Source organism: Ranitomeya variabilis, chromosome 5 (assembly GCF_051348905.1).
Source record: "Ranitomeya variabilis isolate aRanVar5 chromosome 5, aRanVar5.hap1, whole genome shotgun sequence".
Lineage (NCBI taxonomy): Eukaryota > Metazoa > Chordata > Amphibia > Anura > Dendrobatidae > Ranitomeya > Ranitomeya variabilis.
Window position 1 is genome coordinate 649,025,315 of NC_135236.1, and position 72,089 is coordinate 649,097,403.

General features: G+C 46.0%; 2 protein-coding genes across 3 annotated transcripts; both read left to right on the forward strand.

The window, feature by feature from the left end:
* The first annotated feature begins 2,142 nt into the window (after positions 1–2,142).
* Positions 2,143–13,147, forward strand: LOC143776696 (ganglioside GM2 activator-like). 2 transcript variants are annotated; one of them, XM_077266363.1, is made up of 4 exons: positions 2,143–2,262; positions 7,919–8,074; positions 10,692–10,874; positions 12,087–13,147. In XM_077266363.1, the coding sequence occupies exons 1-4, from the start codon at positions 2,197–2,199 to the stop codon at positions 12,255–12,257; spliced, it is 576 nt and encodes a 191-aa protein (XP_077122478.1). In that variant the 5' UTR covers positions 2,143–2,196; the 3' UTR covers positions 12,258–13,147. The 2 variants fall into 2 exon arrangements, with proteins under 2 accessions (XP_077122478.1, XP_077122479.1); XM_077266364.1 differs by lacking the exon at positions 2,143–2,262 and adding an exon at positions 7,293–7,605 and having other exon boundaries at positions 12,087–12,860.
* A 9,029-nt stretch (positions 13,148–22,176) lies between these two features.
* On the forward strand, positions 22,177–56,795 carry LOC143776697 (ganglioside GM2 activator-like). The gene is made up of 4 exons (XM_077266366.1): positions 22,177–22,449; positions 24,238–24,390; positions 53,847–54,029; positions 56,189–56,795. The coding sequence occupies exons 1-4, from the start codon at positions 22,345–22,347 to the stop codon at positions 56,348–56,350; spliced, it is 603 nt and encodes a 200-aa protein (XP_077122481.1). The 5' UTR covers positions 22,177–22,344; the 3' UTR covers positions 56,351–56,795.
* The last annotated feature ends 15,294 nt before the right edge of the window (positions 56,796–72,089 follow it).

Consider the following 72,089-nt stretch of genomic DNA (forward strand, 5'->3'; position numbering starts at 1 on the left):
AGGAGAGGGGAGTGGCTGATGCTGCACAGCTGAGATCATCCAAGCAGGAAGGCTTCAGAGACTCCAAGCTGAGCAGTTTAACCCCTGCACGGTTGAAAGAAACCTGCACTGTTTAATGAGGGAGAAGTGCTTCTATTCAGTGCAGGAGTACAAGAACTGAGACACTGCGGTCTTCTGGCTGCTCTCTATTATGCCAAACCCATGACAAAAGTTTTCTGTACAAAATATTAAGTTCTGCTTTTCTATTTTATCACATACTTATTTCATGCAATAAAATGCAAATGAATTATGTAAAAATCATACAGTGCGATTTTCAGAATTTTTTTAGATTCTGTCTCTCACAGTATCAAATACTTTTTTTCCCCTTATTTTCTTGCCCCAGGTGTCAGAAAACCTAGATACACCTCTGTCTCTGAGCACCTTGTACTTTTGGACCTCCAGGGAGCTTGCAGTTCTGGAATATGACAGCATTGGAGGATAATGGCTTCCTTGTTGCTTCATGTTTGATTCTTCTCAAGTCTTAGGCAGTTAATGTGCGTCTTTTTTTCTCAACACATTTTTTGTGACCCTGTTGACTATTTGCAACAAAACTTTTGATGGTTCTGTGATCACACCCCAATATTTTAGCAATTTCTAGAGGTGTAAGATTTGTAACAATTGTTGAGTTTTTAGAGCTAAATCTCTTTTTTGTTCCATTTTGCCAGGGGAAAACAAGCTGCCTAATAATTTTACACTCCTTGATAAAGGCTGTTGTTGTATCCTAAGGCTGCACCCTTCTCATTAAACAAATACACATCACCTGATCTACTGCATCCAATAAGCATTCACTTTTATACAGTTTGGAGTTGGAAAATCTGCATAAAAATTATGATATGGTCAAAATACTCACTTGCCTAATTCTTAAAGGGGTTTTCCAGTTTCAGATAGCGCCTATCCCTCAGATGTACCTTACTCACCCTTCCTGTGTCTTTACCCGGGTGTCTATTATTGTCTGCACCACTGAAGTCATTTTGATATTACTATAGCCAATCAGTGAGCTTAGTGGATCTGAGCAACTTGTCACGCAGTACCTTGGGACTGTGGGTGCTAACCATGTCCCTAGAACTAGGGATGCCCTAGTCTATCCCTGTCCCCTGAATTACTCTTGAACGAAGAGATGATGGGTTCATGTACCTTGCTATACTCCTATATCCACCCTTATCTGTCCATTCCCCCACCGAGAAAGTGGGAAGTCGTAGTGTATAGGATAACACTAACCAGACAAACAAGGGAAGACAGACAGGGATGAACGAAAATTGCAATCATACAAAATATACTCACCAAACAACAGAGTGGAACACAGAGGAGGTATAGGAAGGTGAAATCAAATAGGAGAGGATGAGGATGTGCACACAGACAAAACTCCTAGAAACTATCTCCTGAACAATCTCCAAACACCAACTCCAAACACGAACTACACCTCCAACTCCAAACCAGGCAGTAAGAACTAACACTGGTAATTCCTAAGTGCCAAAGGTGAGCATATATAGCAGAGGGAAGTGGCCAACACTGAACAGCTGAAACAATCAAGGCAGGAAAGTTCCAGGAGTTTCGACTGAACAGATTAACCTCTGCAGTTCCAGCAAGGAAAAAACCTGCAATGTTTAATAAGATGGTGAAGTACTTCTAACCAGAGCAGGAGTTCGTGAAACTGTACACAGCGATGTTCTGGCCCCTCTCTTTTGCGGTATCCCTGTGACACTCGTGCTGTCAGCTCGGGTAGAACCGCTGATTGGCTGCAGGGATGTTGATGTATCATCAGCGCTGCATATAACACCAGACACCAGAAGCAGTTGCGGAGATTCTGCGCTGGACCCGGGGAGGGTGAATGTAGAACAGCCTGCTCTGCTGCTTTGTACTTCTTCTTAATATATTGCAGCACTGGCACTTTTATTTTTAGTATAACATCCGTGACTATTGGCAGGGGGCCGAGGCTCTGAAAATAATTTTGTTTACAATGTGATCGTCATCTCTTAATCTTATTGATTTAATATCTACTTTTAATGGACTTGCATAATGATAAGTAGCTGCTCTGTTTGCTGTTATTGGGTATTTGCCTAAGAACCTGTATATAAAGAAAAGCAGATGTTGGATGAAATGATCAAAGTTACGTTCTCACTGTTGATTGTAACTACTCATCCCCTCGGAGTAGCAGCCATGGCAAACCTAGCACTCTGTGTCCTGGTCGCTTTTGCAGCGGTCGGACAACTTACTGAAGCTATGGTAAGACCTGGGACTATATAATGTGTTTGCTCAAGGGAAGGGGGCTTATCTTTTTTTTTAATATTAGTTTAATATTATTTAAAGGATATCTTAAAAGGATGTTTCACTACCATGACATTGATGACCTGTCCATAGGATAGGCCATCAATATCAAATTGGTGGGGTCTGACACCCGTCTTACCCACTGATCTGCTGTTTTCAGCTCCAAAGGAGGGTCCAGATGTAAGGCTAGGTTCACATTGCGTTAGGGCAATCCGTTTAGCTGGCGCTAGCGGATTGCCCTAACGCAATGTTTTTTTCGGGGCCGCGTTTAGGGGTCGCGTTAACGTCCCCGCTCTCGCAGATCCCCGATCTGCGAGAGCGGGGAACGGACCTCGGGCGCGCCGCGGACGCTGCAAGCAGCGTCCGCGGCGCGTCACAAAAGAACGGCACATCGCTAGCGCGAGCCGAAAAAGGCACGCGCTAGCGATGCGCTACAGGCGAAATTTACATTGCTGTCAATGGGTGCGTTATCGGACCCGTTGCACGGCGTTAATTGCGACATTTTCGCCGTGCAACGCTGTCCGATAGCGTGAACACATTAACGCAATGTGAACCTAGCCTAATAATTGTGGCACTCCATCAACTGTTTAGTCAAAATTCTATGCAAATGTGCCCAGGGTGGTAGCCGTAGCTGAGTATCATGTGTCTGACACCCCGGCACGCAGGGCCGGTTTTAGACAAAGTGGGACCCTGGGCAAACATTTAAAGAGGGGCCCCAAATGCTAACATATTGCATCATCACACAGAAACATTTTTATTGTATTTACATGCACTGAGTTCTGGCCGGTATACGAGCGCAATCAACAATATTGAAGTTGTTCGACGCTTGTTTCCCAGCCTCTTTACACTGGCTGAGGAAGAATGATGGGTACAGATCGTCCTCGATAAAGTATAATGCAGGTCCCATATAGTACATATAGTGTAATGCAGCACCCCTCATAGAGTATAATGCAGCCCCCTCACAGAGTATAATGCAGCCCCCCAGAGTATGCTAAAGTCCCCCTCACAGAGTATAATGCAGCCCCCCTCAGAGTATAATGCAGCCCCCCTCAGAGTATAATGTAGCCCCCTCATAGAGTATAATGTAGTCCCCTCATAGAAAATAATGCAGTCCCCTCATAGAGTATACTGCATACTAAAGTCCCCCTCACAGAGTATAATGCAGCCCCCCTCAGAGTATAATGAAGTCCCCCTGACAGAGTATAATGCAGCACCCTTCATAGAGTATACTGCAGCCCCCAGAGTATACGGCAGCCCCCTCAGAGTATACTGCAGACCACCTCAGAGTATAATGTAGTCCCCTCAGAGCATAAAGCAGCCCCCCTCAGAGTATAATGTAGCACCCTCATAGAGTATAATGTATTCTCCTCATAGAATATAATGCAGTCACCTCAGAGTATAATGCAGCCCCCACACACAGTATAATGCAGCCCCTTCACAGTATAATGTAGACCCCTCAGAGTATAACGCAGCCCTGCACACACAGTATAATGTAGCACCCAGAGTATAATGCAGCCCCCTCAGAGTATAATGCACACCACACACACACACACACACACAGTATATTGTAGCCCCCACGCACACAATATAATGCAGCCCCCTCAGAGTATAAAGTAGCTCCCACAGAGTATAATGCAGTCCCTCAGAGAATAATACAGCCCCACACACAGTATAATGCAGCCCCCTACACACAGAATAATTCAGCCCCCCCACAAACACACACACACAGTATAATGCAGCCCCCACACTCAGTACAATTCAGCCCCTCCATAAACACACAGTAGAACCCAGCCCCCCACAAACACACACAGTATAATTCAGCCCCCCCACAAACACACACAGTATAATGCAGCCCCCCACACAGTACAATTCAGCCCCTCCATAAACACACAGTATAATTCAGCCCCCCCACAAGCACACACAGTATAATTCGGCCCCCCCACAAACACACAGTATAGTGCAGCAGCTCCACACACAGTATAATGCAGCCTCCCACACACAGTATAATGCAGCCCCCCACACACAGTATAATGCAGCCCCTTCAGAGTATAAAGCAGCCCCCCACACACAGTAGAATTCAGCCCCCTCACAAACACACAGTATAGTGCAGCCTCCACACACAGTATAATGCAGCCCACACACAGTATAGTACAGTCCCCCCACACACACAGTATAGTGCAGCCCCCCACATGCACAGTACAGTACAGTGCAGTCCCCCACACAAAGTATAATGCATCCCCCCACACACAGTATAGTGCAGTCCCCCACACACAGTATAGTGCAGCACCCCACCACACACAGTATAATGCAGCCCACACACACACAGTGTAATGCAGCCCCTACAAACACACACAGTATAATGCAGCCCCGGAGTATAAAGTAGCCCCCTGAGTAAATGCAGCCCCACACAGATTATATTGCAGCCCCCCACAACCAACATGCACAGTATAATGCAGCCCCCACACACAGTATAATTCAGCCCCCACACACACATTATAGTGCAGCTCCCCAAACATACAGTATAGTGCAGCCCCCCACATACACCGTATAATGCAGCCCTCCCACATATACAGTATAGTGCAGTCCCCCCACACAAAGTATACTGCAGCAGACACACACACCTTACCTCTCCTCCACGTTCCCCCCCCTTCTTTAGCTTCTGCAGAACGTCTCAGCTCCCCTACTGGCACATGCTGAGTCAGAGGCAGAGATGGAGTGATGGGAGAGAAAATGTCATTTGACACTCTCTCCTCCATTACTGCTTTCAACTATATCTGCATGTATGATGTCAATAAGTTGAATGCAGGGAAGGGGGCAGTGCTGGGCCCCTCTTACTCATGGGCCCCATAGCGGCGCCTGGTGTGACGCTATTAGCGGCACGCCACTGGCTGGGGGCCCCTGGAGGAGCGGGGGACCTAGGCAGCTGCCTGGTCTGCCTGCCCCTAACACCGGCCCTGCCGGCACGTTAAAGAAAATTGTGGGTCCTGGTAGGGTGCTACTGTTGAGAGCCTTGTGCCTGTGCAGGCCACCAGTAGCCAACGGTATTGTCTGGCCAGGACCATGAGTTCCACAGGTTAATAAAGGAGAATTCCGTTCAAATATGTGGATTTTATTGAACTTTATGAGGGTTATGTACAAAGGGTAGCGGGTACAAAGTTTTATGGACGATTCTTTCACAGTATAGCGCATCTTCACACACATAGTATCCTTCCACTGTAATCTACTCCAGGGCTGCTATAGGACACTGTTGCACCCTACTTCATCACAGACTAGCTTGTCACAGTCCTGATCAGCAAGTCTCTGTACCTGCTCAGCGGTTCCGCATCCTATCACTACGAACGCCCTGGATTTACCGTTCGGGACCATCAAATAGTCCCCACTAACTCAATCCTGTTGAGGTCCATTACATTCGGCATTTAGCTAGCTCAGGGTTTCTTGTGACACGTCATCCTATCCAAGGACACCTTAAAGGTGGAAGGCCACTCTGTGCAGTCAGTTCCTGGTCACGCTACTTCCTTGTCTCCTAATTTGCTGTAGCTCACCCAAATGGCAGCACTGCTCAAAAACACTTCCTACTGCTGCTTGAATTTGTACCTATCTGACTAAATTCAGGAAGCAGTCACTTTGCCCTAGCACTAAGCCCTCCCCCTGTGGGCTAGTCCCAACACTTAACTACTCTGTCCCTGCAGTCTGTTGCTGGGCAGACTTACCCTTTCATCTGCATTCTATGCAAACTCTATCTTACGGTGTAAATCAGAGACACAGGACACTGTTCATACTACACAATATTGACCCGATTGACTATCGTATTCCTTTCCCTGAAGACACCATTCTCCAAACCTCTTACAGCCAAATGAGTATGAGCAGCCTCTAAAGAGTCGACAGCTGCAAAATTGCTTACACCTGGCCACCTCTGGAACTGAACAGTGGAGGTCTTTGGTATTGGACCCCCACTTATCTGATATTGATGACCTATCCTGGCTGGCATTTCAGAGAACACATACTTTGCTGGTCCCCAGCCACGGGTGGACCATAGCTGAAGACAAGACTAGTCTGACGCCTCCCCCGGCCTGCGGTTTGGGTAGCATGAATCAGATGACAGGTTCCCTTTAAATGCCGTTGTCATTCAGTGACAGCAAGAATTAAATAGCTTCTCTCTGATGAGCATGTGCTCCTTTTCCGATACTGTAGTGGGTTTGGTAGCAAGTCGAAATTTCTTAAGTGGACAATAACTAAAATTAAAATTAGAATAAAAAATAGTTTTTAAAAAATATAAAAAAAAAATATATAGAAAAAAGTTTTCGATCTATCAAATATAAAATTATTTAAACCATATATTAAACATACCATTTTCGGAGTGAATTGGAAAACTGCTGCGTTTTTGCAGACTGCAGCATGTCACTTTTTTTCAGCATTTTTTCACCCATAGGAAGTAATGAGTAAGTGCAAAACGCAGCAAAAAACGGCACAAAAATTAGGATTTTACTGCATTTTTGGTGCTGAAAACAGGCACTAAATGGTATGAGCATGAAAAAAGCAGCAAAGAAACACTGCAAAAATGCAGCAAAAAAAGCCGCAAAATCTCCTTTTTTTAAGCAGCTTCTTTACTGCCAAGAGAGCAGGTTTTGTCTGCAGAAAAAAATATGCAACGTGTGAACATAGCCTAAGTCCGGTATTCCTAAACTTGTACTGATCTGGAGAGTCATATTTTCAGCTCCACATAATGTCGTAAAAAAACAAAACCCAAAGAATAATGGGGGAATTCCTTCTTTTACAACAATTTTTTAATGTTTTTAGTACATTATATGGTAAAATGAATGGTGTTATTCAAAATAGGAACTTATCTGGCACAAAAATAGGCCTATGTCGACGGTAAAATAAAAAAGTTGTGGCTCCTGAAAAAGAGAAGGGGAAAAAAATGAAAAAGCAAAAATTAAAAAAAAATTGGCATGTTTACCACCAGGGGGCAGCATGCTCCTGCAGATTTCAGTGAGCGCCAATATAAAGCGCTGGGAAAGGTGACACATCTGTCCAGTCTGCAATGGGAGGGGGAGGTGCAGAAACCAATCGATTGTGCAATATGATTGTCATTTGTCATCTCATATCGGCCATTAATGGTTGTGTCTGAAGATGAGGAGTCAGCGGATGTAGGATCACACCGCGGAGCTGCGGGGGCTGCGCTGCATTCTCATTGTGACTGATAATATGGCCATGGTAGCCTTCTGGGGTCTGGTTGTCTTTGCAGCCTTAGGACATCTATCTGACAGTATGATAATAATTCCCTGGTGGAGGCTCGCTACGGTAAGATCTGACATACTATTTTTTTTTTTTGCATGTCCCACCATTGGTCACTTATTCCCAGATGTAGCAGAGCTGGTTTCGCCTTTGCTCCTTTCATTATGCTGCACCTATATAATTGCACATATCACGAGTTAGGAAAATTAATTGGGCTTTTCTGCAGTCCTACGTAAGCCGTACTCCTCTGTCCTCAGTGTTACGTCCCCCGGCTGTATGTTAATCCCCCAAGCAGACCGGTGGGGGACACATGTGCTGGATTGTTACACAATCACTACTATTAATAAGTCCTAATTGTACATTTTTGTTTTTCCCTCAGCAAGTGAAGAGTATAACATGGGCAAACTGTGATTCCGGAAAGCTCCCTGGTACGATCAAGAGCCTCTCTATTAGCCCCGACCCCGTCTCTATCCCCGGGGAAGCGACCGTCTCTCTGGTCCTGAACACGGATGTGCCCCTAAGTTCTCCCCTTCAGGTGAGGTAACATCCTGAACCCTTCACGTCAAGTTATGAAGCTTTCTACCACCATGGACCTATTGTTGTAGCCACCTTCTTACCATGTAACCCATTGTTGTGATCTTCTTCTCGCCATGTAGTCCATTGTTGTAGCCACCTTCCTACCATGTAGCCCATTGTTGTGGTCTTCTTCTCACCATGTAGTCGATTATTGTAGCCACCTTCCTACCATGTAGCCCATTGTTGTGGTCTTCTTCTCACCATGTAGCCCATTGTTGTGGTCTTCTTCTCGCCATGTAGTCCATTGTTGTAGCCACCTTCTTACCATGTAGCCCATTGTTGTGGTCTTCTTCTCGCCATGTAGTCCATTGTTGTAGCCACCTTCCTACCATGTAGCCCATTGTTGTGGTCTTCTTCTCGCCATGTAGTCCATTGTTGTAGCCACCTTCCTACCATGTAGCCCATTGTTGTGGTCTTCTTCTCGCCATGTAGTCCATTGTTGTAGCCACCTTCCTACCATGTAACCCATTGTTGTGGTCTTCTTCTCGCCATGTAGTCCATTGTTGTAGCCACCTTCCTACCATGTAACCCATTGTTGTGGTCTTCTCCTCGCCATGTAGTCCATTGTTGTTGCCACCTTCTCACCATGTACTCTCCAACAGTGACTTAAGACCAAAAAGTCTTGGTTTAACTGATGTTTTTATCCTCAGCGTTATACAGGTCCTTCTCAAAAAATTAGCATATAGTGTTAAATTTCATTATTTACCATAATGTAATGATTACAATTAAACTTTCATATATTATAGATTCATTATCCACCAACTGAAATTTGTCAGGTCTTTTATTGTTTTAATACTGATGATTTTGGCATACAACTCCTGATAACCCAAAAAACCTGTCTCAATAAATTAGCATATCAAGAAAAGGTTCTCTAAACGACCTATTACCGTAATCTTCTGAATCAACTAATTAACTCTAAACACATGCAAAAGATACCTGAGGCTTTTAAAAACTCCCTGCCTGGTTCATTACTCAAAACCCCCATCATGGGTAAGACTAGCGACCTGACAGATGTCAAGAAGGCCATCACTGACACCCTCAAGCAAGAGGGTAAGACCCAGAAAGAAATTTCTCAACAAATAGGCTGTTCCCAGAGTGCTGTATCAAGGCACCTCAATGGTAAGTCTGTTGGAAGGAAACAATGTGGCAGAAAACGCTGTACAACGAGAAGAGGTGACCGGACCCTGAGGAAGATTGTGGAGAAGGACCGATTCCAGACCTTGGGGAACCTGAGGAAGCAGTGGACTGAGTCTGGTGTGGAAACATCCAGAGCCACCGTGCACAGGCGTGTGCAGGAAATGGGCTACAGGTGCCGCATTCCCCAGGTAAACAGCGGCAGAAGCGCCTGACCTGGGCTACAGAGAAGCAGCACTGGACTGTTGCTAAGTGGTCCCAAGTACTTTTTTCTGATGAAAGCAAATTTTGCATGTCATTCGGAAATCAAGGTGCCAGAGTCTGGAGGAAGACTGGGGAGAAGGAAATGCCAAAATGCCTGAAGTCCAGTGTCAAGTACCCACAGTCAGTGATGGTGTGGGGTGCCATGTCAGCTGCTGGTGTTGGTCCACTGTGTTTCATCAAGGGCAGGGTCAATGCAGCTAGCTATCAGGAGATTTTGCAGCACTTCATGCTTCCATCGGCTGAAATGCTTTATGGAGATGAAGATTTCATTTTTCAGCACGACCTGGCACCTGCTCACAGTGCCAAAACCACTGGTAAATGGTTTACTGACCATGGTATTACTGTGCTCAATTGGCCTGCCAACTCTCCTGACCTGAACCCCATAGAGAATCTGTGGGATATTGTGAAGAGAAAGTTGAGAGACGCAAGACCCAACACTCTGGATGAGCTTAAGGCCGCTATTGAAGCATCCTGGGCCTCCATAACATCTCAGCAGTGTCACAGGCTGATTGCCTCCATGCCACGCCGCATTGAAGCAGTCATTTCTGCCAAAGGATTCCCGACCAAGTATTGAGTGCATAACTGAACATTATTATTTGATGGTTTTTTTTGTTTGTTATTAAAAAACACTTTTATTTGATTGGACGGGTGAAATATGCTAATTTATTGAGACAGGTTTTTTGGGTTATCAGGAGTTGTATGCCAAAATCATCAGTATTAAAACAATAAAAGACCTGACAAATTTCAGTTGGTGGATAATGAATCTATAATATATGAAAGTTTAATTGTAATCATTACATTATGGTAAATAATGAAATTTAACACTATATGCTAATTTTTTGAGAAGGACCTGTATCTGGGCAAATTGATCTTGATCTGCCATCGTATGTGGGATTGAAACTGTTCGTAAATTTTAGTTTTTGGGCCGACAGCTGTTCCTCTCATTTCCCCCATACAAATACTTGGTGTGGCACATGGGTTTTTAATAGGGAGATGAGAATATCCCCTGCAAATCCCTCCGGCAGCTGCTTGACTCCCATGGAAACAAGGGATCGGACATATTGAAGTCCAACATGTTTGATCCTTTTGTCCTCCAGGGAGAGTCATCCTGTCTGTAGAACAGGTCTATAAGTCCAGCCCTGAAATATGTCATCACCTGTGTGCTCTCTATGTCCCAGATCAAAATCTCCGCTGAGAAGGAGCTGCTGGACGAGTGGTTGACCGTTCCCTGCATTGATAAATTTGGCAGCTGTACCTATAATGACATTTGTGATTTGCTGGACTCTTTCTTCAAGCCAGGACAGCAATGCCCAGGGCCATTGGCAACCTACGGCCTTCCCTGCCACTGCCCCTTCAAAGCTGTAAGTATCTATTGCTGACAACACAGAAACCAGGAGATTGGTGCCTCTAGGGGACTTGAGTATCCAAAGTCAAAAGTCAAATTAAAAGCTAAAAAAATTGTATAAAAAAAACACAAAAATCACATTATTATGTACAAAAATAAGCATAAGCCAAAAATTCGGTTTTGTATTTATCTCTTTCACCATGTGAAATAATAGATAGTTCCCCTTAAAAGAGTTATACCCATCTCCAAGATCCTATCCCAACATGTAGTAGGTGGAATAATAATATTAGCAAACACATTCAATTAGAAATGTGGTATAGTTCTCCTGATAAGCTACTGAAATGACATAGCTTAGGTATCCATGGGTATGACCACTAACAACTAACTGTCACTATATGAGTGGTCATAACCATGGATACCTAAGCTACTCTAATGCTCTGCACATGGGGTAAGTGACATAGCTTATCAGGAAAACTATACTGCATTTCTAATTGGAAGTATTTGCTAATATTATTATTATTACACCCACTATATTTTTGGATAGGATCTTGGAGGTGAGAATACCCCATTAAAGAAACTTGGAACTTATTCAGAAGGTGCTTGGGTCGCCTGACTCTCTACATTAACAAAAACATAATAATGTAATGGCTCTTTGAATGAGAGAAGTGAAACAAATTGACAGGTTCTTAAAGGAAATCGGTCTCCAGGATTATTTGAGAGGAGCATAATGTAAATACAGAGTCCCTGATTGCAGTGATTTGTCACTTGTTGGGCTGCTTGGTGTAGTTGTGATCGAATCAGTGTTTTATCAGCAGGAGATTATCACTGGAGGACTAGTAATCCTGCTGCCATGTAGTACTCCATATGTATGAGCTCTGTATGACCACGCCCCCACCACTGATTGGCAGCTTTCACAGTGTACACAGAAAGCTACCAATCAGTGGTGTGGGCGGGGTTATACAGAGCTCAGCATTCAGAGCACTGCTAGATTTACAGCAATTAAAACAGTGATTTTATCTAAACTGCAACAAGCAACCCAGTAAGTGATACATCGCTGGAATCAGGGTCTCTGCCCCTACGTCATGCTGTGGTAGCAAAACCTGCTGACAGATTCCTACTAAGAGGGTTCTCGGTTACCACAAACAGGATGGTTGGGGGGCATGTTGCAATTTAACCTATGAAATGTACTATGGAGGGACATAATGATTCTACTGTTCTCCATTTTTAGGGTTCCTACGCTCTCCCTACTACCAGCTTTAAGATCCCCAACGTGTCTCTCCCGTCCTGGATGGCTGACGGTAACTACCGAGTTACTGGAATTCTGACCCACAACAATAAGGAGATTGGATGCGCTAAACTTACGTTCACTCTGTCAACTGCCTCCTCTTGGTGGTGGTAAGGAGAGGAACCTGCAACTGCCTGAGACATAGGAGGATCCTAGTTCCAAAATGATTTCCCTAGATCCCATTGATGCCACCAGCATCCCCATTCCTAGCGGATAAATGCATATAGTTAATGGCACGTGTGTGTGTACCGATGTAGCAGAGCTGAGTTTGTCATTTACTTGGCAAATTCAGCTCTGCTACATCTGTGAGGACATGGTATTTATAACATTACCTGCATAATTTAAGCCTTGGATATAGACAACCTGTGACACTTGAACGTTGTCCTCCACGGTTCCGATAAGAAGTGTCGCCGTCCTGCACGCTCCGTTCCCTATCCTGCTAATTAATACGCCTGCTACGCGGTATTTCGGGGCTTATGAAGATGTTGTAATTAAGGACCTCAAAGTAAGGCTAATTGTGAAAACGAGTTGGAAAACATTTCTGACTTTGGAACGTTGAAAATATTCAAACTTTACTCACTTTCCCATTGTAGTTCCTTATGTCAGACGGCGGGGTACGCTCTGGTGACTATTCAGACTGTATGCTCCGCTCTATATAAATCCACCTGCTTCTGATTAATGTTCAATCACGGCCAATAAACCTGTTACTACTTACATAAGTTTGTCTGCATCATTTTTGTGCATAACAACTAATATACAGTGCCTTGCAAAAGTATTCAAACCCTGTGAACTTTTTCTCATTTATTTTACTTGACACCCACACCCTTAAATGTATTTTATTGAGATTCTATGTGATACCCCAACATGACCTACAATTATATGTGAAGTGTAAAGGAAATGATACATGAGTTTCTAATTATTTTAGAAATATAAATCTGAAAATTGTGACCTGCATTTGACTTCAGTCTGATATCCCCTAAATAAAATCCACCTTCAGGACATCACATAGTTAGTAAACTGAGTCCACCCATGTGTAATTTATTTTCAGTATAACTACTGCTGTTCTGTGAAGGCCTCAGAGGTTTGTTTGAGAACGTTAGGGATCAAACAGCATCATGAAAACCAAGGAGCACACCGGAGAGGTCAGGGATAAAGTTGTGGAGAAGAGTAAAGCAGTGTTAGGTTATAAAAAAAAATAGCCCACGCTCTGAATATCTCCGGAGCACTGTTCAATCCATCATCCAAAAATGGAAGGAGTATGATATAACTGGAAATCTACCAAGACATGGCCGTCCACCTAAACTGACATCCCAAGCAAGGAGAGGACTAATTAAAGAAGCAGCCAAGAGGTCGATGGTCACTCTGGAGGAGCTGAAGAGATCCACAGCTCAGGTGGGAGAAGCTATCCACAGGACAACTATTAGTGGCAAACTCCACAAATCTGTTATCAGGACCTGCCAGAAGCCTGAGCGGTCCAAGCTGCGGGACGTCAGAGTCACAGATGCCCCGGGATGGACGGCGGCTTCCACGCTGTCCAGGAACAGAGGGGAGCTACCGCGGTGCAGGCAGAGCAGCCGGGAAAGTGAATAGAATGCAGGAACAGGACCTGTGATCACATGACCGCAGGTCACGAGGGAAGGGGGCAGGGCCTAGCTCAATGCTGCCGGAGGACACAGTGGAGTGCACAGCAAATACCCGAAGTTTGGAGGGGAACGGTAACCACGGGAAAACAGAGAGGGAAGGGCACAAGGGAAAGATAGTCAAAGCAAGCTGGGGTCAGGAAAGCCGGGTCAGACGAGGAAGTAGCGAATCAGAAGACAAGTAGAAAAGCCCCAGGACACAGCCAAAGTCAGAAACCAGAGAAACAGATGAGGTACAGAATCAGTAGGCAAAATCACAACGGGGAACAAACTAGGTCAAAACCAAACATACAGAAGAGGACTCAGGCACAAAGACACAGGCACACGAGGGTCGACGTACTCAGCCAAGGGCAAATAACCGACAAAGCCTAGATTCACAAAGAGGCTATAAAAAGCCTCGCTGAAACCAAAGGGAGGTTCCCAAGATTAACCCCAGCAGCTCCAGACCTAAGCATCCCAGGCAAACCATGACATCTGGTCTTTGAGAAGAATGGCAAGAAGAAAGACATTTTTTTAAAATAAGCCATAAGAATTCCTGTTTGCAATTAGCAAAAAGCCATGTAAGGGACACACCGAGTATGTTGCAGAAGGTTATCTGGTCAGATGAGATCAAAGTAGAACTTTTTGGCTTAAATGCAAAACGCTATGTGTGGTAGAAAACCAATCGTGCACAACACCATGGAAACACCATCCCCACTGTCAAGCATGTTGGTGGCAGCAACATGCTGTGGAGATGCTTTTCTTCAGCAAGGACAGGGAAGACGGTCAGATTTGATGGCAGAATGCATGGAACTAAATACAGGGCAATCCTGTTAGAGGCTGCAGAAGACTTGAGACTGGGGAGTTGGGTCACCTTCCAGCAGGACAATGATCCTAAATGTACTTACAATGGATGGTTTAGGTCAAAGCATATTCATGTGCGTGAAAGGCCCAGTCACAGTCCAGACCTAAATCGCATTGGGGCAAGACTTGAAAATTGCTGCTCACATATGCTTCTATCCGATCTCACTGACCGAGAGCGAGTGTGCAAAGAAGAATGGATAAAAACGTCAGCCTCTAAATGTGCAAAACTGTCAGACCCCAAAGGACTTCCAGCAGTAATTACAATGAAACGTGTTTTTACAAAGTACTGACTCGTGGGGGTTGAATACAAATGCGTGCCACAATTTTCAGATTTATATTTTTAAAATGATTAGAAAACCACATAAAGTCCAAATAAAATACATTTATGCCTGTGGATATAGCGTTAAAAACGTGGAAACGTTCACAGTGTATGAATATTTTTTGAAGGCACTTTAAGTTTCAGCTCAATGACAATGATCCGGAGAAGATTTACAATGAAATGTAACTCCTCTACTATAAAACTGAAGTCAGATAACATAAGATCATACCATTAAAATAGATGATGAGGGCAGAGCCTCCTCCTGGTCTCTGCTCAGGGACCTCTGCTCATGGCACAGAGCATGCTCACAACACTCTCCTTATTTAACAAGTCGTTTTCAGACGAACTCACCTTCTAACTACGTAGCTAGGATTGGATTCCTCGTGGCTTATGGTGCAATAGAATTCCTATCTTCTACGAAAGAGTCAGAATATATTGTGCTAGAGATTAATACGTAGGTCACATGGAATTATATATTTTTTCCATGTAGATTTTCAGCTAGGTTAAATCCCACCAGGTTTGGTTTTCACGAACCATTATGTCCTCCAATCTTTGAAAAAGAGGTGTGAGCTTTAGATTTGTCTGAGGAGCAATCTTACAGAAACTTAAAGGATGTTGTCAACAGCAATATTACTTTATCATGGCAATTTAATGAGTCCATATTTGCATCATCCACAACAACGGTAGGTATGATTCAGTGCATATAGGGCTGGCAACAAAAATATGTCAGCTCTACCACACACCAACTCAAGCCTCGCTGTGACGCCCATAGGTGGTGCATGTGGTTTCTGTATTTACTGTGCCACAGGGCCTGGCTTACCTAGGAGGGACGTAGCTAAGTGGCTACCTGGTGTACACTGGAGATACTGATGATGGAGACAGACTTGAGCTGCAGGGAGCAGCCATGCACCACTCATAGGCAGTCCACAGTACTGAAGCTGCTGACACCAAGAGTCAGGTTTACTGACATGGGCATGGACTACTCCTTGGGCAGGACAGATATACTGACACAGAGTCACAGATAGGACTGGATTCGGAGACTGGTTTTAGCAGTCCAGATGTATGGAGTACACGTTCAGGCACTGGCCACACAAGGAGCAGGGGACAAGGTACAGGCACTGGTCACACATGGACCAAGGGTGCAGGTTCAGGCACTGGCTGCACACAGACCAGGGGATGAGGTTTAGGCACTGGCCACACATGGACTAGAGGACGAGGTTCAGGCACCGGCTGCAGAAGTATCAGGGGAACAGCTTCAGGCACTGTCCGCACATGGACTGGGGGAGTATATTCGGCCTGGCCACACAAGGACCAGGCAAGCATGTTCAGCCACTGGCCACACAAGGACCAGGCAAGCATGTTTAGACACTGGCCACAAGGACTAGGGGAGCAGTTTCAGACACTGGTCACTCCAGGACCAGAGGTTTGGGTTCAGGACCTAACCACACAAGGACAAGAGGTTCAGGTTCAGGGCCTAGCCACACAAGGACCAGGGGACCTAACAACTCACTAGTTTCACTCAAACTAACTAATAAATCCTTTTTGCTTAGACACTTCCCTATAGAGAGGGTGCCTTCTAAGAACTAGGCACAAGAAGCAGGGGGAAAGCAGGGAAACACGCCACAAGGCCAGGGTGGTGCGTATGGAAGGGGAAAGGAGACCATGCAGGGGCGCCGGCATAGGTGTTACAGTATACTCCTCCTTACATCCCCTCTTCTTAAAGCCCATGAGGACTCTTTGCAGAGAAATTGTGACCCGATTCACGGGCTTCCCCGACATCTCTTCAGAGCCACAATCTTTCATCATCTTCATGACTAAAATGCTTCTTTCCATCAAGCCATACTCAGAGTATGATGAAGCGGGTGTAGTACCAAGAACTTTGCATTGTGAAGTTTCTCTTTCCACGATGAGACCAGCTACCACTCTGGAGGATTCAAGGACCAACTGGAGATTCTCTGCCTGGTTGGTGGATTGCAGAGACTTGGAAGAAGGCACTGCCTTGACGTTCTCTTCATCTGACCACCTAGGAACTGAAGATACTTTCCCTGGGTTGATATTCAGCCTGGTCTACAAGATGACAACCTTGAGGTGGGGAGGTTCCTGGGAATAGATCATTTGAACAATCATAGGGACTGTATGGTGACATCGCCTCCGCTGCCCTTCCTTTAACCCCTTAATGACAGCCAATACGTCTTTTAACTGACCTGAGATATTAGAGAATAGCCTCCCCATACAGGTGACAATCCAGCAGCTGTCAGTTGCGCACTATAGCTGACAACTTGCTGCATCAGCCACGATTAGTGTTTGCACCATCCAAATCTGTGTAACCCCTTAGATGCTGCTGTCAATAGTGACTACATCAGTATAAATGGATAACAGAGTGTGAGGGCTTCCTCTTTATCCAAACTGGTGCCCTCAGATCATGATTGTGTGGTCCTGATGTTTGTCATGGCAATTCATGAGCAAATAGCGGCCCTACAGTCTGTCAGCTCTAGTAATCTGTTCAGAAGTTAGAGGCATTTAGGTGGTAAAAATACACATTTTCATTTCTGTCATGGCACTTTGCATTAATTCCTGTAAAGCACCTGAAGGGTTAATAAACTACCTGACAGCAGTTTTCAATATGTCAGGGGGTGCTGTTTTTAAAATGGTAGCACGTTTGGGGGTTTCCCAATATATGGGATCCCTAAAGTCACTTCAAACATGGATAAGTCCCTAAAAAACAAAATGTTGTAAATTTCCCTGAAAAAAATGAAAAATTGCTGCTACATTTTTAAACCTCCTAAAATGCTAGCAAAATAAAACAACATTTTACAAATGGTGCTGATGTAAAGCCAACATGTGGGAAATGTTATTTATTAATGGTGTGCTGTGGTATGACCATCTGGATTAAAGGGATAATCATTCAAATTTAGAAAATTGCTAATTTTTTTACATTTTTCTCAAATTTTTGATATTTTTTATAAATAAACACAAAACATATTGACCTAAATTTACCATTATCATAAAGTATAATGTGTCACGAAAAAACAGTCTCAAAATCACTGGGATTTGTTGAAGTGTTGCAGAGTTATTACCACATAAAGTGACACTGGTCAGATTTCAAAAATTTGGCTCCGTCACTAAGGGGTTAAAGATGCCAGCATACAGCGAGTCTGTGACAAGCAAACCTGGTGGAGAAGATGGCGACAATGGTGGCTGAACTGGACATTTAGGGGCCAGATATCTCTTGTAAAAGAACTGTCCCCAAGCACTTCTCGGGATCTCCAGACTAGAATGGGCACTTGAGTTCTCAGCTCCGGACGACCTAATGAAAGTGAATGGAATAAACAAGACGGCACATGGAAGGCGATCTTCTCAGTAAGCAATGCTACTATCTGGAGCTCTAGTTGTTCAGAAATGACTTGACCGTTCTTCAGTAGGACTCGCCCTTCACCTGACAACACCCTCACCAAATTCTGGAGCTGTTGGATGGGAATCTGACACTGACTCTCTAGGGTTTGCAGAACTTTCCCATCATACCAAAGCCTCCACTTAACATGGATACAGTCACTATCATACAGGGAGAGGGAAAATGAGTCGCACACCAGGGCGATGGGGATACTCGGTACCGGGTCCAGTCGCGCTTAAAGGGGATGTCACGGTGGCTGTGACCCAGTCTGTGACCCTGGGCACTCAATTAAAAGGGAAATGTCTTTTAAAGGGTTTTGTAATAAAGTTTGTATTCGTGACACCACCTGTGGTCCTCAGTCAGAGGGGACCGACGCTGCTTAAAGGGGTCCTCTGGGATGATGTTACCGCAGCATAGATGGTGACGCTTCCCACAGGTGAAGCGAGGTCCCCAGGGCTCCCAGTGGAGTGGACAAGGATGGTGGGTTGCAGAAGACAGAGGGTTGCAGTCTTTACCTGGTTTACTGATGGTAGCAGGCCATAGTCCAGGGTATCGGCAACAGGTGTAGATGGAGTCCAGGCAGCCTGGAAACAGGTGGAAACCCCCTTGGCAGGTCCGGTTGGGGTCTTCCACTTTGCGATGACTATTAGTCCATTGCTGCCTGTAATGTCCTAACAAGGTCCTAGTTCTCTCCTGTCCTGGGTCAGTACCTGTATGGTGGCACTTAAGCCGTTTCTCTGGGGTCTCTTTATTAGGTGACTCCGGGCTCTGGAATGCTGCTGTACCTCAGGTTTAATGGGGCTGGTTATTTTCAGCTCTCTGCCCTCTGGTTCTGCTGTGGGACTTGCAGTTGCCCACAACCTCGGGCACCCGGTGCCCGGCTTCTGCGCTTCAGCTCTGAGGGCTCAATCACAGCCCTCCTCAAGCTCCTAATCACTCCTCTGCTCTTTCCCTGTCTCTTGTCTGCACCAGACTGTCTAACTCCTCCTCCAGACCAGGATGAAAATTGAGGGAAGCTCCCCTAAAACCGGGTTTAGAGCTCCCCCATTCAGGCCTGGATTCAGAATGTGTGTACAGTTTACCTGCCAAAGGGATCCCTCCTGTCTCCAGGCATGGCATTACCCTCCCCGAGAGGAAGGCAGCACCACTGTGGTACCCAAACTCCTGTCGTGCCACAAATACTCCCACCAAGGGTAGCCTCTCCTACTGGCCCAAGGCTTTGGAGTTTTTTAGACATCACAGGACAAAGAAAGCCAGCTGCTGCTCAGCCTGACAGACACTATTGACTTTCATGGTTTCTATACAGGTAGATGTCTCATGAGGTTGGGGAACAGGTTGTCTCTAGAAGGACAGATGTGACGGTTTCCTCATTTGCTTCACCTGTCTTGTCTGCTCCTGGAAGCTGGGAAGGGAAGTTGTCCCAGAAGATTCTAGGCTTGGCTCATAGAAGACCTTCCGGGAAGCCACCAGGAAGGCCTGCAGGTCTGAGGTCACTGGATCCCCTCTCCCCCCCATAAGGGATGAACCATGCTAGGGCATTTCCTGCTAGGTAGGACATTAGGTATCCCACCTTAGCCTGATTGGAGTGAAAGTGATGGCCCCAAATTTCATAATGCTGCATGCACTGCTGTAGGAGCCCACAGCACTGCTTCAGATTCTCATCGTACCATGGTGGATAAGACACGGCGGGTTCCTTTCCAGGAGGATAAGTTGCATGTAGAGTAGGCACGGCCACAGGAAACACAACTTGGGCTGAAGCGGCAAATGTCAGGGCTTCCAATCAGGCGTCCAGTGTTTGTTTGGAACATTTTTTCCTGTTGCTCACGCTGGCAGAACGACTGTTGGTATAGCTCCGAGTGCAAAGACCAAGGGGATCAGTGGGGTCCATGGCTTAAGTAAACTGCCATGGCCAGCAGGTGGTGCAAATGGTTCGTGGACCCACTGTGCCACAGGGCCAGACTTACCTAGGCGGGGGTGTAGCTAAATGGCTACATGGTGTTCAGTGGGGCTTCTGATGAGGTAGTCAGGCTTGAGTTGATAATTGTAGAAACATATCTCAAGCCTCCAAACATTTTGATACTTGTCATAACAAAGATATTTCTGTACATAGGGTCTATGCCATTGAACAAATATACCGTCTTATCCAGGGTGGTGATAGAGAACATCGACTGAGGGCTCATTCACACGTCAGTTTTTCTTGTATAAGTGCTATACGTTTTATTCACAGACAGCAAACGGACATATGATATACTATGGGGCTGTTCACATGTCCGATTTTTCCCCTGGACCGAGTAGTCTGTGGAAAGTATCAGAGACAAGTCCAATATTGATCGAAGCATCTGCTTAAAATCGGCAATGCAAGTCAATGGGTCCGTGAAAAAATCAAGACATGAGGTCCGATTTTCACCGACTGTCAGAATGGAGAAGGTTCAGAAATTGTTCTTTTTTTTTTTTTTTCTTCACGTGAAAAAAAAAATGATCGCACATGGACCACACTCTAATCAAACCTTCATCAAACTCTGATTAGAATAATCGGTCCTTTTTTCTCTTACATGGAAAAATCGGACGTCTGAATGGGCCCTGAGGAATAGAGAGGCATGGTCAATGAAGTCTCGCTCCTGCGCAGTGGAATTGCTGGCTGTTCACTAGAGATTAGTGAGGCGCGCTGACGCAGGGGTGAGACTTTGGGCACTACTTGGATGATGGAGTGATGTCATCCACTTACATACACTTAGAAGAGGTGGCGTTTGGAGGGACCGGGGAGGCGCTGATCACAATGTGCAGACACCGGATCGCAAAATTTACATACAGCGAGGGACAAGTATAAAACACTTTTTCTGAAGTATACAGGGCACGTCTGAGGATATAAAGAGGTTGCAGGAACCCCATTCTTATATCTTAACGGTGATGGGCAGTGATTATAAGCCAAAAAACTGGTGACAGGTTCCCTCTAAATGCTTCCAGCTTTGTGTGAAGAGTTTGCTACTCATTTGTCCTGGCTCCAGTGCCGGGCTTTGCTCCCTCCCATCTCTCTCTTTGCTGATGCTCGCTAAGTTACATGTAATAAGGTGGCAAGCCTGAGAATTAAAGAGGACCTGTCACCATAGCTGACATGTGCCCGGAACAGCCGCGGGTGGAATTGCAATCCACCCACGGCTATTAACCCGTTAAATGCCATTGTCAAACTGTCATTTAACATGCACTCCCGGCAATCGCCCATTGGTGACCCCGTCACGTGATCGGGGGTCACCGATGGGTTGGCATAACAACCAGAGATCTCCTGCATAGCAAGTCAGCAATTCTGCTACATACAGGCAATCTGATCATCATCTGTATGTAGCAGAGCCAATCGGGTTATGGCAGCTTCTGGTCTCCAAAAGTAAAAAAAAAGTATTTTAAAAATATGAAAAAATTATAAAAGTTTAAAGAATTTTTTTTCCCGTCTTCTAGTACACGATATGTTTCGCTCAAAAGTACAACTTGTCCCGCAAAAAAACAAGCCTCACTTGGCCATAGTGACCGAAAAATAAAAAAGTTATGGCTCTGGGAAGGAGGGGAGCGAAAAACAAAAACGCGAAAAAAAAAGGAAATATCTCCGGTCATGAAGGGGTTAATGGCTATGCATTTAGAACGGGAGGTCATAAAACCTCCTGTACCTGGAATATTTGGCGTTACTACATTTTGTAAATAAAGTGTCAATGGTGAAATAAAAAATGTTAATGCAGTGACGAAAAATACAGAAAATAAAACTTCGGCCATGCTATTGCATGTGCTAACAGCAGAGGGCAGCAGAGCACCTACTACTGCAGGTTGGGTCTCCCACAATGCCTCTGGTCACACAGTACATAAGGCAGCTTTTCAGCTGATGTGTCATGTGATTGGCTGACTACCAGCTGGGAAGGGACAATATGCAGCATTTCCTCTTTCTGCCAGTGCATGCCAGGACTCTGCAGAGCGAGCAGCATCCATAGGTGACGACTCAGGGTCTGGGCGCAGCATTCCTCCACGATGGCACGGCTATGTATGTGTTTTGTCCTGGCGTGCATTGCTGTGGTGCCATTGGTGACATCTTCTGGAATAGTAGTCAACCGACTACCATGGAAGATCATGGCGGTAAGTTGTAACACCCCTTAAATGATTACAATGTCAATTTCACTGTCTTTTTAAAAGATTCGTTTTATAAATAAAGTTTATTGAAACGCCATTTGGAAACAAGCGGAACCTGTCCTTGTGGCTACGGTCCCAGAGAACCGCACGATTACTGCAGGGTTAGTATGACAACCGTAGACAATGTCGTTTTCAATAAACTTTATTTATTAAAAAAACAACACATCCCCTTAAGTCATTTGTCGCCATCTTATGCAAAGCTACAGCTCCAAACATGCCCTGGTAAGATCGCCTGGCGAGTCACAGCCTTTTAGCATCGTGGGAGTTATAGTTTTGCGGTGGATGATGTATGCCTTAAAGGGATGTCGGTATCAGGTTTTTACATATGAAAGTAGTGGTATGGCTGTGAGGGAGCTTATCTCCCGATAAAAATGATACCTCTTTTCTAGGGATCCGATGCGCCAGTCCTGAGTAATCCAGTGTAGAAGCCGTATGCAGATCAGGCCGGGAGAGCACTAGGGGCGTGTCACTGAACTTAGAAGTCTCAGCACATTGCCACACCCCCAGCCGGATTTGCATATGGCTTCAATGCTAAATTTCTCATGACTGGCATGTCAGGTCTCTATTAAAAAAGGTATAATTTTTATTGGGATACAACCACCTTCACAGCCATACTGCTACTTCCTGTGACAACAGGTTCCCTTTAAATGTTAAAGGGGTATTCCCGTCTTAGTGATGTGATCGTATAAAGGTAGAATATGTAGTGATTACTGGTGGTTGGGAATAACTCTGAAGTAGTACTGTGTCCCTCCCTTGTCAGGATCATTCAGGGTCTCTGAGATCGAACTCACAGCCATCGTTAAGTGATGGCACATCCTAACGAGGTGCTACCACTAGCTGAGATGGGAATACCTCTTTAACGGGGCTGTCCGGGACTTTAACATGGATTGCCTATCTTTAGGATAGGTCATCAATGTCTGATCAGTGGGGGTGCGAAACCTGTAACCCCCGCTGATCAGCGGTTCCCGTGTCGGGGGCAGTTGGTACTGCTCAGTTACGGTGCTGCACAGAACAGCTCCATCGACGGAATAGTGGCTGCGGACGGTACTGCACATCCACCCCCTATTGATTTGAATGTGCAGTACCCAACTGCGGCCACTATACTGTCGACAGAGCTGGGCGGCAGGGGTTACGGGTGTCACACAGATCAGACATTGATGACCTACCCTAAGTGTAGGCCTCAATGCTAAAGTCCTGGACAATGTCTTTAAGGCTAAGGACATGCATAGTGTTAGCTTTTGGCCAATGATGGGGCCTAAAATCACTGTGGTTTTTAAAGGCAATGTGGTAAAATTTGTGCAGATTTGTTAAGAAACTGACGGTCCACCTGGTTTGGTCACGCTTCAACCATACGACATCAGTACATTTCTACATTCTCGCAGTAGATTAATATATAAGACAGGCCTAGGTGTCTCCATGGTTACAGACTACAAATAAACCCTTGTGTAGTCTGATGTTCCAGCCATACTCACTTCCATCTGTTTCCTACTTATTGTTCACAAATTGCATATATTCGATATTTTTGGAGATAGGGAACAAATGCTAGAGAGTAGGACTGACAGGTCAGACTACACAGGGTCAGTTTGTAGTCTGTTACCATGGAGACATAAAATATTACAGGCAAGAATGCAAATTGTGAAGGGTCCAAGTCCCAGTACGCTTATTGTCACTCCTTCAGAGGGAGGTGATACAATACTATTTCAGTTATTCCACAATTATATGATGTTTTTACAGATCAATGGTTTCTCATGGGCCAATTGTGATGCCGAGACGCTACCTGGTAAAATAAAGTCTCTTACTATTCTGCCCGACCCCTTAATAATTCCCGGGGAGATTACAGTGTGCACCATCCTGAATACCACTGTACCAGTCGAGTCTCCAGCCAGGGTAAGTCCTTACAGCTTCTGGTATATAATATGTCACATATGATTTTTTCCTACTCTAGTCTATGACTGTCACAGGAAATTATGGGCGCAATGTTTCCGTAGAAAAGTAAAAACATTTCAGGACGTTTGGAAGAATTCTGATACGTTCTCTGTCAGTGGTGTGACTTGAAGGTGGTGGTTCTCAGTGCAAAATCTCAAAGAGGGTCCTCAACTATCTCAGGTCTTTAATAGTATTTGTCTTCTCATAAAGGCCATAAGGACCTTTTGGGCAGAACACAATATTACCTGCTACATACAATGACCTGGAGCAGCCACTGTGGTGCCCGTGCTGAGACGCCATTATGGGTCAGAATCTCCGTCCATCTGTGTAAGGCCGGCATCACACTCAGCGTATGTAAATACGGTCCGTTTTTTACGGCCGTAATACGCAGAAAAGTCCCCAAAATAGTGATCCGTATGTCATCCGTAGGCAGGGTGTGTCAGCGTATTTTGCACATGGCATGCTCTGTATGTAATCCGTATGGCATCCGTACTGCGCAGGCTTGCAAAACCGACATCTAATGGATTTATGTGCTCAAATGTTCGTTAAAACATATATATATATATATATATATATATATATATATATATATATATATATATATATATATATATATATATATATACACTCACTGGCCACTTTATTAGGTACACCTGTCCAACTTCTTGTTAACACTTAATTTCTAATCAGCCAATCACATGGCGGCAACTCAGTGCATTTAGGCATGTAGACATGGTCAAGACAATCTCCTGCAGTTCAAACCGAGCATCAGTATGGGGAAGAAAGGTGATTTGAGTGCCTTTGAACGTGGCATGGTTGTTGGTGCCAGAAGGGCTGGTCTGAGTATTTCAGAAACTGCTGATCTACTGGGATTTTCACGCACAACCATCTCTAGGGTTTACAGAGAATGGTCCGAAAAAGAAAAAAAATCCAGTGAGCGGCAGTTCTATGGGCGGAAATGCCTTGTTGATGCCAGAGGTCAGAGGAGAATGGGCAGACTGGTTCGAGCTGATAGAAAGGCAACAGTGACTCAAATCGCCACCCGTTACAACCAAGGTAGGCCTAAGAGCATCTCTGAACGCACAGTGCGTCGAACTTTGAGGCAGATGGGCTACAGCAGCAGAAGACCACACCGGGTACCACTCCTTTCAGCTAAGAACAGGAAACTGAGGCTACAATTTGTACAAGCTCATCGAAATTGGACAGTAGAAGATTGGAAAAACGTTGCTTGGTCTGATGAGTCTCGATTTCTGCTGCGACATTCGGATGGTAGGGTCAGAATTTGGCGTAAACAACATGAAAGCATGGATCCATCCTGCCTTGTATGGAGCATCTTTGGGATGTGCAGCCGACAAATCTGCGGCAACTGTGTGATGCCATCATGTCAATATGGACCAAAATCTCTGAGGAATGCTTCCAGCACCTTGTTGAATCTATGCCACGAAGAATTGAGGCAGTTCTGAAGGCAAAAGGGGGTCCAACCCGTTACTAGCATGGTGTACCTAATAAAGTGGCCGGTGAGTGTATATATATATATATATATATATATATATATATATATATATATATACATACAGTGGGGCGAAAAAGTATTTAGTCAGTCAGCAATAGTGCAAGTTCCACCACTTAAAAAGATGAGAGGCGTCTGTAATTTACATCATAGGTAGACCTCAACTATGGGAGACAAACTGAGAAAAAAAAAATCCAGAAAATCACATTGTCTGTTTTTTTTATCATTTTATTTGCATATTATGGTGGAAAATAAGTATTTGGTCAGAAACAAACAATCAAGATTTCTGGCTCTCACAGAGCTGTAACTTCTTCTTTAAGAGTCTCCTCTTTCCTCCACTCATTACCTGTAGTAATGGCACCTGTTTAAACTTGTTATCAGTATAAAAAGACACCTGTGCACACCCTCAAACAGTCTGACTCCAAACTCCACTATGGTGAAGACCAAAGAGCTGTCAAAGGACACCAGAAACAAAATTGTAGCCCTGCACCAGGCTGGGAAGACTGAATCTGTAATAGCCAACCAGCTTGGAGTGAAGAAATCAACAGTGGGAGCAATAATTAGAAAATGGAAGACATTCAAGACCACTGATAATCTCCCTCGATCTGGGGCTCCACGCAAAATCCCACCCCGTGGGGTCAGAATGATCACAAGAACGGTGAGCAAAAATCCCAGAACCACGCGGGGGGACCTAGTGAATGAACTGCAGAGAGCTGGGACCAATGTAACAAGGCCTACCATAAGGAACACACTACGCCACCATGGACTCAGATCCTGCAGTGCCAGACGTGTCCCACTGCTTAAGCCAGTACATGTCCGGGCCCGTCTGAAGTTTGCTAGAGAGCATTTGGATGATCCAGAGGAGTTTTGGGAGAATGTCCTATGGTCTGATGAAACCAAACTGGAACTGTTTGGTAGAAACACAACTTGTCGTGTTTGGAGGAAAAAGAATACTGAGTTGCATCCATCAAACACCATACCTACTGTAAAGCATGGTGGTGGAAACATCATGCTTTGGGGCTGTTTCTCTGCAAAGGGGCCAGGACGACTGATCCGGGTACATGAAAGAATGAATGGGGCCATGTATCGTGAGATTTTGAGTGCAAACCTCCTTCCATCAGCAAGGGCATTGAAGATGAAACGTGGCTGGGTCTTTCAACATGACAATGATCCAAAGCACACCGCCAGGGCAACGAAGGAGTGGCTTCGTAAGAAGCATTTCAAGGTCCTGGAGTGGCCTAGCCAGTCTCCAGATCTCAACCCTATAGAAAACCTTTGGAGGGAGTTGAAAGTCCGTGTTGCCAAGCGAAAAGCCAAAAACATCACTGCTCTAGAGGAGATCTGCATGGAGGAATGGGCCAACATACCAACAACAGTGTGTGGCAACCTTGTGAAGACTTACAGAAAACGTTTGACCTCTGTCATTGCCAACAAAGCATATATTACAAAGTATTGAGATGAAATTTTGTTTCTGACCAAATACTTATTTTCCACCATAATATGCAAATAAAATGATAAAAAAAAACAGACAATGTGATTTTCTGGATTTTTTTTTCTCAGTTTGTCTCCCGTAGTTGAGGTCTACCTATGATGTAAATTACAGACGCCTCTCATCTTTTTAAGTGGTGGAACTTGCACTATTGCTGACTGACTAAATACTTTTTTGCCCCACTGTATATATATATATATATATATATATATATATATACACTCACCGGCCACTTTATTAGGTACACCATGCTAGTAACGGGTTGGACCCCTTTTGCCTTCAGAACTGCCTCAATTCTTCGTGGCATAGATTCAACAAGGTGCTGGAAGCATTCCTCAGAGATTTTGGTCCATATTCACATGATGGCATCACACAGTTGCCGCAGATTTGTCGGCTGCACATTCCAAAGATGCTCCATACAAGGCAGGATGGATCCATGCTTTCATGTTGTTTATGCCAAATTCTGACCCTACCATCCGAATGTCGCAGCAGAAATCGAGACTCATCAGACCAAGCAACGTTTTTCCAATCTTCTACTGTCCAATTTCGATGAGCTTGTGCAAATTGTAGCCTCAGTTTCCTGTTCTTAGCTGAAAGGAGTGGTACCCGGTGTGGTCTTCTGCTGCTGTAGCCCATCTGCCTCAAAGTTCGACGCACTGTGCGTTCAGAGATGCTCTTAGGCCTACCTTGGTTGTAACGGGTGGCGATTTGAGTCACTGTTGCCTTTCTATCAGCTCGAACCAGTCTGCCCATTCTCCTCTGGCATCAACAAGGCATTTCCGCCCACAGAACTGCCGCTCACTGGATTTTTTTTCTTTTTCGGACCATTCTCTGTAAACCCTAGAGATGGTTGTGCGTGAAAATCCCAGTAGATCAGCAGTTTCTGAAATACTCAGACCAGCCCTTCTGGCACCAACAACCATGCCACGTTCAAAGGCACTCAAATCACCTTTCTTCCCCATACTGATGCTCGGTTTGAACTGCAGGAGATTGTCTTGACCATGTCTACATGCCTAAATGCACTGAGTTGCCGCCATGTGATTGGCTGATTAGAAATTAAGTGTTAACAAGAAGTTGGACAGGTGTACCTAATAAAGTGGCCGGTGAGTGTATATATTCTGTATTTATATTTAATTCAGCGCGATATATGTGAAAAGCCGGTAATTCAATTGCCGGCTTTTCATTTCTCCTTCACAAACCCGACATGATATGAGACATGGTTTACATACAGTAAACCATCTCATATCCCCCTTTTTTTTTGCATATTCCACACTACTAATGTTAGTAGTGTGTATGTGCAAAATTTGGGCACTGTAGCTTGTAAAATAAAGGGTTAAATGGCGGAAAAAATTGGCGTGGGCTCCCGCGCAATTTTCTCCGCCAGAGTGGTAAAGCCAGTGACTGAGGGCAGATATTAACAGCCTAGAGAGGATCCATGGTTATTGGCCCCCCCTGGCTACAAACATCTGCCCCCAGCCACCCCAGAAAAGGCACATCTGGAAGATGCGCCTATTCTGGCACTTGGCCACTCTCTTCCCACTCCCGTGTAGCGGTGGGATATGGGGTAATGAAGGGTTAATGTCACCTTGCTATTGTAAGGTGATATTAAGCCAGATTAATAATGGAGAGGCGTCAATTATGACACCTATCCATTATTAATCCAATACTACTAAATGGTTAATAAAACACACACACATGATTACAAAGTATTTTAATAAAATAAAGACACATGTTGTTGTAATATTTTATTAGACTCTTAATCCACCTGAAGACCCTCGTTCTGTAACAAAGTTAAAAAAACAAACAACAATATTCCATACCTTCCGTTATGTCCCACGATGTAAATCCATCTGAAGGGGTGAAATCATTTTACAGCCAGGAGCTGTGCTAATGCACTCGCTCCTGCCTGTAAAACCCCGGGTACTGAAAGGAAAGCTGGGTGACCTGTAGTTACCTTGAGTTGCGGTGAGGCGCCCTCTGCTGGATGTCCTCATATGAACTTGAGCGTGGGAACTTTTCCAAGGCTCCAGTTCATGAGGACATCCAGCAGAGGGCGCATCACTGCAACTCAATGTAACTACAGATCACCCAGCTTTCCTTTCAGTACCCGGGGTTTACAGGCACGAGCGTGTGCATTAGCACAGCTCCTGGCTGTAAAATGATTTAACCCCTTCAGATGGATTTACATCGTGGGACATAACGACGGAAGGTATGGAATATTGTTGTGTTTTTTTACTTTGTTTCAGGACGATGGTCTTCAGGTGGATTAAGAGTCTAATAAAATATTACAACAACATGTGTCTTTATTTCATTAAAATACTTTGCAATAATGTGTGTGTGTTTTATTAACCATTTAGTACTATTGGATTAATAATGGATAGGTGACATAATTGACGCCTTTCCATTATTAATCTGGCTTAATGTCACCTTACAATAGCAAGGTGACATTAACCCTTCATTACCCCATATCCCACCGCTACACGGGAGTGGGAAGAGAGTGGCCAAGTGCCAGAATAGGCGCATCTTCCAGATGTGCCTTTTCTGGGGTGGCTGGGGCAGATGTTTGTAGCCAGGGGGGGCCAATAACCATGGACCCTCTCTAGGCTATTAATATCTGCCCTCAGTCACTGGTTTTATCACTCTGGCGGAGAAAATTGCGCGGGAGCCGACGCCAATTTTTTCCGCCATTTAACCCTTTATTTTAGCAGCTACAGCGCCCAAATTTTGCACATACACACTATTAACATTAGTAGTGTGGAATATGCAAAAAATAAGGCGATATGAGATGGTTTACTGTATGTAAACCATGTCTCATATCATGTCAGGTTTGGGAAGGAGAAATGAAAAGCCGGCAATTGAATTACCGGCTTTTCACTAACACCGCTGCGTATTTCTCGCAAGTCACACTGCTGGTCCGTGTGGAATCTGTATTTCTCTCGCCCCCATAGACTTTAATTGGCGTTTTTTTTTTTTTGTTTTGTTTTTTTGCGCAATACGGTGACAAACGCAGCATGCTGCGATTTTCTACAGCCGTACAAGACCGTATAATACGGATCAGTAAAATACGGCAGATAGGAGCTGGGACATAGGGAATCATTGGGCCGTGTGTAATGCGTATTTTACGGGTGTACTTTCTGCGCTCATACGTCCGTAAAACTCGCCAGTGTGACGCCGGCCTAAGGGTGTAACATGCAGTGTGTGTGTAATATACAGTGTGTTTAATATACAGTGAGTGCGTATGCAACATACAGTGTGCATGTGTGTAATATACAGTTTGTGTGTAATATGTAGTGTAACATGCCATGTGTGTAACGTGCAGTGTATGCAATATACAGTTTGTGTAGAATATACAGTGTGTGTAATATGCAGCATGTGTGTATGTAGTGTGTATCATACAGTATGTATGTGTGTAGCATGTAGTGATTGTGTAACATAAGGTGTGTATGTGTGTAATGTACAGCGTGTGTGTGACGTACAGCGCGTGTGTGTGTGTGTGTGTGTGTGTGTGTGTGTGTGGTATCCACATGTAGAAATACGAGCAGTGCAGACAAGGGTTTGTACTGTAGGTATAAATGAGTCGCCCGCCAGGGAAGTGGGGATATTCGGTACCGGGTCCGGTCGCAATTAAAGGGGTGGTCACGGTGGCAGTGACCCCGTCCGTGGCCCTGGGTGCTCAAGTAAAGGGGAAAGGTCTTTAAAGGAGTTTTGAATAAAGTTTGTGTTTGTGACGCCACCTGTGGTTCTCGGTCAGAGGGGACCGACGCTGCTTAAAGGGGTCCTCTGGGGTGATGTTACTGCAGCATAGATGGTGACGCTTCCCACAGGTGAAGTGGGATCCCCAGGCTCCCAGTGTAGTGGGCAAGGATGGTGGGCTGCCGGTAAATAAACGGAGGACACAGGGTTGCAGTCTTTGCCTGGTTTACAGTAGTTGGACAGCCTCAGTCCAGGCTACCGGCAACAGGTGTAGATGGGGTCCAGGCAGCCTGAAGACAAGAGGAAATCCTTTTTGCCAGGTCAGCTTGGGAGCCTTCCCCTATGCGCTGGTCTATTAGTCCCTTGCTGCCTGTAATGTCCTGACATGGTCCTCGTTCTATCCTGTCCTGGAACAGTACCTGCACGGTAGGCAACTTGAGCCGTTTCTCTGGGGTCTCTTTACACGGTGACTCCGGGCTCTAACTGCTGCTGTATCTCAGGTATTATGTGGGTGTAATGACCAGAGGTCCGAATAAGATCCAGTGAGTCACAAACCAAGACTAAGGCAGAAATCTCCAACGGTATTTACTCAAAGGCAAAATAATAAAGGTAATATGGAGAATATTAAAGTAAATGCACCCCAAAGATACACCAGCTCAGCAGCAGCTGAAATCACTGTGCCACTCCCAGGGTCTCCTGAGAACTGTATGCTACAACAGACTAGTAAGAAATTTACCTAACAGGGAAACTAAAACAGGAACAAGTGTAAATTGATTGTAGTGTTATCAAGGGAGCCCCTGGAACGGCACACTGAGTATAACTTACACAACTCTAATGTTAGATACACCTCTAAGTAACAATTAAACACTCTGCGCAGGGATACCCGGGTATCTATGACTATTGGTACCGTATCCTGAGATGGATCTCCTCTCAGGCAGGAATCCGCACAGGCTGCAGCCAGTCTATATCTTCAGCGCCAATGAGTTACAGCAAGCTCCTCTTGTCTGATCGGCAGATGCCGAGCCCAAACGCCGGGGACTTAGTTGGTGGTCTCACGATGTTGTCTCTGCTTCTGTAGCTCCTAGGAATACTTCCACGACAACCCGTCCGTTTCTGTATCAGCAGTCTGTCAGACTTGTTTCTCCACTTGATGCACAGGGAATCCACAGACTCTCAAACACGTAGTGGGTTTGCAGTAAAGTTTCAGTCTTTCAAAATAAAGGTTAGCTCCTCTCCAGAAAAACATTAGGAACAAAAGGTCTCTCACAGAGTTGAACAAAAGGTTAGCTTTTCTCCAGGAAAACGTTAGCAATGGAAAGTCTCTCAATAGCTTCTTTCTCCAACAAACTCGCAGTAAAATCCTCACACAGTCTCTTTGCTATATCACGGCAGCTTCTGCTTTTTCTTCCCGCCTTTCTCTCTCTCCTCTCACTTCCTTGTTTCACTTTACACAGATACCAGACCCCACCCCCCAGCACACATTGTCTCTCGGAGTCTTGCAGGGTCTGTTCTCTGCTGCAGCAGGCAAAAACCACAGGGTCCTAGTGCCCTCTCAGTGGGACTACAGTTCACCCTCTTACATGCCACCCCACTAGAGGTTGGCGTCCTCGACATACCTTCCCACTCAAATTCATCTTGAGCATATCGCTGAGGCGGTATTCCTGCCGTAGATCGTGTAGTTCTCCTGAGTCCTACATCAACAGGTGCAACCTTAGAGGGAGCTAAAGTCTCTTCCGTGGTCGTGTTAGTGGGCGCAAGTGGAGTTGTCTCCTCCTGCGGCTCGATGTCCTGTGATACAGCGTCAGGACCAAGCAGTTGACCTGATGCACTCTCCTCAACAACATCCTCCATATCCCTAACATTCTCATCACCCGAGGCCAGATCGGTCACAGGGGGCAAATAAGCAGGCGCAGGGGTAAGCACATCATCAAACTCAAGATTGGTCACAGGGGGCAAATAAGCAGGCGCAGGAGTAAGTACACCATCAAACTCAAGATCATTCAGAGTTCCCGCCCCTTGGAACATGGCCTCTGGCTCTAGGGGAGTAGGCACCGAATCTTCAAACCAGCACCGTTGTAACATGTTACGATGCAAATTACGGGTTGGCCCCCCCTGTCCCCACCGGTTCGACCTCGTACACTGGAATCTCAGGGTTCACCTGTTTTTTTATCAGATACGGTATCGCCTCCCATCGGTCACTCAGCTTTCCTGACCGTCGTTTTGTCCTCACCAACACTCTGTCTCCCGGAGAGAACAGCTCTGTTTGTACAGGTCGCGTGTCCCTATGGACCACCTGGCGAAGGTGGTCGCCCACCACCTGATGCACCACCCTCAACCGCCGCCGATGCTCTCGTACCCACTCGGATGCAGTCCGAGGGGGGGCAGAGGAGGGATCTGGCATGTTCAAATCCTCAATGTCTCGGCCAGGTCTACCAAACATTAACATGTGTGGTGAGTAACCAGTAGTACTGTGCACCCTGTTATTGTAAGCCCACATCAATTCGGGGAGATACTCAGGCCAGCATGTCTGTTGCTGACTCTCTAAGGACCTCAACATTTGCAACAAGGTCCGATTAAAACGCTCACACGCCCCGTTACCCTGAGGGTGGTAAGGCGTTGTTCTCGACTGCTCGATGCCATAGAGCTGGTGCAACTCTTTCATCAGCGTCCCCTGAAAGCAGGCCCCTTGATCTGAATGTATTCTCTGCGGACACCCAAACACTTGGAAGAAATGTCGGCACACTGCCTCAGCCGCCGACTTGGCCGTCTGATCTCTTGTCGGCACCGCTACAGCATACTTGGTAAAGTGATCTGTCATCACCAGGCAATAGGAGTACCCTGACGTAGAGTACCCTATCAACACGTAGTCAATCATGAGTAGCTCCAGTGGAGCTGAAGTCTTAATAGACTGTGTGGGAGCCCGCTGCTCAGGGCTTTTGTTGAGCCCACAAATTCGGCACTGCCGACACGCGTCGGCCACCATCCCTCCCAACTCAGGGCAGTAGAGAACTCGCTGCAACCACTGAAGTGTCTTTTCACTTCCAAAATGGGCCCCCTTCTCATGCGCCTCACGAGCGACCACTGGACCCATCCCCACAGGAATTATCAGTTGGTACCGATGCTGCAGCTCCGATGGCAGGTACACCTTACGATACAAAAGACCTTGTTCCACACACAATTTATCCCATTGTCGAAGGAGTTTAGTTTCAATAATTTTATTTTTCAATAACATAGTAATTGAACAACACTTTCCCTTACAAGGGAATTCAATAAGAAAAAACATACATATATTAACTCAAATTCAAAGATACAAATATGACAAGACAAGAACATGGGGAGACATAAAAGAGGGAAAATGGGGAGGGTAATGAGATGCTGCACTTTATTTCGTGATAAGCTGTAGTATATTTACCAGACAAGGTTATACTATGTTCCATTTTATGAGTTCTGCCCCCCACCTCCCCGCACCCCACCCCACGCCGGCTCGACCCCAGTGTCATCAGAATCTCCCACAGGATAGAGTCTCAAATAGATAGAGTCAAGGTTTGTTCAAGATTTAAGTTCGTGTTAAGGTCTATCCACGGTTTCCAAATCTGGTAGAAGGTTTCCCACACATCTTCCCTAGTCGCATGTATACGTTCATATAAGAGGATTGAATTCATTTTATCTCTAACTGTCTGGACAGAGAGAAACGGCGACCTCCAGCTGGTAGCTATATGTAGCTTAGCAGCCATAAGCAGTTGGCCTATCAGCTTGTGGAATTTATTAGTGAATCCAGGGTATTTGGCTCCCAAGAGGAATGTGGCCGGGTCAGGTTGTATTGTCCCGCCATACATTTGTCCAATTATTAATCCTACTTCCTGCCACATAGCCGAGGCTATCGGACATTCCCACCAAATATGCTTCATATCTCCCACTGCGCCACATCCTCTAAAGCATTTATCTGAAATGTTGGGATATATAGCGTGAAGTTTACTTGGGACTTGGTATGTTCTGTGTAAGACCTTAATGGATGTCTCTGCCAGGGAGGCTTGATGACTGCCCCTGGAAATTGTGTCACAGCATCGTCTCCAATTTTCCAAAGTTAGTTGGAAACCTAGATCTTCCTCCCACTGTTTCATGTATTGCAGTTTGTCAACACCATGTGCTGCATTGAGGGATCCGTACAGCAGAGAAATAGTTCCCCTTCCCAGTGGGTCATCCATGCATCTCTGTTCAAAGCCAGTCGCGCGAAAAGGGATTTTCCGTTGTAGAATCTGTTCCGCAAAATGGAAAACCTGATAGATACGGAAGGTTTCGCTAATGGGTGGGCTGTATTTATGGAGGAATTCTTGTCTAGATAAAATTATATTAAAGGGTGAGCAGAGGTGCTTTAGAGTAGTAATTCCGTTTACTTTCCACCAAGCAAAAGAACGTGGGTCAAGTCCTGGTGGGAACATGGGGTTGCAGAAGAGGGGGGTCAGTGGGGCAGACCCAGATTGGAGTTCGAATTTAAATCTTACTTTCCTCCAAAGGATCAGGGAATGTGCTGTGAAAGGTGCTGTGATGTGTAGACTCTTTGGTAGTTTTTGTGTGGACCACATAAGGCCCGGCAAGGAAAACGGAAGTAAAAGGGACGATTCCAGGTCAACCCATCTCGGAACACGGTTGACAGCGCAGGCATTAGTCAATTGGGCTAACTGAGCCGCTTTGTAGTACAGTGTGAAGTTAGGCATGGAAAGCCCCCCCAGTCTTCTATGTATGAACATAGTTTTTTGACGGATTCTGGGTTTTTTCCCCTGCCAGATAAATTTTGAAATTATAGAGTGAACCTCGTGTAGGGTCTCATGGGGTAATGATATGGGGAGAGAGCGGAATAAGTACAGAAATCTAGGCAAAGAGACCATTTTAATTGCATGCAATCTGCCCAACCAGGTTAACTTCATGGCAGACCATCTAGTTAAGTCAGCTCGGAGATTTTTTATTAATGGGAGATAATTCCACTTAAATAGGGTCGACTTATGAGAGGTAAGGTTGACACCGAGATGTTATATAGTGTTCATTCTTTGTAAATTTAAACTGGAAGATAATATTTGTTTGCATGTCCTTAGTGGTGTTAAGGAATAGGGCTTCGGATTTGTCAACATTAATTTTGAGTCCTGAGATCGACTCAAATTTACGTAAAACTGAAAATAAATTTGGGAGAGTGGTGAGTGGGCTAGATAGAGTCAACAGTAAATCATCTGCAAATAAGCTTGCCTTATACTGTGCGCCAAGTCCTCTAGGTCCAAGTATGTTTGGGTTAAGCCTTATTGCCTCGGCTAGTGGTTCCATGGCCATGGCAAACAGGGCTGGAGAAAGTGGACAGCCCTGCCTCGTCCCCCTTTGTATGTTGATAGGAGTAGGTTTAGTTGACGGGAGTTTCAGATAGGCTGTAGGACTGTCGTACAATAGTTGGAGGCATGAAATAAGGGTGCGAGGGATGCCAAATCTCGAAGGAGTTTAATTCCTTCCATGGACAACTGAGCCTTGTCCTCTGCACTGGGCCAGGCCTTGTTTTGTACCCAACGGCGCACAAGTGCAACGTCCGGACACTCATCCTGGACTCTTGTCCAATCTGAGGATGTTTTACCCAGGACACAGGGCATCCCGGTGGCCTCCCCACTTGAGTGTACCACACTTTGGAAGATAGGTATCTGCCCCAAAGCTGGAGTTTGTGTCCTCAAGTTGTTCGTCAACATCTTCCCCTGATGACCCAAGGTGCACTCTTGACAATGCATCTGCATTGCCGTTTTCTCGACCAGAGCGAAATTTAATGCGGTAATTGAACTTAGCTAGTCTGGCGACCCACCGCTGCTCTAACGCTCCCAGTTTTGCATTCTCTAAGTGAGCTAGCGGGTTGTTATCTGTCATGACTAGCACCTCAGCTCCTGTTAGATACTCGGCGAAGCGTTCTGTCATTGCCCACACCAGGGCCAGCAATTCCAGCCGGAATGAGCTGTAGTTAGCCAGATTTCACTCGGAGTCTCTTAAAGATCTGCTGCCATAAGAAATCACTCGCTCTCGGCCGTCCTGCACCTGTGCTAGTACTGCCCCCAACCCATGGAGACTACCATCGGTATACAACAAAAAAGGGGTGTCAAACCGGGCGTAGGCCAGCAATGAGGCTCTCGTTAGGGCGGTTTTCACTTCATCAAATGCCTTTTTCTGTAGGGGCCCCCATGGGATGGGGCGATTTCAAGGACCCAGCGCTGTCCCTCTCAAAAGTTCATTCAAGGGACTCACCACTTGTGAGAATTTAGGCACAAACCGCCGATAGTATCCTGCTAGGCCCAGGAAGGCCCGCACTTCTCGCAAGTCACAAGGAGGTGGCCACTCTTGTACCGCCTTGATCTTACTGTCTAAAGGTAGTACCCCGTCCGGGGTCACCAGATGCCCCAAATATTCAATCTGGTTTCGTAACAGTTGACATTTTTTTGGCTTTATTTTCAGGCCGTAGCTCTTGAGCCGCCAGAGAACTTGACGCAGCTTCTCCAGATGATCTTCAAATGAGGTTCCGAACACCACAATGTCGTCTAGATATATCAGGACTGATTCAAAATTTAGATCGCCCAAGCAATGTTCCATCAGGCGTTGGAAGGTTCCCGGGGCGGTAGCGAGGCCAAAGGGCATCCGGTTGAACTCAAAGAGCCCCATTGGCAAGACAAACGCCGTCTTGGCCCGATCTTTTTCAGCCATTGGGACCTGCCAGTACCCGCTTGCCAAATCCAACGTTGAGAAATACTTGGCCCGATCCAGGGCCGACAGGGATTCTTCAATACGGGGTAAAGGATATGCGTCCCGTACGGTGTGGGCGTTCAATTTTCGATAGTCCACACAAAATCGGAGCGTCCCATCCTTCTTGCGGACCAAGACTACAGGAGCCGCCCAGGGACTCCGGCTCTCTCGGATCACTTGATTGTCCAGCATACTGGCCACCATGCTCTTCACCTCTTGATAAAGCGCTGGAGGAATTTGCCGATATCTTTCTCTAATGGGTGGAGTATCCCCCGTTGGAATCTCATGCTCAATCATCTGGGTACACCCGAAGTCCTCTCCATGTCGGGAAAAGGTTTCTTGATGTTCCCACAAAACTCTCTCCAACTGCTCCAACTGCACGGGGGTCAGCTTCTCCCGATCCACTCCCATCTGCTCCATGATCACATGACCATTCCATTCCTCCGTAGGAGGCTCAGTCCGGCCTACCTCGACCGCAAAGGTCCAGGATGACTGTTGGTCTGGTCGCAGTTCGAATCCTGCATTTTCCGGCACCTTTTCTGCCGGCACGAACAGTTCAGCCAGTATGGTTCCAGCAGGAATTGCAACAGCTTCATCTAAAACATTGATGCATCGGACCGGCACTCATCCATTCTTCACAATCGCCAGAGACCGGGCCACATGTACCTTGGCAAATGAGGAACCCTCTCGGGCGGGCTCAAGTAGCACTTCAAGCCCATTCAATCTCTGTGCAGCTCCCACAGGCAGCATTAAGAGTTCCTCTTGTCTTGGTTCCAGCAGGATCGGGGCCCTCGATGGCACTCGGACCCGGCCCACCCGGCCACCTGGGACCGCACTTTTCAGCAAGTCGCAACTCAGCACTAGACGGTGTAGAATTCTCTGTGTGGGTCGGTGTCTTGTCGCACGGGCCCAGTATCGGGGTCCTTCACTGGCATACATCTGGTGATTCAAGTCTCGCAGCACGTTCATTCCGAGCGTCACTTCCATCCCTCTTCTAGGGGGGTGATCCACCAGTACTACCCCTTTCTGCCCCAGCTCTTGACCAAACATTTTTAGTTGCATCCACACGATTCCCTTGACTGACAGTTGACCATTATTTGCGGCGGTCAGTCGTATCACTCGGCCATCCTCTGGAATCACTAGTCGACTGAAGTATCTCTCATATACTTCTAGTGGCATTATAGTACATTCGGATCCCGTGTCAACCAAGCACCTCATCTTCCGCCCTTCAAATTCTGCTTCTATCACTGGACTACATGCAAACAAATCTTGCTCATTCCGTCGAGGGCTTTGTGTGGGTGGGGCCGCTGCTGCTTGCCCTCTCATGGCAGCGGCCGGAAGTTTAAAGCCGGCAACGGGTTTTCTGGGGCTGCAAGCGTCCGGCAGTAACGAGAGATGTGTCCCTGGCGCCCACACTTCCAGCAGGTGATTGCTCCTCGTGGGCGAGGGCTTGACTCATTCTGATAGGATGACCTGGCTGTCTGTGGGGTCACCGTTCCAGGAGGTGAGGCAGGAGGCCCCCGTGAGGGGGTAGAGGCGGGATCAACTGTCAGTTGAGACAATTTCAGCTTCAACTCCTTCACCTCAGCACGCAAAGCTTGTACCACGCTCACCAGCCCCTCTCCCCCTGACCCTGATGACCCACCTTCTTCCAGCTGGGCACTGTTCACTGACCCCTCGGGCACATGGGCAGATTTCTCTTCTCTTTCCACTGCAGCTCGGTAAATCTGCCAGAAGGATAATTCTGGTGCAGCCCGGGCCATTTCCAACAGTTTGTCCCGGAGAAGTCTATTAGCTAAACCGGTGATGAATTGATCCCGGAGCAAGCGGTCTACCTCCCGGAACGCTCCCATGGCCCCCTGGTCTAGTCGCTGCATCTCATTCAGCGTCTCTTGCAAGATATTAGAGTATTGCATCAGGGACTCGCACTCTCTCTGGGGACGATTAAAGAATAGGGACCGAAGCTGGGCCACCCGCGCTCGGCCCCCCAAACTTCCCTCTGACAGTTCCAAAATCTTTTCTAACGTATCCCTCTCTGATTCTGGGCGCACCATCACCATACGCCTAATATCACCCTCCAGTGCATTTAATGCCAGCTCAGCGCGTAACGCGGGGGTCAAATTACACATGCGCAGAATACTCCGGATTCTCTCAGCCCAATCTTGCAACGCCATATTGCGCCCATCGTATTTCGGCATGTGCTGAAGTAAAGCTCCTACAGGCACATACCCTCACAGAGTCGCCGCGGCTGCCAGGGGAACCCCAACCCCCGAGGAGGATGCGGATACAGCGGGGTCATTTCCACCCTCGCCCCCGTCCATGACAAACACTGGATCCTGCTGACTACGCCAAAAATGTAATGACCAGAGGTCCGAATAAGATCCAGTGAGTCACAAACCAAGACTAAGGCAGAAATCTCCAACGGTATTTACTCAAAGGCAAAATAATAAAGGTAATATGGAGAATATTAAAGTAAATGCACCCCAAAGATACACCAGCTCAGCAGCAGCTGAAATCACTGTGCCACTCCCAGGGTCTCCTGAGAACTGTATGCTACAACAGACTAGTAAGAAATTTACCTAACAGGGAAACTAAAACAGGAACAAGTGTAAATTGATTGTAGTGTTATCAAGGGAGCCCCTGGAACGGCACACTGAGTATAACTTACACAACTCTAATGTTAGATACACCTCTAAGTAACAATTAAACACTCTGCGCAGGGATACCCGGGTATCTATGACTATTGGTACCGTATCCTGAGATGGATCTCCTCTCAGGCAGGAATCCGCACAGGCTGCAGCCAGTCTATATCTTCAGCGCCAATGAGTTACAGCAAGCTCCTCTTGTCTGATCGGCAGATGCCGAGCCCAAACGCCGGGGACTTAGTTGGTGGTCTCACGATGTTGTCTCTGCTTCTGTAGCTCCTAGGAATACTTCCACGACAACCCGTCCGTTTCTGTATCAGCAGTCTGTCAGACTTGTTTCTCCACTTGATGCACAGGGAATCCACAGACTCTCAAACACGTAGTGGGTTTGCAGTAAAGTTTCAGTCTTTCAAAATAAAGGTTAGCTCCTCTCCAGAAAAACATTAGGAACAAAAGGTCTCTCACAGAGTTGAACAAAAGGTTAGCTTTTCTCCAGGAAAACGTTAGCAATGGAAAGTCTCTCAATAGCTTCTCTTTCTCCAACAAACTCGCAGTAAAATCCTCACACAGTCTCTTTGCTATATCACGGCAGCTTCTGCTTTTTCTTCCCGCCTTTCTCTCTCTCCTCTCACTTCCTTGTTTCACTTTACACAGATACCAGACCCCACCCCCCAGCACACATTGTCTCTCGGAGTCTTGCAGGGTCTGTTCTCTGCTGCAGCAGGCAAAAACCACAGGGTCCTAGTGCCCTCTCAGTGGGACTACAGTTCACCCTCTTACATGGGCAGGTTACTTTCTGCTCTCTGCCCTCCGGTTCTGCTGTGGGACTTGCAGTTCCACACAGCCTCAGGCTCCCGGTGCCCGGTTTCTGCGCTCAGCTTAGAGGGGCCCAATCGCAGCCTCCTCTAGCTCCTCAGTGCTCCTTCACTGTCTCTTGTCTCTACCAGACTAACTTACTCCTCCTCCAGACCAGGATGTATATAGGGAAGTTCCCCATAAACCGTGTTTTGAGCTCCCCTTTCTGGCTTGGAGTCAGAATGTGTTGCATGTAAGGTTACCTGCCAAAGGGATCCCTCCTGTCTCCAGGCATGGCATCACCCTCCCTGAGAGGAAGGCAGTACCACTGTGGTACCTTAACTCCTGGGGTTTTACATAAATATGACATCAATCCAACGAACGAGAAAAACTTTCATTCACTGGATTGGATTATTTACTCCGACACCAAAATCCTAGTTCTCGGCAGCAGATCGGCCAATATAACGATGATGATATATGATAATGATAATTCTGTCCCCATCATTCTTCATCAGCCGGTGTAAGGAGGCCGGGAAACAAGCGCTGAACGACTCGTGGTGCTCTTTTATGGGGCTGAAATTGGTCCCCATAAATTCTCCCCAAATATTTCTCAGTGATGGTGCAATATGTGAGCATTTGTGGCGCCACGTTTAGTTTATGCCCAGAGCCCCACTTTATCTAGAATCATCCCTGCATGCCGCCATACTGTGTAAGATGCGCAGGGATAGGAGAGATCCGATGACTCCCTCTTTGCCCCAGAATAGACGGAGCCCTAGAAAGTTCTTATGGAAATGGCATTCAAGGATTCCAATGCGAAAACACAGATAAGAGCTGACCGGATAATGGTGCTTCCAACAACAAGCAGCTCATATCGCAACACCCTGTGTACAAAATATTCCTGCACGACGCCCGCAGCTCCTCAGATATCAGATGTTGTCCTTCAAGAAGTTGTCCACTACTATAAAGTTTTTTTTTTTTTTTCATAAATCTTGCTATTATGTGCCACTGAAAACATCTACTGTGTTTATTTTAACAATATTACCTGTTATCATGCTGTAGCAGCACATCTTCAGTGCTGGATTCAGCTCTCATGGGGTTAATCGACTACTTCCTTATTGTGCCCTAATACTACAAGTTCCATGATGCTTTGCACTGTCCTCTAAGCCCGAATTTAGCACACCCACTCCAAAACACACCCAAACCCCTCCCTCCTCTCCCTCCTCTCTCTTCAGGCTGATGAGGAGAGGTCACATCTTGGTCACAAGCTGTAAAGCAGCACCAAGAACTGCACAACCATGGTGATCAAGCTTTTAGCTTTTTTTTCTTTCTCATCTATTTCATAGTATATATAGTTTAGTATACATATGATATACTGTAAAGAGATCCTACTGCGTATATGTCTTAGATATGTAAATTACACAGTACATGTGTGGTTATATATGTCCATCTACATACGCTTGTGTGCATGTATATATATTATGTGTGTTCTTATTTTACACTATTTGTGCTCATATACAGGAGAGGCCCCAGTTTCAGAAACAATATATGGGCCATTTGCAGAAATAACAGCTCATCCTAAGTCACAATTCCACCTGCTTTCGAGGTAGAAATGGCCCCCATTGCATTTTAGCTGCACAGATTGCACCAATATGCGATCACACCTTTTATATACACACCAATATATACTTCTATGTGTATGTATGGAATAAATTATTTATTCATATACATACACTTTAATATTTTGTTGCAGTGATATATACATACATATAGAACTTTGAAGGGTTTGTCCACTATTCTAACAACCCCCTCTCAGTCTGTATGTTTACTAGATTCCAGTGCCTGCACGTTCCAATAGTGTCGGCGCGGTGTCTCGCAGCGATTGTACCTGTGGTCAATCAGTGGCCGCATCACTCTCACCACCTTCTAAGCAAACTCTTATATCTGTAGGAAGTGAGTGTTGCTGCATTTTTTTTAAGAATTACCAAATGTAAGCCACTTCTTCCTAAGGCGAAGACAGTGAAGCAGCCACTGATTGTCCACAGGGTTCACATAATGACACTGACACAAATTCTCCGTGAGAGAAACCGTGGTGACAACATTGGGAGTATTCAAATCACATCCTTGTATTCACTCTCTGAGTGTAATATGAGTAACCAAAAATCTGCATTCACACTGAGAAATTACAGATTTGTAGACTGTAGTCTACACTGTGCATTTTATAGATTCAAAACAGTTTTAGTATCATATATTAAAGGGATTGTTCAGTACTTGTCCATTACTTTATATTTATGGTCTTTACTTTGGTTATGTCATCACTGGGATTGCGATAACCATATCTTCCACCCTCACCGATGATGCGTTTTTATAGAAAAAAAACTGAAAAAACACCCACCACCATCAGGGTGATAAAGGGATCCAAACCCTAACCCTACCCCTAACCTCACCCCTAACCGTTTAATGAACATTTTCTGACAGTCATAGTGCCACGATATTTCAGTGCCACGTATTTCAGTGCCACGTATATAAGTGCCACGTAAGTGCCACGTATGTAAGTGCCACGTATGTAAGTGCCACGTATTTCAGTGCCACGTATGTAAGTGCCACGTATGTAAGTGCCACGTATGTAAGTGCCACGTATGTAAGTGCCACGTATGTAAGTGCCACGTATGTAAGTGCCACGTATGTGCCACGTATGTGCCACATATTTCAGTGCCACGTATTTCAGTGCCACGTATGTAAGTGCCACGGATTTAAGTGCCACGGATTTAAGTGCCACGTGCCACGTATGTAAGTGCCACATATGTAAGTGCCACGTGCCACGTATTTAAGTGCCATGTATGCAAGTGCGATGTATGTAAGTGCCACGGATTTAAGTGCCACGTATATAAGTGCCACGTATGTAAGTGCCACGTGCCACGTATTTAAGTGCCATGTATGCAAGTGCGATGTATGTAAGTGCCACGGATTTAAGTGCCACGGATTTAAATGCCACCTATGTAAGTGCCACGTATTTCAGTGCCACGTGCCACATATTTCAGTGCCACGTACGTAAGTGCCACGTATTTCAGTGCCACGTATTAAAGTGCCATGTATTTCAGTCCCACTCCCGTGTAGCGGTGGGATATGGGGTAATAAGGGGTTAATGTCACCTTGCTATTGTAAGGTGACATTAAGCCGGGTTAATAACGGAGAGGCGTCAATAAGACGCCTATCCATTATTAATCCAATACTAAAAAAGGGTTAATGAAACACACACACATTAGGAAAAAGTATTTTAATATTCTTCATTTAACCATACTTACCATACTCCAGCACCTGCAAAAAAGTAAAATAATAAACCGTATACTACCTGTCCGCCGTAGTCCAATTAATAACGAGTGTCCCACGACGATCTCCCCTATAGAACAGTGACATTGGGTAGTGTCACTGCTCTATAGGACCCTCAGTGACACACTGACAGAAGACAATGGCTCCTGTAGTGCATCACTGAGGTTACTAAAGTTCACTGGTCTCACTTTATGGCAAAAAGCTGCATGGGAACTTTCTCAGACAGCATGCCATAAAGTGAGACTAGGGACTATTTTCTCACAGGGGTGTAGGAATACATTGTGGGGAATACATTGTGGAAGGATACCTTCCTCCCCTCATTGTGTTCCTGGAGCCCCTGGAGAGTGGTTGCATCAGCAGAGGCTCCTGCTCTCCACGGGAGATCGTCGTGGGACACTCGTTTTAATTGGATTTCTGCGGATCAGGGAGTATAGTGTTTGTTTATTATTTTAATATTTTTTACAGATGACAATGGCTTCGGGGATCAAAGTGACAAGTGATGGTGAGTATGTAATCTATGTTATATGTACTGTATGTCTGTTGTATGTACGTACTGTATGTGGCATGTTTCATGTTGCATGTCACATGTTGCATGTCGTCGCATGGTGCATGTCACATGTTGCATGTCGTCGCATGGTGCATGTCGCATGTTGTCGCATGGCGCATGTCGTCGCATGGTGCATGTTGACGCATGGTGCATGTCGACGCATGGTGCATGTCGATGCATGGTGCATGTCGTCGCATGGTGCGTGTTGCATGTCGCATGTCTCATGTTGACGCATGGTGCATGTTGACGCATGGCGCATGTCGACGCATGGTGCATGTCGCATGTTGACGCATGTGCATGTCGTCGCATGGTGCATGTCGCATGGTGCATGTCGCCGCATGGTGCATGTTGTTGCATGTCGTCGCATGGTGCATGTTGTCGCATGGTGCATGTTGTTGTATGGTGCATGTCGGCGCATGTCGTCACATGGCGTATGTCATCACATGGTGCAGGTCGGCGCATGGCGCATGTCGTCGCATGGTGCATGTCACATGGTGCATGTCGTCGCATGGTGCATGTCGTCGCATGGTGCATGTGTCGCATGGTGCATGTCGTCGCATGGTGCATGTCGCCGCATGGTGCATGTCGTCGCATGGCGCATGTGTCGCATGGTGCATGTCGTCGCATGGTGCATGTGTCGCATGGTGCATGTCGTATGGTGCATGTCGTCGCATGGTGCATGTCGTCGCATGGTGCATGTCGTCGCATGGTGCATGTGGCCGCATGGTGCATGTGTCGCATGGTGCATGTCGTATGGTGCATGTCGTCGTATGGTGCATGTCGTCGCATGGTGCATGTCGTCGCATGGTGCATGTGTCGCATGGTACATGTGTCGCATGGTGCATGTCGTCGCATGGTGCATGTCGTCGCATGGTGCATGTGTCGCATGGTGCATGTCGTCGCATGGTGCATGTGTCGCATGGTGCATGTCGTCGCATGGTGCATGTCGTCGCATGGTGCATGTCGTCGCATGGTGCATGTGTCGCATGGTGCATGTGTCGCATGGTGCATGTCGTCGCATGGTGCATGTGTCGCATGGTGCATGTCGTCGCATGGTGCATGTCGTCGCATGGTGCATGTGTCGCATGGTGCATGTCGTCGCATGGTGCATGTCGTCGCATGGTGCATGTCGTCGCATGGTGCATGTGTCGCATGGTGCATGTCGCCGCATGGTGCATGTCGCCGCATGTCGTCGCATGGTGCATGTCGTCGCATGGTGTGTATGTATGTATGTATGTATGTACTGTGTTTTTTTTTTTTTTTTTTTTAACATTCAACACATTAGCCGGATGATGGGACTACTACTGTCCCATCATTGGCTAATGTGTCACTCACTGTCAGTGTAGCAGGCAGAGCCCGATGGGACTTGTAGTCCCATCGGACGATGCCTGCACACACACGCACAGCGCCGACACACACACACACACACACGCACAGCGTCGGCACACGCACACACAGCGCCGGCACACACGCACACACAGCGCCGGCACACACACACGCACAGCGCCGGCGGTCACAAGCGCCGGCGGGCACATGCACCGGCGGGCAGAAACACCGGCGCCGGCGGGCACAAGCACCGGCAGACCCCCGGCGACCGAAGCACAGCCCAGCCACACATCATGATCCCAGCACTGAGCAGTGAGCACACACAGCCCCGCCCGCCCCCAGCACCGCCCACAGCCCAGTCACTCTTGCTGAGTGACTGCTGACTGTGGGGGCTGGTCACGCCTGCTGCTGACGTCACGTCAATTTTCAGAGCCTGGAAATTGACGTGACGTCGGCGGAAATGAGCGGCGGCTGCAGTCTGGGGGTCATGTGACCCGGACTCAGCAGGAGGAATAGCGCCGCTCACAGGCGAAAACGTCAACAGAAGGTAATGGCACAATTCATTAGGGGCCCCGCGGGGGTACATTGGGGGGTTAATTGAAAGTAGTGGACAACCCCTTTCAGGTCTGGGTGTCAGGTACCTCAGATATACAATAGTAATAATGCAGCAGATTTTCGAGAATGAATTTGCTTGCTGAAAAGCCTTTAAAATTATACTACAAATGTCATTGCGTATTGCACCCTTTGCAGTGGAGAGGGTGTATGGTAAAGATATCTCGTGGCAATGTACCCTAAATAACAAAATCTGTGTTGCTATACTTTTTTATATATCCAATCAAAAAGGAAACCTATTGTATTTACAATTAAATTGTCATGCACCAATTAGCAATAATATCCTCTAAAAAAAAAAAGTGCAATAAAAGACACTAGTTTAAGAAAATTTCTTTATTGAAAGTAATACCAAATATTAAAAAAAGTTTATTTGTAATGTTATACAGCTGATAATAGGAGCACATAGAATAATATTGCAGAAAAAAACCAAAATTAATAAAATATACCAATATACCATGCTAAAAAATGTGTTTAGAAAATGTGAATAATACTCAAGAATATAAAAAAAAAAAAGAAAGAAAAACAATAAATAAATATACGTGAAAAAAAAAAAAAACAATGTATCGTACACAACAAATTATATTTTGTTTTAATAACCTAGTGTTATGCCTAAATAGTGTGAATATATAAATTGGTGACAAAGCAAACAACACTATGTAAAATTAATTGTGATAATGAATAATAATACTGTCAAAAAGGGCTGCAGTGCAAAAAAAATGCAATAGTGCTGGTAATACAGATTGTATTGTGTATCCCAAAAAAGACCCGCTTTACAAAGGCAGTAATGTAAAACACTGCTGTGCAGTAAATAATATAAAGTGCTGCAGTGCCAAAAAGATAAAAACACATTTAAATAGCAGGTAAATGCTGAAAATAAGTTAAGGGCTTCTCATACCTATCGTGCATCGGGTCTCTACGCGCGTTTCGGCGCTTGACTTCTTCCGGGGGCGTATACGTTTTATTGCACTTTGTTTTTTTTGGGAGGATTTTATGGGAGGATTTTATAACTTATCTATACTGACGCTTTTTGGAATAGTCACTAAGAACCAGGAATGTTCCGGAAGAATACATGAGTTATACCGAGCCCGATGACACATGATCGTTCACTTATAACTCTGCTGTTCTCCTGTGATGAGGATCTCTGGGACCTCGGGCGTCGCAGCGCTATCTCAGCACCCTCTGTTGTTACCGCACAAGCGCAAATCATAAACTTGTACTAATCTGAGATCATCACACATAATACTGAAAAATAAAGGTGGGTGCTACATAATAGTGAAAGATTGAGAACGGTAAAGCAAGATAGTGAGAAATGAAGACGGGTGCACCATAATATTGAAAAATAGAGAATGGTGCATCATTATGTTGAAAAATAGAGAAGGGTGGACCATATTAGTGTAAAATGTAGAAGAGTACAGCATAATAGTGAAAACAGACAGGTTGTCATGCTGTGACGGTTTTCAGTAAGGAAGAGGGGCCTCAAACTGTCTCTGGAGCTGGGACCTTAAAGGGAACCTGTCACCCCCAAAATCGATGGTGAGGTAAGCTCGCCGTCATCAGGGGCTTATCTACAGCATTACAGAATGCTGTATATAAGCCGCCGATGTTACCTGAAAGAGGAGAAAAAGAGGTTAGATTATACTTACCCAGGAGCGGTCCCGCTCCGATGGGTGTCTCAGGTCCGGTCCGGGGCCTCCTATCTTCTTACGATCACGTCCTCTTCTGGTCTTCACGCCGCGGCTCCGGGCAGAGCAAAGTACTGCAGTGTGCAGGAGCCGGAAAGGTCAGAGAGGCACTGCAGTACTTTGCTCTGCCCTCAACAGGGCAGACAAAGTACGCCTGCACCGGAGCCGCGGCGTGAAGACCAGAAGAGGACGCCATGGAATGAAGATAGGAGGCGCCGGAGCGGACCTGAGACACCCATTTGACCGGACCGCAGCGGGACCGCCCCTGGGTGAGTGTAATGTAACCTCTTTTTCTCCTCTTTCAGGTAACATCGGGGGGCTTATCTACAACATTACAGAATGCTGTAGATAAGCCCCTAATGGCGGTGGGCTTACCTCACCATCGTTTTTTTTTTTTTTTTGGGGGGGGTGACAGGTTCCCTTTAACTATCTCTGTCCCGGGGGTACTCTTAAAGGTAGAGAGGCCTTACTATGCTTCTGTAAAAACCCTAATCTGTCCCCTCCACTACTCCATAAGGCATGGGATAGAAATAAAAGATAAACCAGACATAAAGATAAAACAGGGTAACAGAAAACCTCTATCATACAAAAGCACTAACCAACAATAGGGAGGAGGATAGGGACAGGGAGGAATAAACTAAATGGGAAAAGGGAACAAGAGATAAACACATGTACAACAGCAAACTGCAGAACACCAGGACTCCAACTCCAAACTTCAACTACTTCGCTTTAGCACTCAGCACAGGAAGATGAATCTTTCACCGGCAGGGACTAAGCGCCCTGAGCCAGTATACTACTCAGAGGGAGTAAAGGGTAAGCAGTTGCAGTTGAGAACTACCAGGCTGTATGGTCTTAGCCAGCATGGAAAAAGTCCTTAACCCTCTCCGCACTGAAGGAAAGGGAAATCCATTTAAATTAGGACATGAATCACACCATCTCTAAAGAGGACTGTGATTCATTAGATGTGACTGTCCAACTCCAAGTTTTCCAGGGGGACGTGAGATCCTCGTGAACCAGGGGTGCAGCATGATATTGAAAAATGGAGATGGATGCACTGGAATAGTAAGAAATGGAGAAGAGTATAGCATAGTAGTGAAAATAAAGAGGGGTGCACCAGAATAGTGAAAAATGTATATAGGAACAGCATATTGGTGAAAATAGAGAGGGTGCAGCATAATACTGAAAAATGGAGAAGGATTCACAAGAATTGTGAAAAATAGAGACGCGTGCACCGTAAACAAGTCATTCCTCTGATCCTTGCACTGAGCTGTAAACCCATGATAGGTTACATGAGGTAGACTGCTCCTAGACGTAGCACAGACCTTTACCCTGGATTTATTACCTAATATTTAGATAGTACTGACATATTCCACAGCGCTGGTCACACATATAATTGGTCCTCAATAATTTTAAAATGATAATTTTTTTTTTGGATTATGAGAGAAAATGGCGCAAACATGTAGACTGTCAGCTGGACATTTGGTGTCGGCGAAATAAATGATTCTCGGCGAAATAAATGTTTTTTTTTTTTCCACCAATGACTGACCGATAAACGTTCATTCATTCAAAAGGCTCATCGGCCATTTTGAATTTTTTCAGCCGACCATATCCACTGGTTGTATCATTGGGCAAAAAAATCTGATATCAGATTATGTTCTGTCAGAGATTTGATCTCTGTACGGGGATGGGCTGAGAGGACATGGCTGCTGGTGAGACATGAGCGAAGGGGACGGCACCTGCTATGTGACCGGGTGACAGAAAGAGGCCGCCCATAACCTATTACAAGTGACCATTGTTGTCAGACAGCTACTTCCTGACCCAGAGAGAGAAAGTAGGAGACGTCGGGATAAAAATTCCATATCGGGGATAAAAATTTCCCAGAGGTCGGACCCCCACTGATTAGGACCTTATCATTTATCTCAAGAATAGGTGATAGATGTTTTGACTGAACAACCCCTTTAATCCAAAAAAGACCCCCATGCTGTGTGCGGGGCTCAGGGGGTCCACTGTATGGTCTGTGAGGGTACAACCTTTCAGAACCATCACTGACCCGCGGAGCAAAGTGATCGAGTGAGCGCAGCCCAGCTGTGTACCATTCACGCGGCTGTGTCTGTCATGGCTGTTTAGACCTCTTTGCGTTCTGTGTTTTTCCAGAAAACCACATTGAAGAGTTACGCCCATGTTATGTGTGAAAAAATGCAGCGTGCTTGTCAAAACAAGCTTGTTATTAAGAATCCTCTCTGTTCTCAAGGACGGCTCTTTCCAGCAGATCTTGCAATGTGGCTGCCCGGGATCTGACTGCCCCTGTGCTCCATGTATAGTGCAGAGGCAACGCTGCCCCATATACCAGCATTAGAGTGCACCAACATCAGGCCTGCGCGGCACCAAGCATCCATAGGCACGTATAGCGTGGGCCACTTATATAGATATACCTGGGTGGGCCATTTATAAAGTTGGATCCAAAATGGCTGACTTCAAAATGGCCGCCATGGTCACTCACCACCCATCTTGAAAAGTTTTCCCCCTCCCATATACCAATGTGCCACAAACAGGAAGTTAATAGCACCAACCATTCCCATTTCATTTAGCTGTATCCATATAAATGGCCCACCCAGTATAATAAATCTTCAGTAAGCTCCCCCTAGTGGTGGCTGCTGGCAGACAGTATTTTGTCATTTAAAGGGAATCTGTCAACAGGTTTTTGATTTGTAATTTGACAGCTGCAGAATTTAGGGAGAGAGACCCTGATTCCAGCAATGTATCACTTACTTGGTGCAGCAGTTGTGATAGAATCCGTTTTCTCTGCTGCAGATTGAGCTCTGAATGCTGAGTTATGTATAACTGCAACCACACCACAACTTTCTGTGTACACTGCATAGACAGAAAGCTGCTAATCAGTGGTAGGGAAGTGGTTGGACCAGGAGGCACGAGACATCTAGTCCTGTATTAATAATCTCCTCCTGATAAAACACTTTTATTGAATCAACAAAACATAGCCCAGTAAGTGACACATTGCTGTAATCAGGGTCTCTGCCCCTACCTTGTGCTGCTCTCTGATTACACAAGAAAAACCTGCTGACAGATTCTCCTTGAAGGAGTTGTTCCAATTGTGCAATCATCTGATCACTGGGGGGAACCTGTTTTTTAGGATCTCTTTAAGCTTTTTAGCCCAAAGATCATTTTTTCCAACATATTTGGGCGTCAGAGGTTTGGCTGTTTTGCATTAGGTTGTCTGCTTGGCCACATATACAGTACACTGCGCCTTATGGCCTGATCCATACTGACCACATTACTTGCCCAAGGGGAGTGATCATGCTTTCCATTATTGCATTTTTTTTTACTTCTTTAGCCCTCCATGGTCCACTGTTCCTTACAGGGAAAGCCATGAACGGTATTTGATCCCAGTTTTTCTCTTGTTTGTTCCCTATGCTCTTAAGATAAGTAGGGCGGACTGTTTAAACACTTCATGGATTATATAGAAGTCTTAAGTGCCGGAGTGCGTGTTTTGTTGGATCAGCTTTAAAGAATTGCTTAAAAAGCAATTTCCAAAGTATTATTGCTTTATTGAAGTCTTTCCCCTTAGTAGAAAATAACAATGCACATGTTATATGATCCGGCAAGGAGTGATCATGGGAGCGTCTGTCCTGGAGGTTTGTCATGTGCAGGAATTGAAAGGGAACAAGGATGTTGTGGTGAATGCGTGGCCGAGAAAACGGGACCTTATATAGAGGGAACTTGGCGCCAGAACCTCTGCTGGATGTACACATGGTGGTGTTCTCAGTGCTAGACCTCATGCCACCATGAGTGGTTACAATGCAGTAGAAAGGGCACCGATAATGAGACAGACCGGAGTATAGTGCTCCGACCCGAATCAAGACTACAAAAAAGTATTCTGGGGCCAAATTGAAATCAGTATTGCTCTGGGGCTGGGCCCAATCAAGACCGGAGTATAGTGCTCTGGGGCTGGGCCAAATCGAGACTGGAATATAGTGCTCTGGGGCTGGGCCAAATCGAGACTGGAATATAGTGCTCTGGGGCTGGGCCAAATCGAGACTGGAATATAGTGCTCTGGGGCTGGGCCAAATCGAGACTGGAATATAGTGCTCTGGGGCTGGGCCAAATCGAGACTGGAATATAGTGCTCTGGGGCTGGGCCAAATCGAGACTGGAATATAGTGCTCTGGGGCTGGGCCAAATCGAGACTGGAATATAGTGCTCTGGGGCTGGGCCATATCGAGACTGGAGTATAGTGCTCTGGGGCTGGGCCATATCGAGACTGGAGTATAGTGCTCTGGGGCTGGGCCATATCGAGACTGGAGTATAGTGCTCTGGGGCTGGGCCATATCGAGACTGGAGTATAGTGCTCTGAGGCTGGGTCGAAACGAAACAGCTGAGGAAGTCAGTGGAAATGTGTGTATGATTATATGCAGAGAGGTGAGGCCGCGATGACGCAAACAGTGAGAGCATTAAGATGTTTGTCTGACAGTAAAGTATTTTTTTTAGGTATGGATTGCCCTGGAGGTCAGTGGCGGCTCCATAAGCAATGTTTGCCCTCTTTGTAAGTCACCAGCTCACTGCCAGGTTCTCAGTGTACTCATTCTGCAGCCAGCAATAGACGGTGTAACACTGGGGCCATAATAGGCAAATTGTGCTATATGTTTAATGAAACTCGATTGCAAAAATGATTTTTAATTTTCAAATACGTTTAATTAAGTAAAGGAAAAAATGGCCCCCGAGAGTGTCCATCTCTTTCAAGCTAAAAATCTGCCAGAGAGACTTAGTGGCAGTGACAACAAGAGCCTCCGACCCAACCAAGTGCCACGGATGACCACCATTGGATCTCCGAAACAGTGATGCTATGCTGTGAGTTCGCTGTCCCTGGTAGAAGGCTGTAGCCGCTGTGAGAGCGCAGGATATTAGTCATTGGCACGAGCGCCCACAGCTTCCCCTACTCACATCCTACCGTCATGGCCACCAGATGATATGATACTCTGTGTGTCAGACATTTACAGTCTTGTCTTTTATTCTTCCCACAGGTGAGTGTTACAGCGGAGAAACAGATATTGGGCGAGTGGCTGAAGATTCCCTGCTTGGATAATTTGGGAAGCTGCATCTATGAGGATTTCTGTGATGTTCTGGATGTGTTAATTCCACCTGGGCAGCCATGTCCGGAGCCGCTGCACACATACGGGCTGCCGTGCCACTGTCCGTTTAAAGAGGTAAGTGCCAGGAGCGGCTACACGCTCCATATACACTACTGGCGTCATCTACTTACATATAACAGATCTATCTATCTATCTATCTATTAACTATCTATCTATCTATCTATTAACTATCTATCCATCTATTATCCATCTATTATCTATGTATTTATCTATCTACTAGATGGTAGCCCAATTCTAACGCATCGGGTATTCTAGAATATGTATATAGTTTGTTTATGAAGATTTTAGAATAATACATTGAATACACAGGATTCTGCCAACCGCGACCCATTAGCGAAGCGTGGTTCAAATCCCGCGCCAATTCACGACCAGACTGCGCCTGACGCTGATTGTTCGTGGCCGGCCACGTAGTATATAGCATAGCCACGTAGTATATAACACAGTTCACGTAGTATATAACAGCCCACGCAGTATATAACACAGCCCACGTAGGGTATAACAGCCACGTAGTATATAGCACAGCCCACATGGTATATTGCACAGCCCACGTAGTATATAGCACAGCCACATAGTACATTGCACAGCCCACACAGTATATTACACAGCCACGAAGTATATTACACAGCCCACGCAGTATATAGCACAGCGACACAGTATATAACACAGCCCACGTAGTGTATAACACAGCCCATGTAGTATATAACACAGCCCTTCGTAATATATTGCACAGCCCACGTAGTATGTAGCACAGCCCACGTAGTATGTAGCACAGCCCACGTAGTATGTAGCACAGCCCACGTAGTATGTAGCACAGCCCACGTAGTATGTAGCACAGCCCACGTAGTATGTAGCACAGCCCACGTAGTATGTAGCACAGCCCACGTAGTATATTGCACAGTGACGCAGTATATAACAGCCCACGTAGTGTATAACACCGCCCTTCGTAGTATATTGCACAGCCCACGTAGTATATAGCACAGCCCACGTAGTATATTGCACAGCCCACATAGTATATTGCACATTGCCTCGGGCCGCGACAAATCAGCGATGCGGGATTTCCGTGACAGACAGATAAACAGACAGAAGTGGCCCTTAGATAATAGATCTACTATATAATTGTCTATCTATTATCCATCTGTCTATTATTCATCTATTATCTATCTATTATCCATCTATCTATCTATTATCTATCTCGTAAAGTAATAGCCCCCAGACCGTCTATGATTCCCTCTTCTACCACAGGATCCAACAGTATGTCAATACAGTTCAAAATGGCGCCTGTTTTGATATCTGGGGCACCCGGTCAGGATTGTGCAGGATCATTGGTGCTAGTGGCTTTACTGCCTTTATTTTATTTAAAATTTTGCACCCAAAACAATTGCCCCTGTGGCCCTCACCCACATTATGACATTGCTTTAAGGAAAGCCTAGTATGGTCTATATGGGCTCAACTTCGCTGTCCTGTTAGTGAAAACATATATTTTTTTGCCATTTGACAGATTTTAGCGATCCAAACATATATGGGACAGATAATGATGGGTCTGGTGTATCTATGAAGACCGCATCCCCGCCTCTTCCTGCCCTCCTGACAGTGACTGACGGGCTGCTGTGTATCTAGAACTTAGGGACCACCGGTCAGTCACCTCTGAGAGGGGCAAATGGAGTGCTAAACTACTGCATATGCTCCTCATAGGCGTGGCCAATTAATTTTCCCAATGACCCACATGGAAAACAGGGACTGTTGAGGAGGCACAAACCAAGAGGCCGGACTTAGTTCTGCTCAATATTAACTTTATCAGTAAATTCTATGGTTTTGATTAGCTGCTGCTGTCAAGAATACATAGTAGGATAATCCTTATGGGTGTGGTCTCCAGCTGTTCCTCGTGGGCGTTTACTTAAGGACCACGCCCAATTAACTACAAAAAAGGACTAGATTTATATACAGGGAAGAAGGGGATATATCTCAGGAACGGAGAGGCGCAGGAACAAAAGAAAAACATCGCCGGATTCAGGAGAACCGCAGCAATTATAACAGATAAAACAATTAAATGCTCATTGCAGGTGACAGTCCACAATCATGTTTAGTGCCTTGCGGCCATTGGAGAATGCGGTGGTATTTACGTCAAATTTTTCACCAGATGATGTGAACAGAGACCAATCTTCAGTGTCATGTAATAATATAGCATTAAATTATATTTTCTCCTTATCTTCCAGGGTGCCTACTACCTTCCTGTCACCATGTTTGAAATTCCCAGTCTTTCTATCCCATCCTGGTTCAGCCACGGCAATTACCGCACAAAAATTGTCGTCAGCCACAGAGACCAGGAGATCGGATGCGCCCAGCTCACTTTTTCTCTGGCCGGTTCTTATCTCTGATGGATTTTGGGGACCGTTTATCTCAGAAGTGATTATGTGATGCCTTTTCTGGCTCCTTACACAGCAACCATGGGATGTGCCAAGCCGTACAAAACCGTGTTTTTCTACTTTTAGATGTTTTTAACGTCCCTTAATACTTTTAGGTAAAAAATGAACGTGATGTTTTATCTCCATAATGTAACAAGTGAGGATCTGGATCCTTCTGTGGGAAAAAAATCTGTAAAAAATGAGATTAAACACAGCAATAAGTAGACTAATACAGAGTAGAGGTAAAAATAAATCACAAATCCTGTCGTTTTCAGATACAGGTGGCTATAGCTTGAGATGTCTTTTTCTGTCATTACTTGGTCACATCTGCTAATATAGCTGCCATGACAGCGTCTACAGAGGCTGTCGTTCATTTTTATTTACCACCCTTCAGGTTAAAGGGTTATACCCTTCTTGTCCAGATAGTGCATGTAAAAACAAGCACATTTGCAATTTACTGCTTCTTAAAATTTGCAGCCGTTCTTGAGATATTAATACTTTTCTTTCGTTTACAGCTGGTTGCCTAGGAGACCGACCACCACTGCTAATTAGCTTGTAAGCACTGCTCTGAAGACGCCTGAGATTAGGAGGTAATGATGCACTCTAAGGATCCTGCCCATCTTCAAAACAGCGCTTACAAGCTAAATAGAAAAGAGCTTGTAAGCACTGCACAACTTCTCCGGTCTAGCCGTGTTTGGTCGGTCTCCAAGGCAACGAGCAGTAAACAAAAGAAAAGCAGTAATAGCTCACAAACGGCTGAAAATTTGAATGAATTTCTTGTATTTACAAGCAGTAGCTCACAATATCTATTTATGAAGATGGGGGAATAGCCCTTTAAGGAACCTCTTTAATTACTCTTTAAAGGGTTTGTCCATTTTTGGGGACTTTTTATTTTTTTCTTAAAGGCATGTATTTTGAGCTGAAAAAAACATTTTTACAAGTGGGTGTCATTAAAAATTTTGCATCGTTTGGCTTTTACAGGCTCTGTGTCCTTCACATTCGACTTTGGTGTGAAAGCAGCATGATGTAGGGGCAGAGACCCTGATTCCAATGATGTAGCACTTACTAAGCTGCTTGGTGCAGTTCTGATTAAAAACAGTTTTCTATGCTGCAGATCTAGCAGTCCTCTGAATGCTGACCTCTGTATAACCCGCCCACACCACTGATTGGCAGATTTCTGTGTAGACTGTGCCTAGGCAGAAAGCTGCCAGTCAGTGGTGGGGGCGGGGTTGGACTTCCTAGTAGCAGGTTTACTAGTTCTCTAGTGATAATCTCCTGCTGATAAAACAGTGATTTTATCAAAACTACAGCAAGCAGCCCAGTGAGTGACACATCGCTGGAATTAGGGACTCTGTGTCTATGTCTGTGTCTTATTATTTCATGTTCTCCGCCAAACCGAACACATTTTTTAAGACAACATGTAAAAAAAACTTGGAATTGTTTAATGTCTCACCTGACGTTGACCAATTTGGCCACGTAAAAAGTGTCAGATTTACTGTCTGTGTCCTGCTTAACATCTGCAGCTGATTTCCTGCTCTGAAGCATTGTCTCCGGAAGACTTACATGTGCCTTGGCTGCATATGATGTACATAGATTTTTGCTTTTTAGGAATACTAATAATTAATGATGTCACATGATAATGAAAAATCTTAATAAAATGTCGTGACTCAGTTTGACCTTCACTGAATGTGCTCGGCCTGTAACGTTTCTTTCCTGTCAGTGAATTATTAAGCCTAAATCCCGAATGTCTCACATTGTTCTGTGATATATTAGGCAGAACTGAAGTTTTTAAAGAGCTTTTTCATGCCCTTAAAGGGGTTTTCTGTTTTTTTTTTTTGTAAAAAACAAACTGGGCTTTACTCACCCTTCCCAGGTCCAGCTCTGAGCCTCTGGTGTCTGTTTTTGTTTGCAGCATTAACGTCATGTTGACAGCTCTGCAGCCATTAGCCGAGCTCTGCGGCTAGCCCCAAATTGACGTTACAAGCCACTGATCTCATTGATTGACTGCAGCTTAGTTGATCAGCGCTGCAGACAATAATAGACACAGGGAGCATCAATGGAAACTCGGCGCTGCACCCAGGGAGGGTGAGAAGAGGACAGGTTCTTTTTTTTACAAACTGCAGCTGAGGAAGAGGGGTTTTCTGACACTGGAGACCCCTTTTATTAGTGGTAATATTTTCTTAGAATAGGTCATGAGTACAAGCTGTGTGAGTCCACCAGGGGTGTGTATAGGAATCATGGCAGATCCTAATTGGGCACCTCTCCAATCGCCCCCCAAACAGTTAAATATTTGGCAGGACCACAGAAGAGCATAGCTCACAACTCTGCAGCCCTTACAAAGTAATTTTGCTCCTCTTGAAGCCCCTTAGATACCACTTTCATGGACCCCATAAAGAATGATAGCAACAAAAGTGCCACTCAAACAGTATGAAATCCCTACAGTGAATCCCTCCACAGTATCCTCCAGTGGACACACACAGTGACCCCAACACAGTATGATGGCTCCGCTAGTCCTCCCACATAGTATGATGCCCTACAACCCTCCATACAATATGATTGCCCTCACACAGTATGATGACCTTTCATACTCTATAATGACCCCCATATAGCCCTCTATACAGTATAATAGCCCCCACACCGCCCTCCATACAGTATGATTACCCTTACAATGCATTGTGGCCCCCACACTGTATAAAGCCCCCTCACACAGTATACTTGCCCCAACACAACCCTCCAAACAGTATAATAGGCTCATACAGCCCTCCAAACAGTACAGTGACCCCCACATAGTATGATCATCCCAATGTACTCACTGATTAAAGAAAAAAAAAAGCCTTACTACCTATAGAGATGGCAGAGATAGTTTATTACTGCTATGCAGTCAGGAGGCTGCATTTTCCTTGTAACTGAGGCTAATATAGCAGTCCCAGTTGTTATTATTATTATTTATATAGCACCATTGGTTCTATGGTGCTGTACATGAGAAGGGGTTACATACAAATTACAGATATCACAGTAAGCAAACTAACAATTACAGACTGATACAGAGGGGCGAGGTCCCTGCCCTTGCGGGCAGTTAAAAGGGAAATAAGATGCAAATAAAACAAAATGAAATATTGAATTGCCTCTGTCAGGAAACAGCATGGGCAACGGGAAAAACGTATGGGGGGTGTTTGAAGAAATAGTATGGGGGCTGTGTGAAAAGAAAGTATTGGGGGATATGTGAGGAGACAGCATGAGGAGGGGGTGATGGATGTGTGAGGAGGCTGTGGATATGGGGTTGGCGAATATGTGAGGAGATAGTATGGGCATGTTAATGGTGAATGTTTGAGGAGACAGTATTGGGAGGGGGTAATGTATGAGGACAAAGTTTTGGGATGGGTAATGTATTAGAAGACAGAATGAGCAATGGGGGAGAGAAATGTGTGAGGAGACAGTATGAGCAGTGGGGAATGCATGAAGAAACAGTATGGGTGAAAAGGATGTGTGAGGAAACAGTATGGGCAAGGGATGGGGACTTTGTGAGGAGACAATATGGGCAGGGGGGAATGTGTGAGAAAACAGTATGGGGAGGAAAACGTGTGAGGAGACAGTATGGGGGATGTGTGAGGAGGTAGTATGGGAGGATTGTGGGAAAAGACAGTATGGGAAGGGGTGGAATGTGAGAAGACAGTATGGGCTCAAGAGATGGGTATGTGTGAGGAGACAGTATGGGGCGGGGAATGTGTGAGGTGTTAATAGGGGGAATGTGAGAGGAGAGAATGGGGAGTGAAAAGTAAGGGGACACAATACAGAGACTAGATATTGTGGGGGGCGGTATAGAGATAATGCAACTTGTGGGACAGTGAGAGAGTGCACAGGATAGAGGAGTCAATATGCAGAGGGGAAAGTGTGAGGAGGCAACTCAGTAGGGCAGATATTTTTATGCAGGAGCATTATAATTCTTATTTTTAAAGGCACCATGTCGGGATGTATTGCAGAAGACCGGAGAAGATGGGAGTCTGCAGAGACGAGCTGTAGTTGTGAAAAGTCATCATGGCATTTGGACAAGATGGAGAAGGAAAGAAAGAGAACTACTTCCATCAGAAACATGTCAACTATTGTAACCCAATGACGTTTCCCCTCCCCCTCCTCCCGGTAGGGACGCCAACATATTCATCGCCCTGGCTGCTTGGCGGTGTCCCCATTCTCTGCTGTGGCTTGCTGCTTCACTGGTCCTGCGCACATCATGCAGGTCTCCCTGCATGAGACTAGTACACACTTGCTCCAATTCTTAAAGGGGCAGCACACTTTGGAAATCTCCCCAGCCAATAGCTGGGAGATATTTGGTCTTTAAGGCACCCTCCCCAGTAGGGAGGTGCCTGAGCAACCCCTGTAGTTTCCATACTTAGTGTGTGTGCAACTAGTATGTTGCCAGGTCCCTGTCATTGAGTCTTGTATTGTCTGAACCTAAATCCTGTTTTGTCTGAGCCAGAACCTGTTCCTGAAACCTGTGTTGTCTGATCTAGCACCAGTGTCCATCCTGGCTAGTGTTCCATGTTCCGTACCATCTGTACCGGCTCAGATACCTGTATTTGAATCCTGTCAGTGACTCCGTGACTGCTATCCTGACCCTTGGGGTCATCAGCAGCAGTATCAAGGACTACCCACGAGAGGTACCTGGCAGAGCAAGCCTAACTCCACCATCAGGAGCTCTATCAAAAAACAGGTAGCCGCTTAGCCACTCCCCTTCTGTGTAAGCCCGGCTTGTGGCAAAGTGGGTCCACGAGCCATGTGGATGAGAGTTTGCTCAGGACCCTGCTGATCCCAATGCCCCCTTTCACCCAGAGTTGTATCAAAAGATGTCCCGCCAGCGAGATCAGCAGGGAAAAATTCTGTCTAATCTGCGGACAGTGAATACCCGCTTGGAAGCCTTGACGTCTGCTGCTTCATCCACTCCAGCCCAAGTTTCAGCAACTGTGGCCTTGACTACTCAGCCTACAACTTATGCTCCTGGAGCTAATACTTTTCTGTCTGCTCCGCCACATTACGACGGGGATCCTAAGCAGGACGTAGTTCTTAATCAGTGCACGCTACACTATGAACTATTGGCCCATCAGTTTCCCTCGCATCAAGCTAAAGTGGAGTTCCTAATGTCCCACCTAGCAGGAGAGGCCCTAGCGTGGCTGAACCTCTGGAGGGAGAGAGGACCTTGGATCTACAGACCTTTCTGACGGCCTCCAATAAGGTTTTCAATGAGTCGGGTCGTATGTCTTCTGCTGCATTTTTCCTTCTCGGACTGCGTCATGGAGGTCTGTCTGTAAATCAGTACACCGTCCGGTTCCGCACCGTCATCCAAACTTGGCTGAAACAACGAAGCTTTGGCTGCCACCTTCAGGGAGAGTTTGTCAGGAAGGATTAAGCACCAGTTGGCTGGTCGAGACATCCCTGCTACTCTAGATGATCTAATTTCCCTGGCAATCTGGATCGACCACAGGTTCCAGGAACGGACCAGAGAGGTGATGCTTGAGAGGAAACTGTCGTGTCTGGCTCCGTCCTTCCAGAGACCACTCAATCACCAGCCTTCTGAGACAGCAGTCTTCTCTGAACCCATGCAGGTTGATCGTGTTAGGCTGGCTGGTCAGTAGCTGGAGCACCTTCGTACCAAGAGAGCGTGCTACTACTGCGTAAGCCTTGAACATTTCATTAGCTTTTGTCCTGAGAATCTGAAAAATTCCAAAGCCTAGGGTCTGGTCTGTAGGTGAGCGTAATAGGTCTCCACTGTTTACTTTGACTGTGTCGGTATCATGTGGAGGCTCCCAATTCGGTGAGACCGCCTAACTCGACTCCAGTTTAGCAGGACATTTTTTTGCAGCAAGCCGAGGTAGATCGGTATCAGATTCTCATCTGTCGCCTCCAAGAGAGAAAATGATTCTTGCCCTAGTTTGTTTTAAAGCATTTCCTTTGTTTGTCATCTTCATAAGCGCACCCTTCCTCTGCCTCCCGGCTTCTTTCCTGGGTGGAAGGTGCTCTCCTGAAGATTGATAGATTGGACCAGTGGAAGCAGTGGCGTAATTAGAGCCTGGTGGGCCCCAATGCAAAATTGGAGTAGAGCCCCATCTACATGTTGGTCAGATGTGTGGGCCCTTGCAGCTTTCTAGAGCCTATAAAACATATGTGGTCGTCCTTACCCCCATGTAATAATGTGAAGGTACTGTAATAGTGTGCCCCATCATGGGCCACTTCCTGGTAAAATGTTCCACATCCTGGGCCCTTCCTGTATTAATGTACCCCTTCCTAGGCCTCGCCCTGGTATAATGTCCCCCATGCTGGCATCTTCCAGTAATGCCCCACCATGGTATAATATCTCCCATTCTGGGCCCTTTCCTGGTAAAATGTCCCACATCATGGTCACTTGCCATATTAATTACCCCCTTTCTAGGCCCCACCCTGGTATAATGTCCCAATCCTGTGCTCCTTCCTGGTAAAATGTCCTACATCCTGGTCACTTGCCATATTAATTACCCCCTTTCTAGGCCCCACCCTGGTATAATGTCCCCATCCTGTGCTCCTTCCTGGTAAAATGTCCTACATCCTGGTCACTTGCCATATTAATTACCCCCTTCCTAGGCCCCACCCTGGTATAATGTCCCCATCCTGTGCTCCTTCCTGGTAAAATGTCCTACATCCTGGTCACTTGCCATATTAATTACCCCCTTCCTAGGCCCCACCCTGGTATAATGTCCCCATCCTGTGCTCCTTCCTGGTAAAATGTCCTACATCCTGGTCACTTGCCATATTAATTACCCCCTTCCTAGGCCCTGCCTGTTATGATCCTTAGTGGTTGAGGATCACAAATTACTCCAGCTAAGCAACATACATAGGACAAGCTCTAGGGAGGTGGCAAACTAGACTAACCGCAAATCTGAACCTATCCAAACACACTAGAAGTAGCCGGTGAACGTGCCTAAAATTCCTAGACGTCTCAAGCCAGCCTGAGGAACTAACTACCCCTAGAGAGAAAGAAAGACCTCTCTTGCCTCCAGAGAAATAATCCCCAAAGAAATAGAAGCCTCCAACATATAATAACGGTGAGGTAAGAGGAAGGCACATACACAGGGGTGAAAACAGATTTAGCAAATGAGGCCCACTAATACTAGATAGCAGAAAATAGTAAAGGGGTCTGTGCGGTCAGTAAAAAACCCTTACAAAATATCCACACTGAGATTTCAAGAACCCCCGCACCAACTAACGGTGTGGGGGGAAGAAACTCAGTCCCCTAGAGCAACCAGCAAGCGAGGAAATCACATTTTAGCGAGCTGGACTAAAAACATAATAAATACTGATAATCAAAAAAAGATCAAACAAAAACTTAGCTTGTCTTGGAGAGACTGGGAGCAAGGTAGTCACAAGGAATCTGAAGAGCACTGAATACATTGAGAGCAGGCAAGGAACTGAGTATCCAGGTGAGCTAAATAAGAAACCAACCAAGGATAACGAACCAGCTGATGCTGCCAACCTGCAGAAAGACAACACTACACAGTACCGCTTGTGACCACTAGAGGGAGCCCAAAAACAGAGTTCACAACAGTACCCCCCCCTTGAGGAGGGGTCACCGAACCCTCATCAAGACCCCCAGGGCGATCAGGACGAGCCGCGTGGAAGGCACGAAGCAAATCGGCCGCATGAACATCAGAGGCGACAACCCAGGAATTATCCTCCTGACCATAGCCCTTCCACTTCACCAAATACTGAAGCCTCCGTCTAGAGATACGAGAATCCAAAATCTTCTCCACCACGTACTCCAATTCGCCCTCGACCAGCACCGGAGCAGGAGGCTCAACAGAAGGAACCACAGGTACCACATACCTCCACAACAAAGACCTATGGAACACATTATGAATGGCAAACGATGCTGGGAGATCCAAACGAAAAGACACCGGGTTAAGGATTTCCAAGATCTTATAAGGACCGATGAAGCGAGGCTTGAATTTAGGAGAGGAGACCTTCATAGGAACATACCGAGAAGACAGCCACACCAAATCCCCAACACGAAGTCGGGGACCCACACCGCGGCGGCGGTTGGCAAAGCGCTGAGCCTTCTCTTGTGACAACCTCAAATTGTCCACCACATGGTTCCAAATCTGCTGCAACCTATCCACCACAGAATCCACCCCAGGACAGTCAGAAGGCTCAACCTGACCTGAGGAAAAACGAGGATGGAAACCAGAATTGCAGAAAAAAGGCGAAACCAAAGTAGCAGAACTAGCCCGATTATTAAGGGCAAACTCGGCCAATGGCAAAAAAGTCACCCAATCATCCTGATCAGCAGAAACAAAACATCTCAAATAAGTTTCCAACGTCTGATTAGTTCGCTCGGTTTGGCCATTAGTCTGAGGATGGAAGGCCGACGAAAAAGACAAATCAATGCCCATCTTAGCACAAAAAGTCCGCCAAAACCTGGACACAAACTGGGATCCTCTATCAGACACAATATTTTCAGGAATGCCGTGCAAGCGAACCACATTCCGAAAAAATAGAGGAACCAAATCGGAGGAAGAAGGCAACTTAGGCAAGGGCACCAAATGGACCATCTTGGAAAAACGATCACACACCACCCAGATGACAGACATTTTCTGAGATACCGGAAGATCCGAAATAAAATCCATGGAAATGTGCGTCCAAGGCCTTTTCGGAAAAGGCAAAGGCAAAAGCAAACCGCTGGCACGAGAACAGCAAGGCTTAGCCCGAGCACAAATCCCACAAGACTGCACAAAGGAACGCACATCCCGCGACAAGGAAGGCCACCAGAAGGACCTAGCCACCAAATCTCTGGTACCAAAAATCCCAGGATGACCCGCCAACACCGAAGAATGAACCTCGGAAATAACTCTGCTGGTCCATCTATCCGGGACAAACAGTCTCTCTGGTGGACAACGGTCAGGTCTATCCGCCTGAAATTTCTGCAGCACTCGTCGCAAATCTGGGGAAATGGCAGACAAAATCACTCCCTCTCTGAGAATACCAGCCGGCTCAGAAACTCCCGGAGAGTCAGGCACAAAACTCCTAGAAAGTGCATCAGTCTTCACGTTCTTCGAACCAGGCAGATATGAGACCACGAAGTTGAAACGGGAGAAAAACAACGACCAACGAGCCTGTCTAGGATTCAGGCGCTTGGCAGATTCAAGGTAAATCAGATTTTTGTGATCAGTCAAGACCACCACACGATGTTTAGCTCCCTCGAGCCAATGTCGCCACTCCTCAAATGCCCACTTCATAGCCAACAACTCCCGATTACCAACATCATAATTCCGCTCGGCAGGCGAAAACTTTCTTGAAAAGAAAGCACATGGTTTCATCACAGAGCCATCAGAGCTTCTCTGCGACAAAACAGCCCCTGCTCCAATCTCAGAAGCATCAACCTCGACCTGGAAGGGGAGAGAGACATCTGGCTGACATAAGACTGGAGCTGAAGAAAACCGGTGCTTCAGCTCCCGAAAGGCCTCCACGGCCGCAGGAGACCAATTAGTCACATCAGAACCCTTCTTGGTCAAATCCGTCAAAGGTTTAACCACGCTAGAAAAATTAGCGATGAAACGACGGTAAAAATTAGCAAAACTCAAGAACTTCTGGAGACTCTTAACAGACGTGGGCTGAGTCCAGTCATAAATAGCCTGGACCTTGACTGGGTCCATCTCCACAGTAGAAGGAGAAAAAATAAAACCCAAAAAGGAGACCTTCTGTACTCCGAAGAGGCATTTTGAGCCCTTCACAAATAAAGCATTAGCATGCAGGACCTGAAACACCATCCTGACCTGCTTCACATGGGACTCCCAATCATCAGAAAATACCAAAATGTCATCCAGATAAACAATCATAAATTTATCCAGATATTCTCGGAAGATGTCATGCATGAAAGACTGAAACACAGAAGGAGCATTAGAGAGTCCAAAAGGCATCACCAAGTACTCAAAATGGCCTTCAGGCGTATTAAATGCTGTTTTCCATTCATCTCCCTGCTTAATGCGCACAAGGTTATACGCACCACGGAGATCTATCTTGGTGAACCAACTGGACCCCTTAATCCGAGCAAACAAATCAGACAATAGTGGTAAAGGATACTGAAATTTGACTGTGATTTTATTCAGAAGACGATAATCTATACAAGGTCTCAAAGAACCGTCCTTCTTGGCCACAAAAAAAAATCCTGCACCAAGAGGGGAAGAGGATGGGCGAATATGTCCCTTCTCCAAAGACTCCTTTATATAACTCCGCATCGCGGCATGCTCTGGTATAGACAAATTAAAAAGTCGTCCCTTAGGGAATTTACTACCAGGAATTAAATTTATAGCACAGTCACAATCCCTATGAGGGGGCAGGGCACTGGACCTGGGTTCATCAAATACATCCTGGTAGTCAGACAAAAACTCAGGGACCTCAGAAGGAGTGGAAGAAGCAATAGACACCAACGGAACATCGCCATGAATTCCCTGACAACCCCAACTTGACACAGACATAGCTTTCCAATCTAAAACTGGATTATGAGCCTGCAGCCATGGCAGACCCAAAACGATAACATCATGCAAATTATGCAGAACAAGAAAGCGAATCACCTCCTGATGTACGGGAGTCATGCACATGGTCATTTGCGTCCAATACTGAGGCTTATTCTCAGCCAATGGCATAGCATCAATTCCCCTCAGAGGAATAGGAAATCCCAAAGGCTCCAGGACAAAACCACAGCGCCTGGCAAACGACAAATCCATCAGATTCAGGGCAGCACCCGAATCCACAAAAGCCATAACCGGGTAGGATGACAAAGAACAAATCAAAGTAACAGACAAAATAAACAGGCTGCATAGTACCAATGGTGACAGGTTTAGCGATTTTTTTTAAGCGTTTAGAGCATGCTGAGATAACATGAGTAGAATCACCACAGTAAAAGCACAACCCATTTCGACGTCTATGACTTTGTCGCTCAATTCTGGTCAGAGTTCGGTCACATTGCATAGACTCAGGTCTCTGTTCAGAAAATACCGCCAAAGGATGAGCAGATTTGCGCTCCCGCAAACGCCGATCAACCTGAATGGCTAAAGCCATAGAATCACTCAGACTTGTAGGGGTGGGAAACCCCACCATAACATTCTTAACGGCCTCAGAAAGACCTTCTCTGAAACTTGCAGCCAAGGCACACTCATTCCATTGAGTAAGCACCGACCATTTCCGAAATTTTTGACAATACACCTCTGCTTCATCCTGACCTTGAGAGATAGCCAGCAACGCTTTTTCTGCCTGATTCTCAAGATTAGGCTCCTCATAAAGCAGTCCAAGAGCCAGAAAAAATGCATCTACATTAAGCAATGCAGGATCTCCTGGCGCCAAAGAGAAAGCCCAATCTTGAGGGTCGCCACGCAACAAGGCGATAACAATTTTAACTTGCTGAGCGGAATCACCAGAGGAACGAGGTCTCAGAGATAGAAATAACTTACAATTATTCTTAAAGTTTAAAAACCTAGATCTATCACCAGAAAACAACTCAGGAATGGGTATCTTTGGTTCTGACATAGGGCTATGAATAACAAAATCCTGAATACTTTGCACCCGTGCAGTCAGATGATCCACACTAGAAGTCAGAGTCTGAAAATTCATGTCTGCAGCTGAGCTCAAAACCACCCAGAGTTCAAGGGGATGAAAGAAGCTAAACAGACTTCAGCAAAGGAAAAGCGGGAGGAAAAAAAAAAAAATGTACTCAGGTCTTCTTTTTATCCCACTTCTGCGATGCATTAAACACTTTTTATGGCCTGCTCTACTGTTATGATCCTTAGTGTTTGAGGATCATAAATTACTCCAGCTAAGTAACATACATAGGACAAGCTCTAGGGAGGTGGCAAACTAGACTGACCGCAAATCTGAACCTATCCAAACACACTAGAAGTAGCCGGTGAACGTGCCTAAAATTCCTAGACGTCTCGAGCCAGCCTGAGGAACTAACTACCCCTAGAGAGAAAGAAAGACCTCTCTTGCCTCCAGAGAAATAATCCCCAAAGATATAGAAGCCCCCAACAGATAATAACGGTGAGGTAAGAGGAAGGCACATACACAGGGGTGAAAACAGATTTAGCAAATGAGGCCCACTAATACTAGATAGCAGAAAATAGTAAAGGGGTCTGTGCGGTCAGTAAAAAACCCTTACAAAAAACCCTATCCACACTGAGATTTCAAGAACCCCCGCACCAACTAACGGTGTGGGGGGAAGAAACTCAGTCCCCTAGAGCAACCAGCAAGCGAGGAAATCACATTTTAGCGAGCTGGACTAAAAACATAATAAATACTGATAATCAAAAAAAGATCAAACAAAAACTTAGCTTGTCTTGGAGAGACTGGGAGCAAGGTAGTCACAAGGAATCTGAAGAGCACTGAATACATTGAGAGCAGGCAAGGAACTGAGTATCTAGGTGAACTAAATAGGAAACCAACCAAGGATAACGAACCAGCTGATGCTGCCAACCTGCAGAAAGACAACACTACACAGTACCGCTTGTGACCACTAGAGGGAGCCCAAAAACAGAGTTCACAACACCCGCCCTGATATAATGTCCCCCATCCTGTGCTTTTTCCTGGTAAAATGTCCTACACCCTGGTCCCTTCCAGTAATAATCTCCCCGTTCCTAGGCCCCGCCCTGGTATAATGTCCCCATCCTGGGCTCCTTCCTGGTATAATATTCCCTGTTCTGCTGCTCTAAAAAAAAAGAAGATTCTTCTTCCCTTCCTACGCTCCCACGACATGCAGTGTCCTCTTCCATAGATGACAGCAGACTTTGGTGTGCCAGCCTTGGTTGGCGCTTGATGTCACTGCCCCCTGCCCATGACGGGTACGCCATTGTCAGCGGTCAAACCCTGATTTGCTGTAGGCTTGTAATGCAGGTGGGTCTCTGCGCTGAAATAGCCGCTGGTGCCGGCGATCCACCCTCCTGCACGGGACTGACCTCACCCTCTGCGACCGCAATCGTTACGGTGGCTGTTGTTCCGCTTGTCTGATGTTTGAGGCTTCAGCAAGGACACTAATGCTGGTGGGATCGTGAGCTCCAGCTATCCGGCCCGCTTTATGTCAGTGCTTACTGTGCTCTATTGAAAAAAGCCTGTAAGAACTGTGCCTGCTTGGCAGCACTACAACACAGCAGAGGTGGCCGGTATCCTAGGCGACAAGGATTAATCAATAAGAATGTATTACTTTTTTTTTTTTATTGCTAAGTTGCTATTTTTTTACGAGCATTTTGGCCGACCTGAAGAGCCCCTTTTAAAATAAAGTAGACCGACTTCTACAACAAAACTTCTTATACTTTTCTCCCACACCAGAGCTGTTTAGGCAATGTCGGCACCGGGTCTCCTGTGAGATTATTATGCCACGTGAACCCTGCAGTCAATCAATGCCCTCTGCTGCGCTCTCACTTTTTCCGCTCGCCTGAGGTTTGTCTGAAGGTGGTGAGAGCACAGCTGCCTAGCGGAAACCTCTTGTCATGGGTTTACAGCGACGAAGAGGAGACAGAAGTCCGCAGCTTCGGATTAGAACCACTTCACCTTCATATTAACCCCTTCCCGACCCATGACGCCACGTAGGCATCATGAAAACCCGTGCCAATCCGACCCATGACGCCTATGTGGCGTCATGGAACGATCGCGTCCCTGCAGATCGGGTGAAAGGGTTAACTCCAATTTCACCCATTCTGCAGGGACAGGGGGAGTGGTACTTCAGCCCAGGGGGGGTGGTTTCACCCCCCCCCCCCGTGGCTACGATCGCTCTGATTGGCTGTTGAAAGTGAAACTGCCAATCAGAGCGATTTGTAATATTTCACCTGAAAAACTGGTGAAATATTACAATCCAGCCATGGCCGATGCTGCAATATCATCGGCCATGGCTGGAAACCCTGATGTGAGCCCCCCCCCCCACCCATCGCCCCCCCAAGCCACCGATCTGTCCCGTAGTCCCCTCCGTCCTGTGCTCCGCTCCCCCGTCCTCCTGTCCGCTCCCCCCGTGCTCCTATGCCACCCCCCTGTGCTCCGACGCCCCCCCGTGCCCCGATCTCCCCCCCCCTTATACTTACCGAGGCTCACGGTGCCCGTCCGTCTTCTCCATGGGCGCCGCCATCTTCCAAAATGGCGGGCGCATGCGCAGTGCGCCCGCCGAATCTGCCAGCCGGCAGATTCGTTACAAGTACATTTTGATCGCTGTGATAGGTTCTATCACAGCGATCAAAATAAAAAAATAATAAATAACCCCCCCCCCTTTATCACCCCCATAGGTAGGGACAATAATAAAAAAAAGAAAATATTTTTTTTTCTTTCTCCACTAGGGTTAGGGTTAGAACTAGGGTTAGGGGTAGGGTTAGGGTTAGTGCACACAGTGCGGATTTGGCTGCGGATCCGCAGCGGATTGGCCGCTGCGAATTCGTAGCAGTTTTCCATGAGGTTTACAGTACCATGTAAACCTATGGAAAACCAAATCCGCTGTGCCCATGGTGCGGAAAATTCCGTGCGGAAACGCTGCGTTGTATTTTCCGCAGCATGTCAATTCTTTGTGCGAATTCCGCAGCGTTTTACACCTGTTCCTCAATAGGAATCCGCAGGTGAAATCCGCACAAAAAAAAACACTGTAAATCCGCTGTAAATCCGCAGGTAAAACGCAGTGCCTTTTACCTGCAGATTTTTCAAAAATCGTGCGGAAAAATCTTACACGAATCCGCAACGTGGGCACATAGCCTTAGGGTTAGGGTTGGAATTAGAGTTAGGGTTGGAATTAGGGCTAGGGTTGGAAATAGGGTTAAGATTAGGCTTGTGGTTAGGGTTACGGATAGGGTTAGGGGTGTGTTGGGGTTACAGTTGTGGTTAGGGTTGGGATTAGGGTTAGGGTTGGGATTAGGGTTAGGATTAGGGTTAGGGTTGGGATTAGGGTTACGGCTGTGTTGGGGTTAGGGTTGTGGTTAGGGGTGTGTTGGGGTTAGGGTTGTGATTAGGTTTATGGCTACAGTTGGGATTAGGGTTAGGGGTGTGTTGGGGTTAGCATTGAAGTTAGAATTGAGGGGTTTCCACTGTTTAGGCACATCAGGGGACTACAAACGTAACATGGCGCCACCATTGATTCCAGCCAATCTTGCGTTCAAAAAGTCAAATGGTGCTCCCTCCCTTCCAAGCCCCGACGTGCGCCCAAACAGTGGTTTACCCCCACATGTGGGGTACCAGCGTACTCAGGACAAACTGGGCAACAACTATTGGGGTCCAATTTCTCCTGTTACCCTTGCAAAAATAAAAAATTACTTGCTAAAACATAAACAAAATTTTTTATTTTCACGGCTCTGCGTTATAAACTTCTGTGAAACACTTGGGGGTTGAAAGTGCTCACCACACATCTAGATAAGTTCCTTGGGGGGTCTAGTTTCCAAAATGGGGTCACTTGTGGGGGGTTTCTACTGTTTAGGCACATCAGGGGCTCTGCAAATGCAACATGACGCCCGCAGACCATTTCATCAAAGTCTGCATTTCAAATGTCACTACTTCCCTTCCGAGCCCTGACGTGCGCCCAAACAGTGGTTTACCCCCACATATCGGGTATCAGCGTACTCAGGAGAAATTGGACAACAACTTTTGGGGTCAAATTTCTCCTGTTACCCTTGGGAAAATAAAAAATTGCTTGCTAAAACATCTTTTTTGAGGAAAGAAAAATGATTTTTTATTTTCA

Excerpts from the sequence above, each read along its gene's own strand:
- LOC143776696 (XM_077266364.1), top strand. The coding sequence starts at position 7,510 with ATGGCCATGGTAGCCTTCTGGGGTCTGGTTGTCTTTGCAGCCTTAGGA. Across the intron at positions 7,606-7,918 it reads CCTGGTGGAGGCTCGCTACG|CAAGTGAAGAGTATAACATG; the intron begins GTAAGATCTGAC and ends TTTTTCCCTCAG. Across the intron at positions 8,075-10,691 it reads CCCTAAGTTCTCCCCTTCAG|ATCAAAATCTCCGCTGAGAA; the intron begins GTGAGGTAACAT and ends TCTATGTCCCAG.
- LOC143776697 (XM_077266366.1), top strand. The coding sequence starts at position 22,345 with ATGGCACGGCTATGTATGTGTTTTGTCCTGGCGTGCATTGCTGTGGTG. Across the intron at positions 22,450-24,237 it reads TACCATGGAAGATCATGGCG|ATCAATGGTTTCTCATGGGC; the intron begins GTAAGTTGTAAC and ends ATGTTTTTACAG. Across the intron at positions 24,391-53,846 it reads CAGTCGAGTCTCCAGCCAGG|GTGAGTGTTACAGCGGAGAA; the intron begins GTAAGTCCTTAC and ends TTCTTCCCACAG.